Below are 69,817 nucleotides of genomic sequence, written 5' to 3' on the forward strand. Positions count from 1 at the left end.
TCAATTGTTCTCTCAACTTTGCTCAGAAAAATATTGCAAAGGACTGGGGCAACACGAGAACCAATGCAAATGCCTGCTTTCTGTACGTACATTTTCCCTCCCCACGCGACCAGTGTCGACCTGAGATATAGCGCAAGCAACTCTAGGAAACCTTCGACAGAAATCCCACAAGCATTACGGAACCCAACTTCGTCATTATCATTGGTGATGCACTCTTTCACACTTTGTAGCAAAGGTGCATGCGGAATGGAATAATACAGGTCAACAACATCTACGCTGAAGGCATCAGAAACCATCACACCATCGGTTCGCAGGTAATCTACAACATCGGTGGAATTGCGAACCAGAAACGGATCCGACAGGCGAAGCGAATCTAAATGCCTCTGCAGATAACCCGAAACAAGGTGCGGCCATGAACCCTTTTCCGAGACAATTGTGCGGAACGGGTACTCGGGCTTATGGGTTTTTACGGTGAAGAACGCTTCTAGCGTAAGGCCTTTCTCACTTTTAACTGCAGAGGACAACCGGCACAAATTCAAATCGCCAAGTAATTTCACCGCGCGCCGCTTAACGACAGTGGCCTTTTCCTTTACCTCACGAAAATTCTTCTTGATGGCGCTCTTGGCCTTCTCAACAAACATTCCTTCTGGCAAAACAACGAAAAAACCCTCCTTATCGGAAACTGCAACACGAGAGCCACTATTTGCCAGAAACCTTATCAATGGCCCGAAACCACCGCTTAATGTTTGTCTTACATTACGGGAGGCAAACACCTCAACGCATTCCGTAACACACCTTGGTTTTTCTTCCTCCTTCACTTGGCGGGCCACACTCCTGGCGTTGAGGTGTTTGCCTCCCGTAATGTAAGACAAACATTAAGCGGTGGTTTCGGGCCATTGATAAGGTTTCTGGCAAATAGTGGCTCTCGTGTTGCAGTTTCCGATAAGGAGGGTTTTTCGTTGTTTTGCCAGAAGGAATGTTTGTTGAGAAGGCCAAGAGCGCCATCAAGAAGAATTTTCGTGAGGTAAAGGAAAAGGCCACTGTCGTTAAGCGGCGCGCGGTGAAATTACTTGGCGATTTGAATTTGTGCCGGTTGTCCTCTGCAGTTAAAAGTGAGAAAGGCCTTACGCTAGAAGCGTTCTTCACCGTAAAAACCCATAAGCCCGAGTACCCGTTCCGCACAATTGTCTCGGAAAAGGGTTCATGGCCGCACCTTGTTTCGGGTTATCTGCAGAGGCATTTAGATTCGCTTCGCCTGTCGGATCCGTTTCTGGTTCGCAATTCCACCGATGTTGTAGATTACCTGCGAACCGATGGTGTGATGGTTTCTGATGTCTTCAGCGTAGATGTTGTTGACCTGTATTATTCCATTCCGCATGCACCTTTGCTACAAAGTGTGAAAGAGTGCATCACCAATGATAATGACGAAGTTGGGTTCCGTAATGCTTGTGGGATTTCTGTCGAAGGTTTCCTAGAGTTGCTTGCGCTATATCTCAGGTCGACACTGGTCGCGTGGGGAGGGAAAATGTACGTACAGAAAGCAGGCATTTGCATTGGTTCTCGTGTTGCCCCAGTCCTTTGCAATATTTTTCTGAGCAAAGTTGAGAGAACAATTGAAACTGAACTGGAGGGCATGAATCTGAAGTTGTTTAGGTTTGTTGACGATTATCTTGTTTTGGTCAGGAACACCGCGGTTACAAATACGCTCATAGATGTCATGAAGGTTTTCAAGAAAAAAGGGCTTGGCCTTGAGTACACGTTCGAGGTAACAAAGCAACGCGAGCTTCAATTTTTAGACATCTTGATTAGGTTTCTGCCCACCCACACCTGCTGGATGTACCACCCTAGGTCCACCAAAAGTTTGATAAGCTACGAATCGGCCCATTCAAAGCTAGTAAAAAAATGGCGTCGCCATTTCCTGCATCAGATCTGCGTTAACAAAATCCTGCGAACATTTGTTGGAACAAAGTGTCGCCGCTCAGGTAGACCGGTTAAGAGCGGCCGGGTTTCCAGATGAGTGTGTTCTGTTGGCGTGCGAGAGGAATCGCCGAGAGGTTAAAAGGCCAGGGAGCACCGATCAGAGCAGGGCAAAAGAAGCAGATTCCGGCAAAGAGAAGATAGCAGTGATTCCGTACCTTCATGGCACGTCTCATCGCCTAAAGAAGATAGCGTCGAGATATGGGGTGCACGTGGTGTTTTCAGCGAAAAACAAACTGGCGAAAATTTGCCCAGCGGTGCAAAGGGTGGCAGAAAAGAAAGCAACAAGGAAGAAGGGATGTGGTAGGAAACACGGCACGAAGTTTTTAGAGTGCAAAAAAGACGTAGTATACAGCATTCCATTAACGTGTGGAAAGAAATACGTAGGACAGACCGGCCGATGCCTGAACGTACGCCTTCGCGAACATCAGAGCTCGTTAAAAGGGTCACCGTATTCACATTTGGCCGTTCATTGCAAAGACTGCAAATGCCGCCCAAAACTGCGAGATACGTTAATCGTTGATAAACACAAAAAACGACTAACAAGAGAAATAATAGAAGCTTTCCGTATAAAGAAAGAAAGGAATGAATGTGTCAGCCAACCATCGGTCTTGCTGTCTGACACTGAGTATGCCTTTTTAAATCAGGGTTGATAAATTGTGTGGCGCCTTTCTTGTCAGCACACGTGCGGTGTGAATATGTATAAAATGTTTGGTTGTCGGTGCGCCTTGATATTTTCAGATGGTAGATTGTAAAATTTGAAGTGATGACTGTGGCGTTTATTCCTTGTATATATGTAAGTTTTTTTCAGTAATAAAATCTTCAGTTGCTAGTAGCGCTTTGTCCCGTGTACTCACTTGTCCTTGTTACTGTAGCGCTTTTCCCACCATGTACCAAATCCCGTACATCGACTCCAAGCTGTTACATATTTGTGAAGCACGACACAGCCTTACGCGTAAGTGGAAAAGGCAGCGACATAACAGAAAACTCAAGCTGCGTATAGCCCAACTTAACAAGGAAGCGGCGGAAAACGCAAATTCGCTATGCAAAGAAAACTGGTTGACAATGTGTGCTGGTCTTCGGGGAACACTGTTCACCCGGAAGACATGGCGGTGTCTGCGATACCTTATTGACCCGCTGAAAATCAAGGGTGAAGGCACCCGCACCTTGACTAAAACTCTCCATTCTTACCAAAGCACCACGGAAGACCTCATTCTAGATCTTACAACCAAGTAAATCAAGGCCGGGAAAGGATCTCCATCTTTACCATACACTGGGACCCCCAATCGACCGGGACATCCAACAACACGAGGTTCGAGCAGCCATCGCCGAAAGCACGCGAGCCAGCACACCTGGACAAGATAAAATCACATATGAACTCCTGGCAAACGTCGACGACATAGCCATGCAAAGCCTGACAGACCATTTTAACTCCTGTGGACGCTCTGGCAAACTCCCTATCGCCTGGAAAACAGCGGCAGTCTGGATTATCCCTAAACCGGGCAAATCTCCTCACATCGACAACCTGAGGCCGATATCTCTAACTTCGTGTGTGGGCAAAATTGTAGAACGCATCATACTCTTGAGGCTTCAAAAACACTTGGACCACACAGGTCAGATGCCAAACACTATGTACGGATTCCGCAAGCACCTTGGAACACAAGACGTGCTGATCCAGCTTAAGGAAGGCATCCTAGTTCCAGCCTCCCGCCACTCCCCAAGAGCCATCCTTGCCCTGGACCTTAAGGGGGCATTCCATAACGTGGCACATACTGCAGTCCTACAGCGCCTAGCCGGAACTGGATGTGGACAACAAACTTACGACTACATCGCGGACTTCCTCTCGAACCGCGTGGTAGTGCTCAGGGTTGGCCTCAGCCCCTATCCACCTCGGAGACAGGGGGACCCTTCAGGGTTGAGTGTTATCCCCCCTACTTTTCAACCTAGAACTATTCGATCTTCCAAGGCGACTCAGGGAGGTTCCCGGTATAAAACACGCTTTTTACGCAGATGACATAACAATTTGGACTGGCTCTAATTCACTGGGTGGCGTTCAACACAGCCTTAAACAGGCAGCCGACATTGTTAACCAAAATGCCCAGGAATGCGGCCTTTCCTGCGCCCCGCAAAAATCAGAGCTACTACTAGTCAGGAAAAAGGCACCGCCAAGGACTCCAATGACATTTAGATCAAACGGGACGGCCGTGCTATAAACCTCTGCAAACACCTCAAACTTCTTGGGCTAATAATCCAAGCCGATACCAAGAACACTATCCTGGTGATCCACCTTAAGCACTCAGCAGAACAAGTAACGCACATGATTCGCTGAATCTCCAACAGACAGCGCGGCATGAAGGAGTAGGACACAATACGACTCGTGCAAGCATTGTCATCTCCCGGATAACGTACGCAACCCCTTACACAGTCCTATCCAAGGCAGAACTCGAAAAAGTAAACATAGTCATTCGAAAAGCCTACAACCAAGCTTTGGGATTAACCATGAGTACCTCCACGGGCCGCCTGCTCAGTCTCGGCCTTCACAACACGGCCGAAGAACTTATCGAGGCCCACCTCGGAAGCCACAAACTGCCATTAAGCTGGTCCACTGCGGGGCGACTGCTGTTGGCTCGGTATAAATGGCAGGCTCAGGAGAAACAGCAACCGCAGACGATTCCACCAGAAATCAGAAAGAATGTCTACGTCGCCGACCTCCCAAAAAATATGCACCCAGACCATCATGAGGGGAGGAGAAAAGCCAGAGCAGCGGACCTCGACAAGCGGCAATCTACAGACTCCTCAGCAGTGTACACAGATGCCGCCCCATACCAGCGTTACCGAGGAGCAGCGGTTGCAGTGGTCACCTCAAGGGATGAACCACTCACCAGTCTCACAATCAAGACCGGTTTCATCCAGGAAGCGGAAGAAGTGGCGATTGCCTTGGCCATAACAGAAACCACCGCGATTACGGCAATCACCGATTGTCAAGCGGCATGCAGAAGCTACGCGGCTGGAGAAGTTCCTTCAACAGCACTGCGCCTCCTGAGCAAAACTCCTCCCTCTCGCACGGTAACAATCGTCTGGACCCCTGCCCACTCCGATGTCCCGGGCAACGACACAGCCCATGCATTGGCCCGCGCTCTCACCAACCGGGCCCCAGCGGAGGAGCACAGTCCGACGCCCATTGAGACCTTCCAGGAAATAACCCAATATTATAGATTAGATAGAAGGACCTTTCCCCCACCCAACGCAGTCTTTCTAAAATGCAGGAAAACACATTAAGACGAATTCAAACAAACACGTTCCCAAATCCAGTAGGACTAAATCATCTATTCCCCACACAATACTTCCCCGTAGTGTGCTTTTGCGGAAATTCAGGCCCACTCTACCACGTCGTCTGGGAGTGCGACCGAAACCCCGACCTTCCCCCCCTTCCCAACCCTTCCCGTGACCAGTGGGAGAGCATGTTGTCCAGCTCGAGCCTCCACGACCAGAAGATCTTCGTTGACCGAGCGGACAAAGCCAGACCTGCCCATGGACTTCCGGACTACGAAGCCACCCCACAATTTATTTTTGCTCATTAAAGTTTTCTCTCTCTCTCTCCCCCTCTCCCTCTCTCTCTCTCTCTCTCTTTCTCTCTCTCTCCTCGCTCGCATTTCATCTCCGTCTGAGGCGCGTGGCAAAGCTGACGCTGCAGTGGCAGTTCCGCTTATGATGACTGTGGTGCTGATGATGACGATGGCGATGGTGCCGCGACAGGGCTCCCCCTAGCACGCGGCGCGTTAAAATTAGAGATGCAGAACATGTGTTGCGATAAACTAAAACTATGTACAGGTATGTACAGTGCAGCCCATTTACAGCTTTGTACGCATTCGAGTTAAGACAATGAGCAGCCCTGGTGAGTCCAGTGAGAGCGTCCGGGGAGTAGACGGGCCTCGGGGGGCCTTGGCTGGGGCTCGAGCAGGGGACGAGTTTCTGTACGGGTTAGAAGTCCTGAAGGAAAGGAGGCGCGAGCCGCCGCCATGGTATCGAGGAGATGTGTGAGGCGGGAACACTGGCACTTGGACCCCGGTCCGAGCAGGGACAACGCCTTTGACAATGACGTTTTCACCCCTGGTTCGGGTGCTGCCTCGTTGCGCAGGATTGAAGTGAAACTTCGGTACGACGCCTAGGATCACGGGAGCTCCGCCGACATGCTGAAGCCAAAATGTAGATGCTGAAGGCTCAAGCCTGTGAGCGCGAATAGCTAGCACGGACATTATTGTACGTCAAGACACAACCGAAGGCTCGTCGTGTGCGTCGCAGAAATGCCAGCGAGGAAACTCGCTTTCTTGACGTGTGCTTACGACGTTGAGGGCGACGTCGGCGCCGAGTTTCAGAAGCGGGCTCCACTGGCGGCGACATCGCTGAGTTATAATGCTCGATGAGACAAAGCCCGTTTGCCGGGCTTTGTCTCGTCATCCTGCAGGGCATTGGGGTGTCGGGGTGCTCTCGGGGCGTTTTCTGAAGAGTAGACGTCGGGGCGGTGTTGTCGGCGTTTGCTTGTGCGGGGACTTCTAGATTTTGCGCTGGAAGCAGGAGGGACGGGATGTAGTCGTCACGGCTGTCATTTTCACGCCCTCGAGAATACGTGAGCAGTGTTTACTGCAGCCGAACAGGCGGCTTAAGTTCGTCGGGGTTGGCGTTGGGAAGCGCGATGTGCGTCTCGTGCGAGTTATGCTGCGACTGCACTGGGGCAGGGCAGTGTGTCAGCGTCGTGACGAACATGATGCTCGATGGTGGGGTAGCAATCGACCGGGTTGGGCAAGCTGGAACGATCTCGGAGAACTCCCCGCACTCCTTGCATGGGGTCATATAAAGGGAGGAAGAGTGCTGCGGCCGGTTGGCGTCCGTGACGACATCGGCTGTGGATACTGTCTCTGTATCCGCGCTGGCGGTGGAGTCCAGGGGGGAGACTCTCGTGGCAGGAGACGACGCCGATGGTGCGGCAGCGATGTGCGGCAGCGAAGTGTGCGCTGACCGTGCCGGTATCTCCTCGGCTGCAGGTCGAAAGCGATTGTCGTCTTAGCCGCATAGTGCGCGAGTACAAAACTGGTCGTTCCCGGCCGTTCTCATCCTCTTGGCGTAACACAGCTCCCATTCCACGATTGCTCGCTTCGCCCTGAATCACGAAACCCTTTAAAAAGTCAGGCCCCGCTAGAACTGGCTCCTCGCTCAAAGCTCGTATCAGCGTTTGAAACGCGTCCTCCTTCTTTGTGTCCCATTTCATCTTTACTGCCTCCGTCTTTCTAACAGCGTCAGTTTAAGGACAGGCAAGTGTGGAGTAATCTCACACAATGCTGGTAATATCCCGACAGCCCCAAAAAAGCCCTTATCTCTGACTTAGTCGTTGGTCGACGATAGTTCACGACTGCGTGTACTTTGATTTCTGACGGTCTTTGTCGGCCGCGCTACCACCACATGGGCTAGATACGTCACTTCCGCGCAACCTATGTGACACTTCGACGGTTTGACTCTAACGTCTGCTTCTTTGAGCCTGCTCAACATGACTCGTAAGGGCTCTATGTGCTCCTACAATGAGCTAGAAAAGATGGCGGCATCGGCGAGGTAAGGGAGCGCGTACTCAGACAGGCCACGAAACACATGATCCATTAGTTTCCTGAAGCAATACGGTGCGTTTTTGAGACCGAAGTTCAACGCGACGGGACGGACTGTTCCGAACGGGAAAACGAACGCAGCGTTACAACTAGCTCTTCCCGCCAGGCACGTTTCGTGAATTAAACCATCTTCTTTTTCCACGGTTTTATGCAGGCTTCGCAGGGTTGACGCCCGTAATCTCGTGTGGAGCTGACTTCAAAGTGAACATAGCGGCAGGCACGCATGCCTCCCAATCGCGTTTTTCCGAACGCAGAGGACTCGACCTTCGCTTCGGCACTGAGTGCCTTCGCTCCACTCACTTGGTTGGAATGCAGGTTAAAATTAGAGCTTGAACTACATTGATAGCATGCCACCTGTCGAGGACTGGGGGCATAGTCGACTTCGCCTCGCGCGGCGCGGACAGCTGGGTTTCCCCGGCGATGAAGATGACGTACCCCACTTCCGCCGCTCGGTATTCGTTGCTCGCTCGTCTTTCGCGTCCCGCTCGCAGGCTTTGCCACCACATCGCCCGAGTTAAAGCTCGCACCCGAAGGAACACCTTCTGTTTCCTGGAGCTCGTGCGGCTTCGTCTGGCTAGCCTCTCTGTTCACATTCTCCCGCGAAACCTCGTTATCTCGCGCACCGTGCGCGCTCTGGTTGGAAGCAGTCTCCGAGGCCTCCCGTTGTTTTGTGCATTCAGCCGAGATCGCTGAAACCGAGGCCGACACATGATAACATGATCGCGATTAGTGCACTCCTACGGCCCTTTTTCGGACGTCTCAGCTAGCACGATATCTCGTTTCCTAATTATCATCATCACCACCAACCTATCTACGCTCACTGCAGGGCAAAGGCCTCTACCATTACTCTCCAATTACCCCGGTCCTGTGCTAACTGCGACCAATTTATTCCCGCAAACTTCCTGATTTCATGTGCCCATCTAACATTCTGCCGCCCTCTGCCACGCTTGCCTTGTCGAGGGACCCACTGTGTTACCCTTAATGACCAACGGTTATCTTGCCTTCGCATTACATGCCCTGCCCACGTCCATTTCTTCTTCTTAATTTCTACTCATATGTCCTTAACACGCGCTTGTTCCCTGATCCACTCCACTCTCTTCTTGCCCCTTATTGTTACACCTATCATCTTCCGTTCCATTGCTAGCTGAGTCGTCTTCAATTTCAGTTGAACCCTCTTAGTGAGCCTCCAAGTTGCTGCCCCGTAGGTGAGTACCGGTAAGATGCAGCTGTCATACACTTCCATGTTCAGGGACAATGGTAGGCTGTCTATCATTATCTGAGAATGCCTACCGAATGCACTCCACCCCATTCTTATCATTCTTATTATATCTGCCTCATGGGTGGGATCCCGGGTCACAACTTGGCCTAAGTAGGTATATTAGCTTACCATTTCTACTGCCTTAGCACCTATCTCAAATCGCTGTGCTGTCCCGAGGTTATTGATCAGTACTTTGGTTTTCTGCATATTAATTTTCAGGCCCACGGTTCTACTCAGTTTGACCAGTGCAAAAAGCAGACTTTGCAATTCGCCTCCCGCGTTTCTTAGCAAGGCAGCGTCATCAGCAAATCTGAGGTTACTGAGGTATTCTCCATTAACCCTTACTCCCACCTGTTCCCACTCTAGTGTTCTGAATACTTCTTGTAGTTATATGTGAATAACATTGGATGGATTGCGTGTCCTTGTCTGACGTCCTTCCTTATAGGTATTTTACTGCTCTCCTTATGGAGGATGATGGTAGCTGTGGACCCATTGTAGATATCCTCTAGTATTCTTACATAATGCTCATCTACCCCCTGGTTCCGCAATGCCTGAATGACTGCTGAGGCTTTGACCGAGTCAAATGCTTTCTCATAATCTATGGAGGCTATATATAGGGGTTCAGTATACTCAGCGCACTTCTCCATCACCTGATTGATCGTGTGAATATGGTTCATTGTTGAATAGCCTTTATGAAACCCTGCTTGTTCTTTAGGTTAACTGAAATCTAAGGTGGCAGAAATTCTGTTAGCGATTGCCTTGGTAAGTACCTTGTAGACGACTGACAGTAAGCTGATCGCCCTGTAATTTTTCAAGTCCTTCATGTCACCTTTCTTTTGGGTTAGGATGATGTTCATGTTCTTCCAAGATTCTGGAACACTCGCGGTCACTAGGCATTGCGTGCACACGTTTGCCACTTTTACTAGTACAATTTGCACGCCATCCTTCAAGAGCTCTGCTGTTATCTGATCTTCAGCTGGTGGTTTTCCCCCTTTTATTTCTTTCAAAGCCTTCCTTACTTCTTCTGTCGTTACTGGTAGGATGTCTACCTCCTCTGAACTACTTTCTCGTTCGGCATTATCCTGGATGTCCTGGCTACTGTAGAGATCCCTATAGAACCCCTCGGCTACTGTGACTATTTTATCCCTATTACTGATGACATTGCCTTGCTTTTCTTTAAGTGCATACATCTGATTTCTCCCCACGTTTAAACGCCTCTTCGCTACTTTCAGGCTGCTTCCGTTCTTTACAGAATATTCGATCCTCTCCATATTATATTTCCGTATATGTCAGCTGTCTTAAGCTTATTGATTAACTTCAAAAGCTCCGCTAGTTCTATTCTGCCAGCTGCGATTGAGATGGCCATGCTTTGGCGTTTCGTAATTAGATTTTTCGTCTCCTGGGAACGTTTACCAGTATCCTCTCTGTAGCCATCGTGCCCCCGACTTCTACTGCACACTCCGTGATAATGGGTGTAAGATTGTAACTGGCTTCCCGTGTCGTAAACTCTTCTTCCTCAGTAAGAGCTGAGTATTGGTTCTGCAGTGGAACCTTGAATTCTTCAACTTTCCGTCTTAATGTTAGCTCATTGGTATGCTTCTTTAGTACTAACTTGTTACGGTCCCTCCTAATATCTAGCCTAATTCGAGATCTTACCATAAAGTGGTCACTACACGTTACCCTTCCGAGCACTTCCACATCCTTCCCGACGCCAGGGTTATCTCATAACATGAAGTCTATTTCATTTTTATGCTCCCCATTCGGGCTCCTCTAAGTCCATTTCCGGCTCTACCGTTTGCAGAAAAAGGTATTCAAGATGTGTAGAATATTCCGTTCTGCGAACTCGGCTAGTAGATCTTCCCTTCTATTTCTACAGCCCAGACTATAGTTACCAACTGCTCTGTCTCCAGCCTGATTCTTACCTACTTATCATTGAAGTCTCCCATAACTACGGTATAATGTGTTTTACTTATCTGTTCCGGATTTCACATCCTCATAGAAATGTTCAACTAGCTAGTCGTCGTGGATGGATGTAGGTGCGTAGTCGTGTACAACCTTGAGTTTTTACCTCTTAATAAACCTAAATACAAGACCGGCTACCCTTTCGTTAATGCTATAGTATTCGTCTATATTGCCCGCTATACTTTTATTAACTAAAAATTCCCCTCCCAGTTCTCTTCTGTCCGCTAGACCACGGTAACATAGGACGTGTCCATTTTTCAGCACCGTAAGGGCTTCATCCATCCTCCTAACCTCACTAAGCCCTATTACATCCCCATTTAATGCCCTCTAATTCATCGAACACCTCTGGACTTGCCTCGCGCGATAAAGTTCTCCTGTTAAACGTTGCCACGTTCAGGTCCGGCTCCAGTGATTCTTAGCACCCTCTGCTGCGTCACAGGTCTGTCCGCCACCGTGTTCAGTTACTTCGCAGCCACTGGAGACTCAGGGACGTGGGTAAAATGGCGTATTCATGGGAGGTCGTGGCCATTACTACACCAGGTTATTAATATCTCGTTTAGGTACCCCTTTGTTCTCCGATATGCCGGTACTCTCCCTGATAGCGTCGTTTGCGACGAGCTCAGTGGATTTCCTTCTCGGCAGCGCTTCGAAAGCGAACCTGCTGTTTTCGCGCAGCAGCTGATCGGAGGCTCGGGACGACGTACAGTTCGTTGCCCCGTGGTCTCGCCCGGCTGTGTCGGCCTGATTTCTCCACCGAAGGGTTTGATGCAACCCTCTTCAGCCATTGGCGACGCAATTAGGCTACCACGAGAGTTTTCCGTCGATCTCGTAGTTCGGGCTACGCGGCTCGGCGTCCTACCGCATCTCGCTCGCTGGGGAATAGTCAAGTTTCTGCGAGAGGTTCTCCGCTAGCGATCCCGTGAATGCCAATGCTCTCGCCACAACTCGGGCACTGTTGGTGCGTTTTGAAACCTTTCTTTGGGCGCGGCCCATTTGTTATGCGCCCTTCTCGTTTTTCTGGCTCGTTTCACTGTCTAAGAATACGATCGCGTTGACTTCGCGTTTGTCCTGGGACGCTCCGTCTTCCGGCCCTGACCTCTCAACAACGAACGGCGGCAGTTGGTCCTAATTCTCGAACCGTTTGTCTGAACCGTTGGAAAGGTCAACCTGGACGCCGCAGAGCACCACCGGAGCCTCAATTCTAGCCTCATCGATTCGAGCCGTTCTTGCCTTTCGGCTTGCTCTCTCCGTTCCTGCCTTTCGGCTTCCTGTCTACGCTTCAGCCTTTCCGCCTTTAGTGGTTACGGAGTTCTCTTTCCTCGGCCTCCTCGCGCTCACGGCGCTCTTTAGCCTCATCGCGCTCACGGCGCTCTTTTGCCTCTTCGCGCTCAACGCGTTATTTTCATTTCAGCTCTCGCCTCATTGACCTCCTCAGCTGTTACGTTCTCCTTCCGAGTGATCTCAAGAATGGCATGCTTCCGTTTCGCATGACCTATGTCAAGGCCTAACTGCTCGCAAATTTCGACGAGTTCCTTCATTCTAACGTCCTCCATCGTTTGCACTAGCCGCTTGCTGCTTGGCCATGTTAGAATTTCCTTGCCATTACTATACTATCGAGCTACTAGCAAGGTACACTCAAGTAATTCCCTACGCTGCTTTATTTACTCACTCGGCACTAGCTCTGGTTTCAAAACACTTTTTCTAAAGGCTTGAAACAATAAAAGCTACACATAAAGCTTCACACAGCCCTTCTCTAAACTACGAAAACCTGTGCTAGAGAAGTCTAGTGGAGTGATAGCGAACATTGAGGACTTTCCACACTAGGCAGTAACCGTTGCCAGCCGATTCTGCAGCGTCCATCCACTGTTGGGACTGGGCCATCTCAGCACTGCCACGATTGTTGCGACTGGCCATCCGAGCACAGTCACCCGAGATGGGACGTTGCCTTGCTCTGTCCGCTATCGACGCGGCGCAGAGCAGAGCGATGAAGTTCCCGAGACGACGAAGAGTTGCAGCAATATTTATATACAGTATGTACAAGGGTAACAACAGCGTAACATGGCTCGCACAAACGCGACAGCACGTCACAACTCTGCGCTTCCGAAAAGTGCCGTCCTCGCTGATGCTCCCGGGCTGTTTTATACCCAGGGGTCCGTTGCAGCCGCGAGAAGTTTGAATCGCTCCAATCAGGCCTCTCACTGGCCGAAGTTTGAATCCGACAAATGGAGTTTGAATCCGACAAATTCTTTATCTGTTACTATGACCTACCGCAACCTCCCCTTTGCTTTCCGAGGTTTTCTTGATTGCCAACCCTTATTTCTGTGTTATTTCTTCGAGCCCCTCATTTCCTATTCTGATTCGCTATATATATATATATATCTATATATATATATATATATATATATATATATATATATATATATATATATATATATATATATATATATATATATATATATATATATATACAGAAACATAGGTCGGCAGTCTACAACGCCAAAGGAGGCATAGGGGTGTGGTTAGGCTCTATTTGTTACTATGGTTAATGAAGTTAAGATTGTTTTTTAATATAAGGAAGAAAGAAAGAAAGAAAAACACGCGCCCAGAGTGGGGACCGAACCCACGCCTTTCGATTAGATCTCGAATGCCTTACCAATTCGGCTATCTGGGCGACTGTGTTCTCCTTCACTTTCTGGGCTATTTATATTTACTAGAAGTGTATCTGACGCTTGAGGGTGGTAGCCAGCGCCGCCCTGACTACACGGGGAGAAGGGTACCTTCTTTTTAACCCCCGGGGCGTGACACAAACGTCTACAGCCTGTCATGAGCAGGTAACTGGCGGGAAGCCCTCTTATGCTACCTAGGCATCAAGGCTGCCAGAACCGAGACCCTCGCTAGGCTTTCGCAGATTAATATAGCAAGTAAATGAGGGGCTCGTTGAGGAAATACAGAAACATAGGTCGGCAGTCTACAACGCCAAAGGAGGCATAGGGGTGTGGTTAGGCTCTATTTTTTACTATGCTTAATGAAGTTAAGATTGTTTTTTAATATGAGGAAGAAAGAAAGAAAGAAAAACACGCGCCTAGAGTGGGGACCGAACCCACGCCTTTCGATTAAATCTCGAATGCCTTACCAATTCGGCTATCTGGGCGACTGTGTTCTCCTTCACTTTCTGGGCTATTTATATTTACTAGAAGTGTATCTGACGCTTGAGGGTGGTAGCCAGCGCCGCCCTGACTACACGGGGAGAAGGGGACCTTCTTTTTAACCCCCGGGGCGTGACACAAACGTCTACAGCCTGTCATGAGCGGGTAACTGGCGGGAAGCCCTCTTATGCTACCTAGGCATCAAGGCTGCCAGAACCGAGACCCTCGCTAGGCTTTCGCAGATTAATATAGTAAGTAAATGAGGGGCTCGTTGAGGAAATACAGAAACATAGGTCGGCAGTCTACAACGCCAAAGGAGGCATAGGGATGTGGTTAGGCTCTATTTTTTACTATGGTAATGAAGTTAAGATTGTTTTTTAATATAAGGAAGAAAGAAAGAAAAACACGCGCCCAGAGTAGGGACCGAACCCACGCCTTTCGATTAGATCTCGAATGCCTTACCAATTCGGCTATCTGGGTGACTGTGTTCTCCTTCACTTTCTGGGCTATTTATATTTACTAGAAGTGTATCTGACGCTTGAGGGTGGTAGCCAGCGCCGCCCTGACTACACGGGGAGAAGGGGACCTTCTTTTTAACCCCCGGGGCATGACACAAACGTCTAAGCCTGTCATGAGCGGGGAACTGGCGGGAAGCCCTCTTATGCTACCTAGGCATCAAGGCTGCCAGAACCGAGACCCTCGCTAGGCTTTCGCAGATTAATATAGTAAGTAAATGAGGGGCTCGTTGAGGAAATACAGAAACATAGGTCGGCAGTCTACAACGCCAAAGGAGGCATAGGGGTGTGGTTAGGCTCTATTTTTTACTATGGTTAATGAAGTGAAGATTGTTTTTTAATATAAGGAAGAAAGAAAGAAAGAAAGAAAAACACGCGCCCAGAGTGGGGACCGAACCCACGCCTTTCGATTAAATCTCGAATGCCTTACCAATTCGGCTATCTGGGCGACTGTGTTCTCCTTCACTTTCTGGGCTATTTATATTTACTAGAAGTGTATCTGACGCTTGAGGGTGGTAGCCAGCGCCGCCCTGACTACACGGGGAGAAGGGGACCTTCTTTTTAACCCCCGGGGCGTGACACAAACGTCTACAGCCTGTCATGAGCGGGTAACTGGCGGGAAGCCCTCTTATGCTACCTAGGCATCAAGGCTGCCAGAACCGAGACCCTCGCTAGGCTTTCGCAGATTAATATAGTAAGTAAATGACTGGCTCGTTGAGGAAATACAGAAACATAGGTCGGCAGTCTACAACGCCAAAGGAGGCATAGGGGTGTGGTTAGGCTCTATTTTTTACTATGGTTAATGAAGTTAAGATTGTTTTTTAATATAAGGAAGAAAGAAAGAAAGAAAAACACGCGCCCAGAGTAGGGACCGAACCCACGCCTTTCGATTAGATCTCGAATGCCTTACCAATTCGGCTATCTGGGCGACTGTGTTCTCCTTCACTTTCTGGGCTATTTATATTTACTAGAAGTGTATCTGACGCTTGAGGGTGGTAGCCAGCGCCGCCCTGACTACACGGGGAGAAGGGGACCTTCTTTTTAACCCCCGGGGCATGACACAAACGTCTACAGCCTGTCATGAGCGGGTAACTGGCGGGAAGCCCTCTTATGCTACCTAGGCATCAAGGCTGCCAGAACCGAGACCCTCGCTAGGCTTTCGCAGATTAATATAGTAAGTAAATGAGGGGCTCGTTGAGGAAATACAGAAACATAGGTCGGCAGTCTACAACGCCAAAGGAGGCATAGGGGTGTGGTTAGGCTCTATTTTTTACTATGGTTAATGAAGTTAAGATTGTTTTTTAATATAAGGAAGAAAGAAAGAAAGAAAAACACGCGCCCAGAGTGGGGACCGAACCCACGCCTTTCGATTAGATCTCGAATGCCTTACCAATTCGGCTATCTGGGCGACTGTGTTCTCCTTCACTTTCTGGGCTATTTATATTTACTAGAAGTGTATCTGACGCTTGAGGGTGGTAGCCAGCGCCGCCCTGACTACACGGGGAGAAGGGGACCTTCTTTTTAACCCCCGGGGCGTGACACAAACGTCTACAGCCTGTCATGAGCGGGTAACTGGCGGGAAGCCCTCGTATGCTACCTAGGCATCAAGGCTGCCAGAACCGAGACCCTCGCTAGGCTTTCGCAGATTATTATAGTAAGTAAATGAGGGGCTCGTTGAGGAAATACAGAAACATAGGTCGGCAGTCTACAACGCCAAAGGAGGCATAGGGGTGTGGTTAGGCTCTATTTTTTACTATGGTTAATGAAGTGAAGATTGTTTTTTAATATAAGGAAGAAAGAAAGAAAGAAAAACACGCGCCCAGAGTAGGGACCGAACCCACGCCTTTCGATTAGATCTCGAATGCCTTACCAATTCGGCTATCTGAGCGACTGTGTTCTCCTTCACTTTCTGGGCTATTTATATTTACTAGAAGTGTATCTGACGCTTGAGGGTGGTAGCCAGCGCCGCCCTGACTACACGGGGAGAAGGGGACCTTCTTTTTAACCCCCGGGGCGTGACACAAACGTCTACAGCCTGTCATGAGCGGGTAACTGGCGGGAAGCCCTCTTATGCTACCTAGGCATCAAGGCTGCCAGAACCGAGACCCTCGCTAGGCTTTCGCAGATTATTATAGTAAGTAAATGAGGGGCTCGTTGAGGAAATACAGAAACATAGGTCGGCAGTCTACAACGCCAAAGGAGGCATAGGGGTGTGGTTAGGCTCTATTTTTTACTATGGTTAATGAAGTGAAGATTGTTTTTTAATATAAGGAAGAAAGAAAGAAAGAAAAACACGCGCCCAGAGTGGGGACCGAACCCACGCCTTTCGATTAGATCTCGAATGCCTTACCAATTCGGCTATCTGGGCGACTGTGTTCTCCTTCACTTTCTGGGCTATTTATATTTACTAGAAGTGTATCTGACGCTTGAGGGTGGTAGCCAGCGCCGCCCTGACTACACGGGGAGAAGGGGACCTTCTTTTTAACCCCCGGGGCGTGACACAAACGTCTACAGCCTGTCATGAGCGGGTAACTGGCGGGAAGCCCTCTTATGCTACCTAGGCATCAAGGCTGCCAGAACCGAGACCCTCGCTAGGCTTTCGCAGATTATTATAGTAAGTAAATGAGGGGCTCGTTGAGGAAATACAGAAACATAGGTCGGCAGTCTACAACGCCAAAGGAGGCATAGGGGTGTGGTTAGGCTCTATTTTTTACTATGGTCAATGAAGTGAAGATTGTTTTTTAATATAAGGAAGAAAGAAAGAAAGAAAAACACGCGCCCAGAGTGGGGACCGAACCCACGCCTTTCGATTAGATCTCGAATGCCTTACCAATTCGGCTATCTGGGCGACTGTGTTCTCCTTCACTTTCTGGGCTATTTATATTTACTAGAAGTGTATCTGACGCTTGAGGGTGGTAGCCAGCGCCGCCCTGACTACACGGGGAGAAGGGGACCTTCTTTTTAACCCCCGGGGCGTGACACAAACGTCTACAGCCTGTCATGAGCGGGTAACTGGCGGGAAGCCCTCTTATGCTACCTAGGCATCAAGGCTGCCAGAACCGAGACCCTCGCTAGGCTTTCGCAGATTAATATAGTAAGTAAATGAGGGGCTCGTTGAGGAAATACAGAAACATAGGTCGGCAGTCTACAACGCCAAAGGAGGCATAGGGATGTGGTTAGGCTCTATTTTTTACTATGGTAATGAAGTTAAGATTGTTTTTTAATATAAGGAAGAAAGAAAGAAAGAAAAACACGCGCCCAGAGTAGGGACCGAACCCACGCCTTTCGATTAGATCTCGAATGCCTTACCAATTCGGCTATCTGGGTGACTGTGTTCTCCTTCACTTTCTGGGCTATTTATATTTACTAGAAGTGTATCTGACGCTTGAGGGTGGTAGCCAGCGCCGCCCTGACTACACGGGGAGAAGGGGACCTTCTTTTTAACCCCCGGGGCATGACACAAACGTCTAAGCCTGTCATGAGCGGGGAACTGGCGGGAAGCCCTCTTATGCTACCTAGGCATCAAGGCTGCCAGAACCGAGACCCTCGCTAGGCTTTCGCAGATTAATATAGTAAGTAAATGAGGGGCTCGTTGAGGAAATACAGAAACATAGGTCGGCAGTCTACAACGCCAAAGGAGGCATAGGGGTGTGGTTAGGCTCTATTTTTTACTATGGTTAATGAAGTGAAGATTGTTTTTTAATATAAGGAAGAAAGAAAGAAAGAAAGAAAAACACGCGCCCAGAGTGGGGACCGAACCCACGCCTTTCGATTAAATCTCGAATGCCTTACCAATTCGGCTATCTGGGCGACTGTGTTCTCCTTCACTTTCTGGGCTATTTATATTTACTAGAAGTGTATCTGACGCTTGAGGGTGGTAGCCAGCGCCGCCCTGACTACACGGGGAGAAGGGGACCTTCTTTATAACCCCCGGGGCGTGACACAAACGTCTACAGCCTGTCATGAGCGGGTAACTGGCGGGAAGCCCTCTTATGCTACCTAGGCATCAAGGCTGCCAGAACCGAGACCCTCGCTAGGCTTTCGCAGATTAATATAGTAAGTAAATGACTGGCTCGTTGAGGAAATACAGAAACATAGGTCGGCAGTCTACAACGCCAAAGGAGGCATAGGGGTGTGGTTAGGCTCTATTTTTTACTATGGTTAATGAAGTTAAGATTGTTTTTTAATATAAGGAAGAAAGAAAGAAAGAAAAACACGCGCCCAGAGTAGGGACCGAACCCACGCCTTTCGATTAGATCTCGAATGCCTTACCAATTCGGCTATCTGGGCGACTGTGTTCTCCTTCACTTTCTGGGCTATTTATATTTACTAGAAGTGTATCTGACGCTTGAGGGTGGTAGCCAGCGCCGCCCTGACTACACGGGGAGAAGGGGACCTTCTTTTTAACCCCCGGGGCATGACACAAACGTCTACAGCCTGTCATGAGCGGGTAACTGGCGGGAAGCCCTCTTATGCTACCTAGGCATCAAGGCTGCCAGAACCGAGACCCTCGCTAGGCTTTCGCAGATTAATATAGTAAGTAAATGAGGGGCTCGTTGAGGAAATACAGAAACATAGGTCGGCAGTCTACAACGCCAAAGGAGGCATAGGGGTGTGGTTAGGCTCTATTTTTTACTATGGTTAATGAAGTTAAGATTGTTTTTTAATATAAGGAAGAAAGAAAGAAAGAAAAACACGCGCCCAGAGTGGGGACCGAACCCACGCCTTTCGATTAAATCTCGAATGCCTTACCAATTCGGCTATCTGGGCGACTGTGTTCTCCTTCACTTTCTGGGCTATTTATATTTACTAGAAGTGTATCTGACGCTTGAGGGTGGTAGCCAGCGCCGCCCTGACTACACGGGGAGAAGGGGACCTTCTTTTTAACCCCCGGGGCGTGACACAAACGTCTACAGCCTGTCATGAGCGGGTAACTGGCGGGAAGCCCTCGTATGCTACCTAGGCATCAAGGCTGCCAGAACCGAGACCCTCGCTAGGCTTTCGCAGATTATTATAGTAAGTAAATGAGGGGCTCGTTGAGGAAATACAGAAACATAGGTCGGCAGTCTACAACGCCAAAGGAGGCATAGGGGTGTGGTTAGGCTCTATTTTTTACTATGGTTAATGAAGTGAAGATTGTTTTTTAATATAAGGAAGAAAGAAAGAAAGAAAAACACGCGCCCAGAGTAGGGACCGAACCCACGCCTTTCGATTAGATCTCGAATGCCTTACCAATTCGGCTATCTGAGCGACTGTGTTCTCCTTCACTTTCTGGGCTATTTATATTTACTAGAAGTGTATCTGACGCTTGAGGGTGGTAGCCAGCGCCGCCCTGACTACACGGGGAGAAGGGGACCTTCTTTTTAACCCCCGGGGCGTGACACAAACTTCTACAGCCTGTCATGAGCGGGTAACTGGCGGGAAGCCCTCTTATGCTACCTAGGCATCAAGGCTGCCAGAACCGAGACCCTCGCTAGGCTTTCGCAGATTATTATAGTAAGTAAATGAGGGGCTCGTTGAGGAAATACAGAAACATAGGTCGGCAGTCTACAACGCCAAAGGAGGCATAGGGGTGTGGTTAGGCTCTATTTTTTACTATGGTTAATGAAGTGAAGATTGTTTTTTAATATAAGGAAGAAAGAAAGAAAGAAAAACACGCGCCCAGAGTGGGGACCGAACCCACGCCTTTCGATTAGATCTCGAATGCCTTACCAATTCGGCTATCTGGGCGACTGTGTTCTCCTTCACTTTCTGGGCTATTTATATTTACTAGAAGTGTATCTGACGCTTGAGGGTGGTAGCCAGCGCCGCCCTGACTACACGGGGAGAAGGGGACCTTCTTTTTAACCCCCGGGGCGTGACACAAACGTCTACAGCCTGTCATGAGCGGGTAACTGGCGGGAAGCCCTCTTATGCTACCTAGGCATCAAGGCTGCCAGAACCGAGACCCTCACTAGGCTTTTGCAGATTAATATAGCAAGTAAATGAGGGGCTCGTTGATGAAATACAGAAACATAGGTCGGCAGTCTACAACGCCAAAGGAGGCATAGGGGTGTGGTTAGGCTCTATTTTTTACTATGCTTAATGAAGTTAAGATTGTTTTTTAATATGAGGAAGAAAGAAAGAAAGAAAAACACGCGCCTGGAGTGGGGACCGAACCCACGCCTTTCGATTAAATCTCGAATGCCTTACCAATTCGGCTATCTGGGCGACTGTGTTCTCCTTCACTTTCTGGGCTATTTATATTTACTAGAAGTGTATCTGACGCTTGAGGGTGGTAGCCAGCGCCGCCCTGACTACACGGGGAGAAGGGGACCTTCTTTTTAACCCCCGGGGCGTGACACAAACGTCTACAGCCTGTCATGAGCGGGTAACTGGCGGGAAGCCCTCTTATGCTACCTAGGCATCAAGGCTGCCAGAACCGAGACCCTCGCTAGGCTTTCGCAGATTAATATAGTAAGTAAATGAGGGGCTCGTTGAGGAAATACAGAAACATAGGTCGGCAGTCTACAACGCCAAAGGAGGCATAGGGGTGTGGTTAGGCTCTATTTTTTACTATGGTTAATGAAGTGAAGATTGTTTTTTAATATAAGGAAGAAAGAAAGAAAGAAAAACACTCGCCCAGAGTGGGGACCGAACCCACGCCTTTCGATTAGATCTCGAATGCCTTACCAATTCGGCTATCTGGGCGACTGTGTTCTCCTTCACTTTCTGGGCTATTTATATTTACTAGAAGTGTATCTGACGCTTGAGGGTGGTAGCCAGCGCCGCCCTGACTACACGGGGAGAAGGGGACCTTCTTTTTAACCCCCGGGGCGTGACACAAAAGTCTACAGCCTGTCATGAGCGGGTAACTGGCGGGAAGCCCTCTTATGCTACCTAGGCATCAAGGCTGCCAGAACCGAGACCCTCGCTAAGCTTTTGCAGATTAATATAGCAAGTAAATGAGGGGCTCGTTGAGGAAATACAGAAACATAGGTCGGCAGTCAACAACGCCAAAGGAGGCATAGGGGTGTGGTTAGGCTCTATTTTTTACTATGCTTATTGAAGTTAAGATTGTTTTTTAATATGAGGAAGAAAGAAAGAAAGAAAAACACGCGCCTAGAGTGGGGACCGAACCCACGCCTTTCGATTAAATCTCGAATGCCTTACCAATTCGGCTATCTGGGTGACTGTGTTCTCCTTCACTTTCTGGGCTATTTATATTTACTAGAAGTGTATCTGACGCTTGAGGGTGGTAGCCAGCGCCGCCCTGACTACACGGGGAGAAGGGCACCTTCTTTTTAACCCCCGGGGCGTGACACAAACGTCTACAGCCTGTCATGAGTGGGTAACTGGCGGGAAGCCCTCTTATGCTACCTAGGCATCAAGGCTGCCAGAACCGAGACCCTCGCTAGGCTTTCGCAGATTAATATAGTAAGTAAATGAGGGGCTCGTTGAGGAAATACAGAAACATAGGTCGGCAGTCTACAACGCCAAAGGAGGCATAGGGGTGTGGTTAGGCTCTATTTTTTACTATGGTTAATGAAGTGAAGATTGTTTTTTAATATGAGGAAGAAAGAAAGAAAGAAAAACACGCGCCCAGAGTGGGGACCGAACCCACGCCTTTCGATTAGATCTCGAATGCCTTACCAATTCGGCTATCTGGGCGACTGTGTTCTCCTTCACTTTCTGGGCTATTTATATTTACTAGAAGTGTATCTGACGCTTGAGGGTGGTAGCCAGCGCCGCCCTGACTACACGGGGAGAAGGGGAACTTCTTTTTAACCCCCGGGGCGTGACACAAACGTCTACAGCCTGTCATGAGCGGGTAACTGGCGGGAAGCCCTCTTATGCTACCTAGGCATCAAGGCTGCCAGAACCGAGACCCTCGCTAGGCTTTCGCAGATTAATATAGTAAGTAAATGAGGGGCTCGTTGAGGAAATACAGAAACATAGGTCGGCAGTCTACAACGCCAAAGGAGGCATAGGGGTGTGGTTAGGCTCTATTTTTTACTATGGTTAATGAAGTTAAGATTGTTTTTAATATAAGGAAGAAAGAAAGAAAGAAAAACACGCGCCCAGAGTGGGGACCGAACCCACGCCTTTCGATTAGATCTCGAATGCCTTACCAATTCGGCTATCTGGGCGACTGTGTTCTCCTTCACTTTCTGGGCTATTTATATTTACTAGAAGTGTATCTGACGCTTGAGGGTGGTAGCCAGCGCCGCCCTGACTACACGGGGAGAAGGGGACCTTCTTTTTAACCCCCGGGGCGTGACACAAACGTCTACAGCCTGTCATGAGCGGGTAACTGGCGGGAAGCCCTCTTATGCTACCTAGGCATCAAGGCTGCCAGAACCGAGACCCTCGCTAGGCTTTCGCAGATTAATATAGTATGTAAATGAGGGGCTCGTTGAGGAAATACAGAAACATAGGTTGGCAGTCTACAACGCCAAAGGAGGCATAGGGGTGTGGTTAGGCTCTATTTTTTACTATGGTTAATGAAGTGAAGATTGTTTTTTAATATAAGGAAGAAAGAAAGAAAGAAAAACACGCGCCCAGAGTGGGGACCGAACCCACGCCTTTCGATTAGATCTCGAATGCCTTACCAATTCGGCTATCTGGGCGACTGTGTTCTCCTTCACTTTCTGGGCTATTTATATTTACTAGAAGTGTATCTGACGCTTGAGGGTGGTAGCCAGCGCCGCCCTGACTACACGGGGAGAAGGGGACTTTCTTTTTAACCCCCGGGGCGTGACACAAACGTCTACAGCCTGTCATGAGCGGGTAACTGGCGGGAAGCCCTCTTATGCTACCTAGGCATCAAGGCTGCCAGAACCGAGACCCTCGCTAGGCTTTCGCAGATTAATATAGTAAGTAAATGAGGGGCTCGTTGAGGAAATACAGAAACATAGGTCGGCAGTCTACAACGCCAAAGGAGGCATAGGGGTGTGGTTAGGCTCTATTTTTTACTATGGTTAATGAAGTTAAGATTGTTTTTTAATATAAGGAAGAAAGAAAGAAAGAAAAACACGCGCCCAGAGTAGGGACCGAACCCACGCCTTTCGATTAGATCTCGAATGCCTTACCAATTCGGCTATCTGGGTGACTGTGTTCTCCTTCACTTTCTGGGCTATTTATATTTACTAGAAGTGTATCTGACGCTTGAGGGTGGTAGCCAGCGCCGCCCTGACTACACGGGGAGAAGGGCACCTTCTTTTTAACCCCCGGGGCGTGACACAAACGTCTACAGCCTGTCATGAGCGGGTAACTGGCGGGAAGCCCTCTTATGCTACCTAGGCATCAAGGCTGCCAGAACCGAGACCCTCGCTAGGCTTTCGCAGATTAATATAGTAACTAAATGAGGGGCTCGTTGAGGAAATACAGAAACATAGGTCGGCAGTCTACAACGCCAAAGGAGGCATAGGGGTGTGGTTAGGCTCTATTTTTTACTATGGTTAATGAAGTGAAGATTGTTTTAATATAAGGAAGAAAGAAAGAAAGAAAAACACGCGCCCAGAGTGGGGACCGAACCCACGCCTTTCGATTAGATCTCGAATGCCTTACCAATTCGGCTATCTGGGTGACTGTGTTCTCCTTCACTTTCTGGGCTATTTATATTTACTAGAAGTGTATCTGACGCTTGAGGGTGGTAGCCAGCGCCGCCCTGACTACACGGGGAGAAGGGCACCTTCTTTTTAACCCCCGGGGCGTGACACAAACGTCTACAGCCTGTCATGAGCGGGTAACTGGCGGGAAGCCCTCTTATGCTACCTAGGCATCAAGGCTGCCAGAACCGAGACCCTCGCTAGGCTTTCGCAGATTAATATAGTAAGAAAATGAGGGGCTCGTTGAGGAAATACAGAAACATAGGTCGGCAGTCTACAACGCCAAAGGAGGCATAGGGGTGTGGTTAGGCTCTATTTTTTACTATGGTTAATGAAGTGAAGATTGTTTTTTAATATGAGGAAGAAAGAAAGAAAGAAAAACACGCGCCCAGAGTGGGGACCGAACCCACGCCTTTCGATTAGATCTCGAATGCCTTACCAATTCGGCTATCTGGGCGACTGTGTTCTCCTTCACTTTCTGGGCTATTTATATTTACTAGAAGTGTATCTGACGCTTGAGGGTGGTAGCCAGCGCCGCCCTGACTACACGGGGAGAAGGGGACCTTCTTTTTAACCCCCGGGGCGTGACACAAACGTCTACAGCCTGTCATGAGCGGGTAACTGGCGGGAAGCCCTCTTATGCTACCTAGGCATCAAGGCTGCCAGAACCGAGACCCTCGCTAGGCTTTTGCAGATTAATATAGCAAGTAAATGAGGGGATCGTTGAGGAAATACAGAAACATAGGTCGGCAGTCTACAACGCCAAAGGAGGCATAGGGGTGTGGTTAGGCTCTATTTTTTACTATGCTTAATGAAGTTAAGATTGTTTTTTAATATGAGGAAGAAAGAAAGAAAGAAAAACACGCGCCTAGAGTGGGGACCGAACCCACGCCTTTCGATTAAATCTCGAATGCCTTACCAATTCGGCTATCTGGGCGCTGTGTTCTCCTTCACTTTCTGGGCTATTTATATTTACTAGAAGTGTATCTGACGCTTGAGGGTGGTAGCCAGCGCCGCCCTGACTACACGGGGAGAAGGGGAACTTCTTTTTAACCCCCGGGGCGTGACACAAACGTCTACAGCCTGTCATGAGCGGGTAACTGGCGGGAAGCCCTCTTATGCTACCTAGGCATCAAGGCTGCCAGAACCGAGACCCTCGCTAGGCTTTCGCAGATTAATATAGTAAGTAAATGAGGGGCTCGTTGAGGAAATACAGAAACATAGGTCGGCAGTCTACAACGCCAAAGGAGGCATAGGGGTGTGGTTAGGCTCTATTTTTTACTATGGTTAATGAAGTGAAGATTGTTTTTTAATATAAGGAAGAAAGAAAGAAAGAAAGAAAAACACGCGCCCAGAGTGGGGACCGAACCCACGCCTTTCGATTAAATCTCGAATGCCTTACCAATTCGGCTATCTGGGCGACTGTGTTCTCCTTCACTTTCTGGGCTATTTATATTTACTAGAAGTGTATCTGACGCTTGAGGGTGGTAGCCAGCGCCGCCCTGACTACACGGGGAGAAGGGGACCTTCTTTTTAACCCCCGGGGCGTGACACAAACGTCTACAGCCTGTCATGAGCGGGTAACTGGCGGGAAGCCCTCTTATGCTACCTAGGCATCAAGGCTGCCAGAACCGAGACCCTCGCTAGGCTTTCGCAGATTAATATAGTAAGTAAATGACTGGCTCGTTGAGGAAATACAGAAACATAGGTCGGCAGTCTACAACGCCAAAGGAGGCATAGGGGTGTGGTTAGGCTCTATTTTTTACTATGGTTAATGAAGTTAAGATTGTTTTTTAATATAAGGAAGAAAGAAAGAAAGAAAAACACGCGCCCAGAGTGGGGACCGAACCCACGCCTTTCGATTAGATCTCGAATGCCTTACCAATTCGGCTATCTGGGCGACTGTGTTCTCCTTCACTTTCTGGGCTATTTATATTTACTAGAAGTGTATCTGACGCTTGAGGGTGGTAGCCAGCGCCGCCCTGACTACACGGGGAGAAGGGGACCTTCTTTTTAACTCCCGGGGCATGACACAAACGTCTACAGCCTGTCATGAGCGGGTAACTGGCGGGAAGCCCTCTTATGCTACCTAGGCATCAAGGCTGCCAGAACCGAGACCCTCGCAAGGCTTTCGCAGATTAATATAGTAACTAAATGAGGGGCTCGTTGAGGAAATACAGAAACATAGGTCGGCAGTCTACAACGCCAAAGGAGGCATAGGGGTGTGGTTAGGCTCTATTTTTTACTATGGTTAATGAAGTGAAGATTGTTTTTTAATATAAGGAAGAAAGAAAGAAAGAAAAACACGCGCCCCGAGTAGGGACCGAACCCACGCCTTTCGATTAGATCTCGAATGCCTTACCAATTCGGCTATCTGGGCGACTGTGTTCTCCTTCACTTTCTGGGCTATTTATATTTTCTAGAAGTGTATCTGACGCTTGAGGGTGGTAGCCAGCGCCGCCCTGACTACACGGGGAGAAGGGGACCTTCTTTTTAACCCCTCGGGGCGTGTCACAAACGTCTACAGCCTGTCAATGAGCGGGTAACTGGCGGGAAGCCCTCTTATGCTACCTAGGCATCAAGGCTGCCAGAACCGAGACCCTCGCTAGGCTTTCGCAGATTAATATAGTAAGTAAATGAGGGGCTCGTTGAGGAAATACAGAAACATAGGTCGGCAGTCTACAACGCCAAAGGAGGCATAGGGGTGTGGTTAGGCTCTATTTTTTACTATGGTTAATGAAGTGAAGATTGTTTTTTAATATGAGGAAGAAAGAAAGAAAGAAAAACACGCGCCCAGAGTGGGGACCGAACCCACGACTTTCGATTAGATCTCGAATGCCTTACCAATTCGGCTATCTGGGCGACTGTGTTCTCCTTCACTTTCTGGGCTATTTATATTTACTAGAAGTGTATCTGACGCTTGAGGGTGGTAGCCAGCGCCGCCCTGACTACACGGGGAGAAGGGGACCTTCTTTTTAACCCCCGGGGCGTGACACAAACGTCTACAGCCTGTCATGAGCGGGTAACTGGCGGGAAGCCCTCTTATGCTACCTAGGCATCAAGGCTGCCAGAACCGAGACCCTCGCTAGGCTTTTGCAGATTAATATAGCAAGTAAATGAGGGGCTCGTTGAGGAAATACAGAAACATAGGTCGGCAGTCTACAACGCCAAAGGAGGCATAGGGGTGTGGTTAGGCTCTATTTTTTACTATGCTTAATGAAGTTAAGATTGTTTTTTAATATCAGGAAGAAAGAAAGAAAGAAAAACACGCGCCTAGAGTGGGGACCGAACCCACGCCTTTCGATTAAATCTCGAATGCCTTACCAATTCGGCTATCTGGGCGACTGTGTTCTCCTTCACTTTCTGGGCTATTTATATTTACTAGAGTGTATCTGACGCTTGAGGGTGGTAGCCAGCGCCGCCCTGACTACACGGGGAGAAGGGGAACTTCTTTTTAACCCCCGGGGCGTGACACAAACGTCTACAGCCTGTCATGAGCGGGTAACTGGCGGGAAGCCCTCTTATGCTACCTAGGCATCAAGGCTGCCAGAACCGAGACCCTCGCTAGGCTTTCGCAGATTAATATAGTAAGTAAATGAGGGGCTCGTTGAGGAAATACAGAAACATAGGTCGGCAGTCTACAACGCCAAAGGAGGCATAGGGGTGTGGTTAGGCTCTATTTTTTACTATGGTTAATAAAGTGAAGATTGTTTTTTAATTTAAGGAAGAAAGAAAGAAAGAAAGAAAAACACGCGCCCAGAGTGGGGACCGAACCCACGCCTTTCGATTAAATCTCGAATGCCTTAACAATTCGGCTATCTGGGCGACTGTGTTCTCCTTCACTTTCTGGGCTATTTATATTTACTAGAAGTGTATCTGACGCTTGAGGGTGGTAGCCAGCGCCGCCCTGACTACACGGGGAGAAGGGGACCTTCTTTTTAACCCCCGGGGCGTGACACAAACGTCTACAGCCTGTCATGAGCGGGTAACTGGCGGGAAGCCCTCTTATGCTACCTAGGCATCAAGGCTGCCAGAACCGAGACCCTCGCTAGGCTTTCGCAGATTACTATAGTAAGTAAATGACTGGCTCGTTGAGGAAATACAGAAACATAGGTCGGCAGTCTACAACGCCAAAGGAGGCATAGGCGTGTGGTTAGGCTCTATTTTTTACTATGGTTAATGAAGTTAAGATTGTTTTTTAATATAAGGAAGAAAGAAAGAAAGAAAAACACGCGCCCAGAGTGGGGACCGAACCCACGCCTTTCGATTAGATCTCGAATGCCTTACCAATTCGGCTATCTGGGCGACTGTGTTCTCCTTCACTTTCTGGGCTATTTATATTTACTAGAAGTGTATCTGACGCTTGAGGGTGGTAGCCAGCGCCGCCCTGACTACACGGGGAGAAGGGGACCTTCTTTTTAACCCCCGGGGCATGACACAAACGTCTACAGCCTGTCATGAGCGGGTAACTGGCGGGAAGCCCTCTTATGCTACCTAGGCATCAAGGCTGCCAGAACCGAGACCCTCGCTAGGCTTTCGCAGATTAATATAGTATGTAAATGAGGGGCTCGTTGAGGAAATACAGAAACATAGGTTGGCAGTCTACAACGCCAAAGGAGGCATAGGGGTGTGGTTAGGCTCTATTTTTTACTATGGTTAATGAAGTGAAGATTGTTTTAATATAAGGAAGAAAGAAAGAAAGAAAAACACGCGCCCAGAGTGGGGACCGAACCCACGCCTTTCGATTAGATCTCGAATGCCTTACCAATTCGGCTATCTGGGTGACTGTGTTCTCCTTCACTTTCTGGGCTATTTATATTTACTAGAAGTGTATCTGACGCTTGAGGGTGGTAGCCAGCGCCGCCCTGACTACACGGGGAGAAGGGCACCTTCTTTTTAACCCCCGGGGCGTGACACAAACGTCTACAGCCTGTCATGAGCGGGTAACTGGCGGGAAGCCCTCTTATGCTACCTAGGCATCAAGGCTGCCAGAACCGAGACCCTCGCTAGGCTTTCGCAGATTAATATAGTAAGTAAATGAGGGGCTCGTTGAGGAAATACAGAAACATAGGTCGGCAGTCTACAACGCCAAAGGAGGCATAGGGGTGTGGTTAGGCTCTATTTTTTACTATGGTTAATGAAGTGAAGATTGTTTTAATATAAGGAAGAAAGAAAGAAAGAAAAACACGCGCCCAGAGTGGGGACCGAACCCACGCCTTTCGATTAGATCTCGAATGCCTTACCAATTCGGCTATCTGGGTGACTGTGTTCTCCTTCACTTTCTGGGCTATTTATATTTACTAGAAGTGTATCTGACGCTTGAGGGTGGTAGCCAGCGCCGCCCTGACTACACGGGGAGAAGGGCACCTTCTTTTTAACCCCCGGGGCGTGACACAAACGTCTACAGCCTGTCATGAGCGGGTAACTGGCGGGAAGCCCTCTTATGCTACCTAGGCATCAAGGCTGCCAGAACCGAGACCCTCGCTAGGCTTTCGCAGATTAATATAGTAAGTAAATGAGGGGCTCGTTGAGGAAATACAGAAACATAGGTCGGCAGTCTACAACGCCAAAGGAGGCATAGGGGTGTGGTTAGGCTCTATTTTTTACTATGGTTAATGAAGTGAAGATTGTTTTTTAATATGAGGAAGAAAGAAAGAAAGAAAAACACGCGCCCAGAGTGGGGACCGAACCCACGCCTTTCGATTAGATCTCGAATGCCTTACCAATTCGGCTATCTGGGCGACTGTGTTCTCCTTCACTTTCTGGGCTATTTATATTTACTAGAAGTGTATCTGACGCTTGAGGGTGGTAGCCAGCGCCGCCCTGACTACACGGGGAGAAGGGGACCTTCTTTTTAACCCCCGGGGCGTGACACAAACGTCTACAGCCTGTCATGAGCGGGTAACTGGCGGGAAGCCCTCTTATGCTACCTAGGCATCAAGGCTGCCAGAACCGAGACCCTCGCTAGGCTTTTGCAGATTAATATAGCAAGTAAATGAGGGGCTCGTTGAGGAAATACAGAAACATAGGTCGGCAGTCTACAACGCCAAAGGAGGCATAGGGGTGTGGTTAGGCTCTATTTTTTACTATGCTTAATGAAGTTAAGATTGTTTTTTAATATGAGGAAGAAAGAAAGAAAGAAAAACACGCGCCTAGAGTGGGGACCGAACCCACGCCTTTCGATTAAATCTCGAATGCCTTACCAATTCGGCTATCTGGGCGCTGTGTTCTCCTTCACTTTCTGGGCTATTTATATTTACTAGAAGTGTATCTGACGCTTGAGGGTGGTAGCCAGCGCCGCCCTGACTACACGGGGAGAAGGGGAACTTCTTTTTAACCCCCGGGGCGTGACACAAACGTCTACAGCCTGTCATGAGCGGGTAACTGGCGGGAAGCCCTCTTATGCTACCTAGGCATCAAGGCTGCCAGAACCGAGACCCTCGCTAGGCTTTCGCAGATTAATATAGTAAGTAAATGAGGGGCTCGTTGAGGAAATACAGAAACATAGGTCGGCAGTCTACAACGCCAAAGGAGGCATAGGGGTGTGGTTAGGCTCTATTTTTTACTATGGTTAATGAAGTGAAGATTGTTTTTTAATATAAGGAAGAAAGAAAGAAAGAAAGAAAAACACGCGCCCAGAGTGGGGACCGAACCCACGCCTTTCGAATAAATCTCGAATGCTTTACCAATTCGGCTATCTGGGCGACTGTGTTCTCCTTCACTTTCTGGGCTATTTATATTTACTAGAAGTGTATCTGACGCTTGAGGGTGGTAGCCAGCGCCGCCCTGACTACACGGGGAGAAGGGGACCTTCTTTTTAACCCCCGGGGCGTGACACAAACGTCTACAGCCTGTCATGAGCGGGTAACTGGCGGGAAGCCCTCTTATGCTACCTAGGCATCAAGGCTGCCAGAACCGAGACCCTCGCTAGGCTTTCGCAGATTAATATAGTAAGTAAATGACTGGCTCGTTGAGGAAATACAGAAACATAGGTCGGCAGTCTACAACGCCAAAGGAGGCATAGGGGTGTGGTTAGGCTCTATTTTTTACTATGGTTAATGAAGTTAAGATTGTTTTTTAATATAAGGAAGAAAGAAAGAAAGAAAAACACGCGCCCAGAGTGGGGACCGAACCCACGCCTTTCGATTAGATCTCGAATGCCTTACCAATTCGGCTATCTGGGCGACTGTGTTCTCCTTCACTTTCTGGGCTATTTATATTTACTAGAAGTGTATCTGACGCTTGAGGGTGGTAGCCAGCGCCGCCCTGACTACACGGGGAGAAGGGGACCTTCTTTTTAACTCCCGGGGCATGACACAAACGTCTACAGCCTGTCATGAGCGGGTAACTGGCGGGAAGCCCTCTTATGCTACCTAGGCATCAAGGCTGCCAGAACCGAGACCCTCGCTAGGCTTTCGCAGATTAATATAGTAACTAAATGAGGGGCTCGTTGAGGAAATACAGAAACATAGGTCGGCAGTCTACAACGCCAAAGGAGGCATAGGGGTGTGGTTAGGCTCTATTTTTTACTATGGTTAATGAAGTGAAGATTGTTTTTTAATATAAGGAAGAAAGAAAGAAAGAAAAACACGCGCCCCGAGTAGGGACCGAACCCACGCCTTTCGATTAGATCTCGAATGCCTTACCAATTCGGCTATCTGGGCGACTGTGTTCTCCTTCACTTTCTGGGCTATTTATATTTTCTAGAAGTGTATCTGACGCTTGAGGGTGGTAGCCAGCGCCGCCCTGACTACACGGGGAGAAGGGGACCTTCTTTTTAACCCCTCGGGGCGTGTCACAAACGTCTACAGCCTGTCAATGAGCGGGTAACTGGCGGGAAGCCCTCTTATGCTACCTAGGCATCAAGGCTGCCAGAACCGAGACCCTCGCTAGGCTTTCGCAGATTAATATAGTAAGTAAATGAGGGGCTCGTTGAGGAAATACAGAAACATAGGTCGGCAGTCTACAACGCCAAAGGAGGCATAGGGGTGTGGTTAGGCTCTATTTTTTACTATGCTTAATGAAGTTAAGATTGTTTTTTAATATCAGGAAGAAAGAAAGAAAGAAAAACACGCGCCTAGAGTGGGGACCGAACCCACGCCTTTCGATTAAATCTCGAATGCCTTACCAATTCGGCTATCTGGGCGACTGTGTTCTCCTTCACTTTCTGGGCTATTTATATTTACTAGAAGTGTATCTGACGCTTGAGGGTGGTAGCCAGCGCCGCCCTGACTACACGGGGAGAAGGGGACCTTCTTTTTAACCCCCGGGGCGTGACACAAACGTCTACAGCCTGTCATGAGCGGGTAACTGGCGGGAAGCCCTCTTATGCTACCTAGGCATCAAGGCTGCCAGAACCGAGACCCTCGCTAGGCTTTCGCAGATTACTATAGTAAGTAAATGACTGGCTCGTTGAGGAAATACAGAAACATAGGTCGGCAGTCTACAACGCCAAAGGAGGCATAGGCGTGTGGTTAGGCTCTATTTTTTACTATGGTTAATGAAGTTAAGATTGTTTTTTAATATAAGGAAGAAAGAAAGAAAGAAAAACACGCGCCCAGAGTGGGGACCGAACCCACGCCTTTCGATTAGATCTCGAATGCCTTACCAATTCGGCTATCTGGGCGACTGTGTTCTCCTTCACTTTCTGGGCTATTTATATTTACTAGAAGTGTATCTGACGCTTGAGGGTGGTAGCCAGCGCCGCCCTGACTACACGGGGAGAAGGGGACCTTCTTTTTAACCCCCGGGGCATGACACAAACGTCTACAGCCTGTCATGAGCGGGTAACTGGCGGGAAGCCCTCTTATGCTACCTAGGCATCAAGGCTGCCAGAACCGAGACCCTCGCTAGGCTTTCGCAGATTAATATAGTATGTAAATGAGGGGCTCGTTGAGGAAATACAGAAACATAGGTTGGCAGTCTACAACGCCAAAGGAGGCATAGGGGTGTGGTTAGGCTCTATTTTTTACTATGGTTAATGAAGTGAAGATTGTTTTAATATAAGGAAGAAAGAAAGAAAGAAAAACACGCGCCCAGAGTGGGGACCGAACCCACGCCTTTCGATTAGATCTCGAATGCCTTACCAATTCGGCTATCTGGGTGACTGTGTTCTCCTTCACTTTCTGGGCTATTTATATTTACTAGAAGTGTATCTGACGCTTGAGGGTGGTAGCCAGCGCCGCCCTGACTACACGGGGAGAAGGGCACCTTCTTTTTAACCCCCGGGGCGTGACACAAACGTCTACAGCCTGTCATGAGCGGGTAACTGGCGGGAAGCCCTCTTATGCTACCTAGGCATCAAGGCTGCCAGAACCGAGACCCTCGCTAGGCTTTCGCAGATTAATATAGTAAGTAAATGAGGGGCTCGTTGAGGAAATACAGAAACATAGGTCGGCAGTCTACAACGCCAAAGGAGGCATAGGGGTGTGGTTAGGCTCTATTTTTTACTATGGTTAATGAAGTGAAGATTGTTTTAATATAAGGAAGAAAGAAAGAAAGAAAAACACGCGCCCAGAGTGGGGACCGAACCCACGCCTTTCGATTAGATCTCGAATGCCTTACCAATTCGGCTATCTGGGTGACTGTGTTCTCCTTCACTTTCTGGGCTATTTATATTTACTAGAAGTGTATCTGACGCTTGAGGGTGGTAGCCAGCGCCGCCCTGACTACACGGGGAGAAGGGCACCTTCTTTTTAACCCCCGGGGCGTGACACAAACGTCTACAGCCTGTCATGAGCGGGTAACTGGCGGGAAGCCCTCTTATGCTACCTAGGCATCAAGGCTGCCAGAACCGAGACCCTCGCTAGGCTTTCGCAGATTAATATAGTAAGTAAATGAGGGGCTCGTTGAGGAAATACAGAAACATAGGTCGGCAGTCTACAACGCCAAAGGAGGCATAGGGGTGTGGTTAGGCTCTATTTTTTACTATGGTTAATGAAGTGAAGATTGTTTTTTAATATGAGGAAGAAAGAAAGAAAGAAAAACACGCGCCCAGAGTGGGGACCGAACCCACGCCTTTCGATTAGATCTCGAATGCCTTACCAATTCGGCTATCTGGGCGACTGTGTTCTCCTTCACTTTCTGGGCTATTTATATTTACTAGAAGTGTATCTGACGCTTGAGGGTGGTAGCCAGCGCCGCCCTGACTACACGGGGAGAAGGGGACCTTCTTTTTAACCCCCGGGGCGTGACACAAACGTCTACAGCCTGTCATGAGCGGGTAACTGGCGGGAAGCCCTCTTATGCTACCTAGGCATCAAGGCTGCCAGAACCGAGACCCTCGCTAGGCTTTTGCAGATTAATATAGCAAGTAAATGAGGGGCTCGTTGAGGAAATACAGAAACATAGGTCGGCAGTCTACAACGCCAAAGGAGGCATAGGGGTGTGGTTAGGCTCTATTTTTTACTATGCTTAATGAAGTTAAGATTGTTTTTTAATATGAGGAAGAAAGAAAGAAAGAAAAACACGCGCCTAGAGTGGGGACCGAACCCACGCCTTTCGATTAAATCTCGAATGCCTTACCAATTCGGCTATCTGGGCGCTGTGTTCTCCTTCACTTTCTGGGCTATTTATATTTACTAGAAGTGTATCTGACGCTTGAGGGTGGTAGCCAGCGCCGCCCTGACTACACGGGGAGAAGGGGACCTTCTTTTTAACCCCCGGGGCGTGACACAAACGTCTACAGCCTGTCATGAGCGGGTAACTGGCGGGAAGCCCTCTTATGCTACCTAGGCATCAAGGCTGCCAGAACCGAGACCCTCGCTAGGCTTTCGCAGATTAATATAGTAAGTAAATGACTGGCTCGTTGAGGAAATACAGAAACATAGGTCGGCAGTCTACAACGCCAAAGGAGGCATAGGGGTGTGGTTAGGCTCTATTTTTTACTATGGTTAATGAAGTTAAGATTGTTTTTTAATATAAGGAAGAAAGAAAGAAAGAAAAACACGCGCCCAGAGTGGGGACCGAACCCACGCCTTTCGATTAGATCTCGAATGCCTTACCAATTCGGCTATCTGGGCGACTGTGTTCTCCTTCACTTTCTGGGCTATTTATATTTACTAGAAGTGTATCTGACGCTTGAGGGTGGTAGCCAGCGCCGCCCTGACTACACGGGGAGAAGGGGACCTTCTTTTTAACTCCCGGGGCATGACACAAACGTCTACAGCCTGTCATGAGCGGGTAACTGGCGGGAAGCCCTCTTATGCTACCTAGGCATCAAGGCTGCCAGAACCGAGACCCTCGCTAGGCTTTCGCAGATTAATATAGTAACTAAATGAGGGGCTCGTTGAGGAAATACAGAAACATAGGTCGGCAGTCTACAACGCCAAAGGAGGCATAGGGGTGTGGTTAGGCTCTATTTTTTACTATGGTTAATGAAGTGAAGATTGTTTTTTAATATAAGGAAGAAAGAAAGAAAGAAAAACACGCGCCCCGAGTAGGGACCGAACCCACGCCTTTCGATTAGATCTCGAATGCCTTACCAATTCGGCTATCTGGGCGACTGTGTTCTCCTTCACTTTCTGGGCTATTTATATTTTCTAGAAGTGTATCTGACGCTTGAGGGTGGTAGCCAGCGCCGCCCTGACTACACGGGGAGAAGGGGACCTTCTTTTTAACCCCTCGGGGCGTGTCACAAACGTCTACAGCCTGTCAATGAGCGGGTAACTGGCGGGAAGCCCTCTTATGCTACCTAGGCATCAAGGCTGCCAGAACCGAGACCCTCGCTAGGCTTTCGCAGATTAATATAGTAAGTAAATGAGGGGCTCGTTGAGGAAATACAGAAACATAGGTCGGCAGTCTACAACGCCAAAGGAGGCATAGGGGTGTGGTTAGGCTCTATTTTTTACTATGCTTAATGAAGTTAAGATTGTTTTTTAATATCAGGAAGAAAGAAAGAAAGAAAAACACGCGCCTAGAGTGGGGACCGAACCCACGCCTTTCGATTAAATCTCGAATGCCTTACCAATTCGGCTATCTGGGCGACTGTGTTCTCCTTCACTTTCTGGGCTATTTATATTTACTAGAAGTGTATCTGACGCTTGAGGGTGGTAGCCAGCGCCGCCCTGACTACACGGGGAGAAGGGGAACTTCTTTTTAACCCCCGGGGCGTGACACAAACGTCTACAGCCTGTCATGAGCGGGTAACTGGCGGGAAGCCCTCTTATGCTACCTAGGCATCAAGGCTGCCAGAACCGAGACCCTCGCTAGGCTTTCGCAGATTAATATAGTAAGTAAATGAGGGGCTCGTTGAGGAAATACAGAAACATAGGTCGGCAGTCTACAACGCCAAAGGAGGCATAGGGGTGTGGTTAGGCTCTATTTTTTACTATGGTTAATAAAGTGAAGATTGTTTTTTAATATAAGGAAGAAAGAAAGAAAGAAAGAAAAACACGCGCCCAGAGTGGGGACCGAACCCACGCCTTTCGATTAAATCTCGAATGCCTTACCAATTCGGCTATCTGGGCGACTGTGTTCTCCTTCACTTTCTGGGCTATTTATATTTACTAGAAGTGTATCTGACGCTTGAGGGTGGTAGCCAGCGCCGCCCTGACTACACGGGGAGAAGGGGACCTTCTTTTTAACCCCCGGGGCGTGACACAAACGTCTACAGCCTGTCATGAGCGGGTAACTGGCGGGAAGCCCTCTTATGCTACCTAGGCATCAAGGCTGCCAGAACCGAGACCCTCGCTAGGCTTTCGCAGATTAATATAGTAAGTAAATGACTGGCTCGTTGAGGAAATACAGAAACATAGGTCGGCAGTCTACAACGCCAAAGGAGGCATAGGGGTGTGGTTAGGCTCTATTTTTTACTATGGTTAATGAAGTTAAGATTGTTTTTTAATATAAGGAAGAAAGAAAGAAAGAAAAACACGCGCCCAGAGTGGGGACCGAACCCACGCCTTTCGATTAGATCTCGAATGCCTTACCAATTCGGCTATCTGGGCGACTGTGTTCTCCTTCACTTTCTGGGCTATTTATATTTACTAGAAGTGTATCTGACGCTTGAGGGTGGTAGCCAGCGCCGCCCTGACTACAAGGGGAGAAGGGGACCTTCTTTTTAACTCCCGGGGCATGACACAAACGTCTACAGCCTGTCATGAGCGGGTAACTGGCGGGAAGCCCTCTTATGCTACCTAGGCATCAAGGCTGCCAGAACCGAGACCCTCGCTAGGCTTTCGCAGATTAATATAGTAACTAAATGAGGGGCTCGTTGAGGAAATACAGAAACATAGGTCGGCAGTCTACAACGCCAAAGGAGGCATAGGGGTGTGGTTAGGCTCTATTTTTTACTATGGTTAATGAAGTGAAGATTGTTTTTTAATATAAGGAAGAAAGAAAGAAAGAAAAACACGCGCCCCGAGTAGGGACCGAACCCACGCCTTTCGATTAGATCTCGAATGCCTTACCAATTCGGCTATCTGGGCGACTGTGTTCTCCTTCACTTTCTGGGCTATTTATATTTTCTAGAAGTGTATCTGACGCTTGAGGGTGGTAGCCAGCGCCGCCCTGACTACACGGGGAGAAGGGGACCTTCTTTTTAACCCCTCGGGGCGTGTCACAAACGTCTACAGCCTGTCAATGAGCGGGTAACTGGCGGGAAGCCCTCTTATGCTACCTAGGCATCAAGGCTGCCAGAACCGAGACCCTCGCTAGGCTTTCGCAGATTAATATAGTAAGTAAATGAGGGGCTCGTTGAGGAAATACAGAAACATAGGTCGGCAGTCTACAACGCCAAAGGAGGCATAGGGGTGTGGTTAGGCTCTATTTTTTACTATGGTTAATGAAGTGAAGATTGTTTTTTAATATGAGGAAGAAAGAAAGAAAGAAAAACACGCGCCCAGAGTGGGGACCGAACCCACGACTTTCGATTAGATCTCGAATGCCTTACCAATTCGGCTATCTGGGCGACTGTGTTCTCCTTCACTTTCTGGGCTATTTATATTTACTAGAAGTGTATCTGACGCTTGAGGGTGGTAGCCAGCGCCGCCCTGACTACACGGGGAGAAGGGGACCTTCTTTTTAACCCCCGGGGCGTGACACAAACGTCTACAGCCTGTCATGAGCGGGTAACTGGCGGGAAGCCCTCTTATGCTACCTAGGCATCAAGGCTGCCAGAACCGAGACCCTCGCTAGGCTTTTGCAGATTAATATAGCAAGTAAATGAGGGGCTCGTTGAGGAAATACAGAAACATAGGTCGGCAGTCTACAACGCCAAAGGAGGCATAGGGGTGTGGTTAGGCTCTATTTTTTACTATGCTTAATGAAGTTAAGATTGTTTTTTAATATCAGGAAGAAAGAAAGAAAGAAAAACACGCGCCTAGAGTGGGGACCGAACCCACGCCTTTCGATTAAATCTCGAATGCCTTACCAATTCGGCTATCTGGGCGACTGTGTTCTCCTTCACTTTCTGGGCTATTTATATTTACTAGAAGTGTATCTGACGCTTGAGGGTGGTAGCCAGCGCCGCCCTGACTACACGGGGAGAAGGGGAACTTCTTTTTAACCCCCGGGGCGTGACACAAACGTCTACAGCCTGTCATGAGCGGGTAACTGGCGGGAAGCCCTCTTATGCTACCTAGGCATCAAGGCTGCCAGAACCGAGACCCTCGCTAGGCTTTCGCAGATTAATATAGTAAGTAAATGAGGGGCTCGTTGAGGAAATACAGAAACATAGGTCGGCAGTCTACAACGCCAAAGGAGGCATAGGGGTGTGGTTAGGCTCTATTTTTTACTATGGTTAATAAAGTGAAGATTGTTTTTTAATTTAAGGAAGAAAGAAAGAAAGAAAGAAAAACACGCGCCCAGAGTGGGGACCGAACCCACGCCTTTCGATTAAATCTCGAATGCCTTAACAATTCGGCTATCTGGGCGACTGTGTTCTCCTTCACTTTCTGGGCTATTTATATTTACTAGAAGTGTATCTGACGCTTGAGGGTGGTAGCCAGCGCCGCCCTGACTACACGGGGAGAAGGGGACCTTCTTTTTAACCCCCGGGGCGTGACACAAACGTCTACAGCCTGTCATGAGCGGGTAACTGGCGGGAAGCCCTCTTATGCTACCTAGGCATCAAGGCTGCCAGAACCGAGACCCTCGCTAGGCTTTCGCAGATTACTATAGTAAGTAAATGACTGGCTCGTTGAGGAAATACAGAAACATAGGTCGGCAGTCTACAACGCCAAAGGAGGCATAGGCGTGTGGTTAGGCTCTATTTTTTACTATGGTTAATGAAGTTAAGATTGTTTTTTAATATAAGGAAGAAAGAAAGAAAGAAAAACACGCGCCCAGAGTGGGGACCGAACCCACGCCTTTCGATTAGATCTCGAATGCCTTACCAATTCGGCTATCTGGGCGACTGTGTTCTCCTTCACTTTCTGGGCTATTTATATTTACTAGAAGTGTATCTGACGCTTGAGGGTGGTAGCCAGCGCCGCCCTGACTACACGGGGAGAAGGGGACCTTCTTTTTAACCCCCGGGGCATGACACAAACGTCTACAGCCTGTCATGAGCGGGTAACTGGCGGGAAGCCCTCTTATGCTACCTAGGCATCAAGGCTGCCAGAACCGAGACCCTCGCTAGGCTTTCGCAGATTAATATAGTATGTAAATGAGGGGCTCGTTGAGGAAATACAGAAACATAGGTTGGCAGTCTACAACGCCAAAGGAGGCATAGGGGTGTGGTTAGGCTCTATTTTTTACTATGGTTAATGAAGTGAAGATTGTTTTAATATAAGGAAGAAAGAAAGAAAGAAAAACACGCGCCCAGAGTGGGGACCGAACCCACGCCTTTCGATTAGATCTCGAATGCCTTACCAATTCGGCTATCTGGGTGACTGTGTTCTCCTTCACTTTCTGGGCTATTTATATTTACTAGAAGTGTATCTGACGCTTGAGGGTGGTAGCCAGCGCCGCCCTGACTACACGGGGAGAAGGGCACCTTCTTTTTAACCCCCGGGGCGTGACACAAACGTCTACAGCCTGTCATGAGCGGGTAACTGGCGGGAAGCCCTCTTATGCTACCTAGGCATCAAGGCTGCCAGAACCGAGACCCTCGCTAGGCTTTCGCAGATTAATATAGTAAGTAAATGAGGGGCTCGTTGAGGAAATACAGAAACATAGGTCGGCAGTCTACAACGCCAAAGGAGGCATAGGGGTGTGGTTAGGCTCTATTTTTTACTATGGTTAATGAAGTGAAGATTGTTTTAATATAAGGAAGAAAGAAAGAAAGAAAAACACGCGCCCAGAGTGGGGACCGAACCCACGCCTTTCGATTAGATCTCGAATGCCTTACCAATTCGGCTATCTGGGTGACTGTGTTCTCCTTCACTTTCTGGGCTATTTATATTTACTAGAAGTGTATCTGACGCTTGAGGGTGGTAGCCAGCGCCGCCCTGACTACACGGGGAGAAGGGCACCTTCTTTTTAACCCCCGGGGCGTGACACAAACGTCTACAGCCTGTCATGAGCGGGTAACTGGCGGGAAGCCCTCTTATGCTACCTAGGCATCAAGGCTGCCAGAACCGAGACCCTCGCTAGGCTTTCGCAGATTAATATAGTAAGTAAATGAGGGGCTCGTTGAGGAAATACAGAAACATAGGTCGGCAGTCTACAACGCCAAAGGAGGCATAGGGGTGTGGTTAGGCTCTATTTTTTACTATGGTTAATGAAGTGAAGATTGTTTTTTAATATGAGGAAGAAAGAAAGAAAGAAAAACACGCGCCCAGAGTGGGGACCGAACCCACGCCTTTCGATTAGATCTCGAATGCCTTACCAATTCGGCTATCTGGGCGACTGTGTTCTCCTTCACTTTCTGGGCTATTTATATTTACTAGAAGTGTATCTGACGCTTGAGGGTGGTAGCCAGCGCCGCCCTGACTACACGGGGAGAAGGGGACCTTCTTTTTAACCCCCGGGGCGTGACACAAACGTCTACAGCCTGTCATGAGCGGGTAACTGGCGGGAAGCCCTCTTATGCTACCTAGGCATCAAGGCTGCCAGAACCGAGACCCTCGCTAGGCTTTTGCAGATTAATATAGCAAGTAAATGAGGGGCTCGTTGAGGAAATACAGAAACATAGGTCGGCAGTCTACAACGCCAAAGGAGGCATAGGGGTGTGGTTAGGCTCTATTTTTTACTATGCTTAATGAAGTTAAGATTGTTTTTTAATATGAGGAAGAAAGAAAGAAAGAAAAACACGCGCCTAGAGTGGGGACCGAACCCACGCCTTTCGATTAAATCTCGAATGCCTTACCAATTCGGCTATCTGGGCGCTGTGTTCTCCTTCACTTTCTGGGCTATTTATATTTACTAGAAGTGTATCTGACGCTTGAGGGTGGTAGCCAGCGCCGCCCTGACTACACGGGGAGAAGGGGAACTTCTTTTTAACCCCCGGGGCGTGACACAAACGTCTACAGCCTGTCATGAGCGGGTAACTGGCGGGAAGCCCTCTTATGCTACCTAGGCATCAAGGCTGCCAGAACCGAGACCCTCGCTAGGCTTTCGCAGATTAATATAGTAAGTAAATGAGGGGCTCGTTGAGGAAATACAGAAACATAGGTCGGCAGTCTACAACGCCAAAGGAGGCATAGGGGTGTGGTTAGGCTCTATTTTTTACTATGGTTAATGAAGTGAAGATTGTTTTTTAATATAAGGAAGAAAGAAAGAAAGAAAGAAAAACACGCGCCCAGAGTGGGGACCGAACCCACGCCTTTCGAATAAATCTCGAATGCCTTACCAATTCGGCTATCTGGGCGACTGTGTTCTCCTTCACTTTCTGGGCTATTTATATTTACTAGAAGTGTATCTGACGCTTGAGGGTGGTAGCCAGCGCCGCCCTGACTACACGGGGAGAAGGGGACCTTCTTTTTAACCCCCGGGGCGTGACACAAACGTCTACAGCCTGTCATGAGCGGGTAACTGGCGGGAAGCCCTCTTATGCTACCTAGGCATCAAGGCTGCCAGAACCGAGACCCTCGCTAGGCTTTCGCAGATTAATATAGTAAGTAAATGACTGGCTCGTTGAGGAAATACAGAAACATAGGTCGGCAGTCTACAACGCCAAAGGAGGCATAGGGGTGTGGTTAGGCTCTATTTTTTACTATGGTTAATGAAGTTAAGATTGTTTTTTAATATAAGGAAGAAAGAAAGAAAGAAAAACACGCGCCCAGAGTGGGGACCGAACCCACGCCTTTCGATTAGATCTCGAATGCCTTACCAATTCGGCTATCTGGGCGACTGTGTTCTCCTTCACTTTCTGGGCTATTTATATTTACTAGAAGTGTATCTGACGCTTGAGGGTGGTAGCCAGCGCCGCCCTGACTACACGGGGAGAAGGGGACCTTCTTTTTAACTCCCGGGGCATGACACAAACGTCTACAGCCTGTCATGAGCGGGTAACTGGCGGGAAGCCCTCTTATGCTACCTAGGCATCAAGGCTGCCAGAACCGAGACCCTCGCTAGGCTTTCGCAGATTAATATAGTAACTAAATGAGGGGCTCGTTGAGGAAATACAGAAACATAGGTCGGCAGTCTACAACGCCAAAGGAGGCATAGGGGTGTGGTTAGGCTCTATTTTTTACTATGGTTAATGAAGTGAAGATTGTTTTTTAATATAAGGAAGAAAGAAAGAAAGAAAAACACGCGCCCCGAGTAGGGACCGAACCCACGCCTTTCGATTAGATCTCGAATGCCTTACCAATTCGGCTATCTGGGCGACTGTGTTCTCCTTCACTTTCTGGGCTATTTATATTTTCTAGAAGTGTATCTGACGCTTGAGGGTGGTAGCCAGCGCCGCCCTGACTACACGGGGAGAAGGGGACCTTCTTTTTAACCCCTCGGGGCGTGTCACAAACGTCTACAGCCTGTCAATGAGCGGGTAACTGGCGGGAAGCCCTCTTATGCTACCTAGGCATCAAGGCTGCCAGAACCGAGACCCTCGCTAGGCTTTCGCAGATTAATATAGTAAGTAAATGAGGGGCTCGTTGAGGAAATACAGAAACATAGGTCGGCAGTCTACAACGCCAAAGGAGGCATAGGGGTGTGGTTAGGCTCTATTTTTTACTATGCTTAATGAAGTTAAGATTGTTTTTTAATATCAGGAAGAAAGAAAGAAAGAAAAACACGCGCCTAGAGTGGGGACCGAACCCACGCCTTTCGATTAAATCTCGAATGCCTTACCAATTCGGCTATCTGGGCGACTGTGTTCTCCTTCACTTTCTGGGCTATTTATATTTACTAGAAGTGTATCTGACGCTTGAGGGTGGTAGCCAGCGCCGCCCTGACTACACGGGGAGAAGGGGAACTTCTTTTTAACCCCCGGGGCGTGACACAAACGTCTACAGCCTGTCATGAGCGGGTAACTGGCGGGAAGCCCTCTTATGCTACCTAGGCATCAAGGCTGCCAGAACCGAGACCCTCGCTAGGCTTTCGCAGATTAATATAGTAAGTAAATGAGGGGCTCGTTGAGGAAATACAGAAACATAGGTCGGCAGTCTACAACGCCAAAGGAGGCATAGGGGTGTGGTTAGGCTCTATTTTTTACTATGGTTAATAAAGTGAAGATTGTTTTTTAATATAAGGAAGAAAGAAAGAAAGAAAGAAAAACACGCGCCCAGAGTGGGGACCGAACCCACGCCTTTCGATTAAATCTCGAATGCCTTACCAATTCGGCTATCTGGGCGACTGTGTTCTCCTTCACTTTCTGGGCTATTTATATTTACTAGAAGTGTATCTGACGCTTGAGGGTGGTAGCCAGCGCCGCCCTGACTACACGGGGAGAAGGGGACCTTCTTTTTAACCCCCGGGGCGTGACACAAACGTCTACAGCCTGTCATGAGCGGGTAACTGGCGGGAAGCCCTCTTATGCTACCTAGGCATCAAGGCTGCCAGAACCGAGACCCTCGCTAGGCTTTCGCAGATTACTATAGTAAGTAAATGACTGGCTCGTTGAGGAAATACAGAAACATAGGTCGGCAGTCTACAACGCCAAAGGAGGCATAGGGGTGTGGTTAGGCTCTATTTTTTACTATGGTTAATGAAGTTAAGATTGTTTTTTAATATAAGGAAGAAAGAAAGAAAGAAAAACACGCGCCCAGAGTGGGGACCGAACCCACGCCTTTCGATTAGATCTCGAATGCCTTACCAATTCGGCTATCTGGGTGACTGTGTTCTCCTTCACTTTCTGGGCTATTTATATTTACTAGAAGTGTATCTGACGCTTGAGGGTGGTAGCCATCGCCGCCCTGACTACACGGGGAGAAGGGGACCTTCTTTTTAACCCCCGGGGCATGACACAAACGTCTACAGCCTGTCATGAGCGGGTAACTGGCGGGAAGCCCTCTTATGCTACCTAGGCATCAAGGCTGCCAGAACCGAGACCCTCGCTAGGCTTTCGCAGATTAATATAGTATGTAAATGAGGGGCTCGTTGAGGAAATACAGAAACATAGGTTGGCAGTCTACAACGCCAAAGGAGGCATAGGGGTGTGGTTAGGCTCTATTTTTTACTATGGTTAATGAAGTGAAGATTGTTTTTAATATAAGGAAGAAAGAAAGAAAGAAAAACACGCGCCCAGAGTGGGGACCGAACCCACGCCTTTCGATTAGATCTCGAATGCCTTACCAATTCGGCTATCTGGGCGACTGTGTTCTCCTTCACTTTCTGGGCTATTTATATTTACTAGAAGTGTATCTGACGCTTGAGGGTGGTAGCCAGCGCCGCCCTGACTACACGGGGAGAAGGGGACTTTCTTTTTAACCCCCGGGGCGTGACACAAACGTCTACAGCCTGTCATGAGCGGGTAACTGGCGGGAAGCACTCTTATGCTACCTAGGCATCAAGGCTGCCAGAACCGAGACCCTCGCTAGGCTTTCGCAGATTAATATAGTAAGTAAATGAGGGGCTCGTTGAGGAAATACAGAAACATAGGTCGGCAGTCTACAACGCCAAAGGAGGCATAGGGGTGTGGTTAGGCTCTATTTTTTACTATGGTTAATGAAGTTAAGATTGTTTTTTAATATAAGGAAGAAAGAAAGAAAGAAAAACACGCGCCCAGAGTAGGGACGAAACCCACGCCTTTCGATCAGATCTCGAATGCCTTACCAATTCGGCTATCTGGGTGACTGTGTTCTCCTTCACTTTCTGGGCTATTTATATTTACTAGAAGTGTATCTGACGCTTGAGGGTGGTAGCCAGCGCCGCCCTGACTACACGGGGAGAAGGGCACCTTCTTTTTAACCCCCGGGGCGTGACACAAACGTCTACAGCCTGTCATGAGCGGGTAACTGGCGGGAAGCCCTCTTATGCTACCTAGGCATCAAGGCTGCCAGAACCGAGACCCTCGCTAGGCTTTCGCAGATTAATATAGTAACTAAATGAGGGGCTCGTTGAGGAAATACAGAAACATAGGTCGGCAGTCTACAACGCCAAAGGAGGCATAGGGGTGTGGTTAGGCTCTATTTTTTACTATGGTTAATGAAGTGAAGATTGTTTTTTAATATAAGGAAGAAAGAAAGAAAGAAAAACACGCGCCCAGAGTGGGGACCGAACCCACGCCTTTCGATTAGATCTCGAATGCCTTACCAATTCGGCTATCTGGGCGACTGTGTTCTCCTTCACTTTCTGGGCTATTTATATTTACTAGAAGTGTATCTGACGCTTGAGGGTGGTAGCCAGCGCCGCCCTGACTACACGGGGAGAAGGGGACCTTCTTTTTAACCCCCGGGGCGTGACACAAACGTCTACAGCCTGTCATGAGCGGGTAACTGGCGGGAAGCCCTCTTATGCTACCTAGGCATCAAGGCTGCCAGAACCGAGACCCTCGCTAGGCTTTTGCAGATTAATATAGTAAGTAAATGAGGGGCTCGTTGAGGAAATACAGAAACATAGGTCGGCAGTCTACAACGCCAAAGGAGGCATAGGGGTGTGGTTAGGCTCTATTTTTTACTATGGTTAATGAAGTTAAGATTGTTTTTTAATATAAGGAAGAAAGAAAGAAAAACACGCGCCCCGAGTAGGGACCGAACCCACGCCTTTCGATTAGATCTCGAATGCCTTACCAATTCGGCTATCTGGGCGACTGTGTTCTCCTTCACTTTCTGGGCTATTTATATTTTCAAGAAGTGTATCTGACGCTTGAGGGTGGTAGCCAGCGCCGCCCTGACTACACGGGGAGAAGGGGACCTTCTTTTTAACCCCCGGGGCGTGTCACAAACGTCTACAGCCTGTCATGAGCGGGTAACTGGCGGGAAGCCCTCTTATGCTACCTAGGCATCAAGGCTGCCAGAACCGAGACCCTCGCTAGGCTTTCGCAGATTAATATAGTATGTAAATGAGGGGCTCGTTGAGGAAATACAGAAACATAGGTTGGCAGTCTACAACGCCAAAGGAGGCATAGGGGTGTGGTTAGGCTCTATTTTTTACTATGGTTAATGAAGTGAAGATTGTTTTTAATATAAGGAAGAAAGAAAGAAAGAAAAACACGCGCCCAGAGTGGGGACCGAACCCACGCCTTTCGATTAGATCTCGAATGCCTTACCAATTCGGCTATCTGGGCGACTGTGTTCTCCTTCACTTTCTGGGCTATTTATATTTACTAGAAGTGTATCTGACGCTTGAGGGTGGTAGCCAGCGCCGCCCTGACTACACGGGGAGAAGGGGACTTTCTTTTTAACCCCCGGGGCGTGACACAAACGTCTACAGCCTGTCATGAGCGGGTAACTGGCGGGAAGCACTCTTATGCTACCTAGGCATCAAGGCTGCCAGAACCGAGACCCTCGCTAGGCTTTCGCAGATTAATATAGTAAGTAAATGAGGGGCTCGTTGAGGAAATACAGAAACATAGGTCGGCAGTCTACAACGCCAAAGGAGGCATAGGGGTGTGGTTAGGCTCTATTTTTTACTATGGTTAATGAAGTTAAGATTGTTTTTTAATATAAGGAAGAAAGAAAGAAAGAAAAACACGCGCCCAGAGTAGGGACCGAACCCACGCCTTTCGATCAGATCTCGAATGCCTTACCAATTCGGCTATCTGGGTGACTGTGTTCTCCTTCACTTTCTGGGCTATTTATATTTACTAGAAGTGTATCTGACGCTTGAGGGTGGTAGCCAGCGCCGCCCTGACTACACGGGGAGAAGGGCACCTTCTTTTTAACCCCCGGGGCGTGACACAAACGTCTACAGCCTGTCATGAGCGGGTAACTGGCGGGAAGCCCTCTTATGCTACCTAGGCATCAAGGCTGCCAGAACCGAGACCCTCGCTAGGCTTTCGCAGATTAATATAGTAACTAAATGAGGGGCTCGTTGAGGAAATACAGAAACATAGGTCGGCAGTCTACAACGCCAAAGGAGGCATAGGGGTGTGGTTAGGCTCTATTTTTTACTATGGTTAATGAAGTGAAGATTGTTTTTTAATATAAGGAAGAAAGAAAGAAAGAAAAACACGCGCCCAGAGTGGGGACCGAACCCACGCCTTTCGATTAGATCTCGAATGCCTTACCAATTCGGCTATCTGGGCGACTGTGTTCTCCTTCACTTTCTGGGCTATTTATATTTACTAGAAGTGTATCTGACGCTTGAGGGTGGTAGCCAGCGCCGCCCTGACTACACGGGGAGAAGGGGACCTTCTTTTTAACCCCCGGGGCGTGACACAAACGTCTACAGCCTGTCATGAGCGGGTAACTGGCGGGAAGCCCTCTTATGCTACCTAGGCATCAAGGCTGCCAGAACCGAGACCCTCGCTAGGCTTTTGCAGATTAATATAGTAAGTAAATGAGGGGCTCGTTGAGGAAATACAGAAACATAGGTCGGCAGTCTACAACGCCAAAGGAGGCATAGGGGTGTGGTTAGGCTCTATTTTTTACTATGGTTAATGAAGTTAAGATTGTTTTTTAATATAAGGAAGAAAGAAAGAAAGAAAAACACGCGCCCCGAGTAGGGACCGAACCCACGCCTTTCGATTAGATCTCGAATGCCTTACCAATTCGGCTATCTGGGCGACTGTGTTCTCCTTCACTTTCTGGGCTATTTATATTTTCTAGAAGTGTATCTGACGCTTGAGGGTGGTAGCCAGCGCCGCCCTGACTACACGGGGAGAAGGGGACCTTCTTTTTAACCCCCGGGGCGTGTCACAAACGTCTACAGCCTGTCATGAGCGGGTAACTGGCGGGAAGCCCTCTTATGCTACCTAGGCATCAAGGCTGCCAGAACCGAGACCCTCGCTAGGCTTTCGCAGATTAATATAGTAAGTAAATGAGGGGCTCGTTGAGGAAATACAGAAACATAGGTCGGCAGTCTACAACGCCAAAGGAGGCATAGGGGTGTGGTTAGGCTCTATTTTTTACTATGGTTAATGAAGTTAAGATTGTTTTTTAATATAAGGAAGAAAGAAAGAAAGAAAAACACGCGCCCAGAGTGGGGACCGAACCCACGCCTTTCGATTAGATCTCGAATGCCTTACCAATTCGGCTATCTGGGCGACTGTGTTCTCCTTCACTTTCTGGGCTATTTATATTTACTAGAAGTGTATCTAACGCTTGAGGGTGGTAGCCAGCGCCGCCCTGACTACACGGGGAGAAGGGGACCTTCTTTTTAACCCCCGGGGCGTGACACAAACGTCTACAGCCTGTCATGAGCGCGTAACTGGCGGGAAGCCCTCTTATGCTACCTAGGCCTTACTATATATATATATATATATATATATATATATATATATATAGTAAGGAAATGAGGGGCTCGTTGAGGAAATACGACCTATGTTTCTGTATATATATATATATTAATATATATATATATATATATATATATATATATATATATATATATATATATATATATATATTATTTTTATTTTTTTATTTATGCTGGGCATAAATAACGATGTGTGATCAGACGAGGATGATAAAAAGTTATCACATCAATATCGAACGGTTGTCTTCACAGTTGAAGTCCAGAAAAGAACCAGAAACCCCCTTCTCACTGCATGAGCTGAAGATCGGACTTAGTACTTGTAAACCTTCAGCTCCAGGCGCAGACAACATTGCATACACTATGATTCAACACTTGCACACAGACACACTTGAAACCCTCCTTCACCTATAGCACAAAACATTTCTTTCGGGGCGCCCCTCAGGGTCATGGAGGGAGGCCATCGTAGTGGCCTTTCTGAAAGAGGGGAACGACCCTTCCTCTCCCGCAAGTTATCGTCCCATCGCCCTAACAAGCTGCCTGTGTAAGCTGTTCGAGAAGATGATCAATAGGAGACTCATGTACTTCTTAGAGTACAATGGTCTTCTCGACAGCTTCTAGGCTGGCTTCAGGGCCGGGAGATCCACCAACGATCGTTGCGTTGGAATCGTATGTAAAAGATGCCTTTATCCATAATCAGTTTTGCATAACAGTCTTCTTTGATATGGAAAAGGCCTAGGACACTGCCTGGCGGTATGGCATCTTCAGTGACCTCAAGTAGTTTGGTGTCTCCGGCAACATGCTGAACACCCTCGCTAGCTACATGTCGGATAGGAAGGGACCTTTCGAGTGAGGGTGTGCAGTGCTCTTTCCAATGTATATGTGCAGGAAAATGGTGTTCCTCAAGGCGGTGTCCTGAGCTGCACACTATTCATTGTTAAGATGAACTCGCTCCGGAAGGCATTGCCACCAACCATTTCCTGTTCTGTATGTGTAGATGACGTCCAAATATCTTTTAAGTCGTGTAACTTCTCAATTTGTGAACGCCAAGTCCAGCTTGGGGTGAACAAACTTGCTGGCTGGGCGGACACAAACGGTTTTAAACTGAACCCTGTAAAAAGTACTTGTGTTGTGTTCTCCCGGAAGCGCGGAATTCATGCGGACCCTGATATCTCTATTAATGGTGTAGTAATCCCCGTCAGAGGGGAAAAAAAGTTTTTGGGATTAATATTCGACAGTAAACTCACATTATCCCTCACTTGAAACACCTCAAACACAAATCCCTCAAAACAATGAACATTCTTAAAGTCCTGTAACACCAATCTTAAGGTGCTGACAAGCAGCTCCTCCTGCGTCTTTATACTGCAGTGGTAGGATCTCGCTTGGATTATGGCAGTGTTATTTATGGGTCCGCGACGAAGACGGCGCTAAAAATGGTTGACCCGGTGCTTCATTTGGGGCTTCGTGTTGCCTGTGGCGCCTTTCGCACTAGCCCCGTTGAAAGCCTCTATGCAGAGTGTCACAAATGGTCCCTGTATTACCAGAGGACATACACTAACTTGTTGCATGCCTCTAAAATCATGTCTATGACAAATCATCTTTTTAATTCAACCATTCATGATGCATCATCAGAGCAGCTCTTTGCAAATCGTCCATCTATTTCCATGCCGTTCCCCCTCGGAGTGAGAGCAGAAGCTTCTGAGCTGGCTGTGTCATTTTCACACATCCACAACACACCCATTACGGATTTTATTGCGCCGTGGCAACTCCGGGCAGTTTGTTGTGACTTGTCCTTTCTGCAATTTGACAAAAACAGGGCACCAAGGGTAGCCATTATTCAGCATTTCCTCTTCCTGAAGGAGAAGTATCAATGCGCAGAGTATTACTGCGCCACATCAAATACAGCTACGGCTGTGTCTTGTGCTGCACATGGGCCGAACCTCAACGTGTGTAAAAGAATGAACTCCCACAACAGCATTTTTACGGCTGAAGAACACGGCATTTTACTTGTTTTACATCACATCGTTCAACATCAAATTTCAAAGTCCATAGTGTTTACAGATTCTCTTAGTGTTGTAAGTGCACTTTTGTCAAGAAAACGCTTAAAAAATTACGTAATCAATCTTGTTTACAAGGCCCTTATGTCGGCATACGCCTCAAGTCTTGGAATAACAATATGTTGGGTTCCTGGCCACTGTGGAATAGCCGGGAATGAAACCGCAGATCAAACGGCCAGTGTTGGTACACTCTTGAATACAGTGGACATAGCAACAGTGCCGTACACAGACATGAAGCCACACATTAGACACCAACTTCGCAATGCATGGCGAACACACTGGAGTGAACAGACGGATAACAAGTTACATGTAATAAAACCACACTATGGAGCATACACTACTTACTCACACAACAGACACATTGAAGTTACCTTAGCTAGGTTGCGGATAGGCCATACATATGTAACACACTCACACCTGCTCACTGGCTCTCCAAGACTCATGTGTAGCAGGTGTTGGGAGGGCCTATCCGTAGTCCACATCTTAATTACATGCAAGGCACTCGACACAACAAGACACAGACACTTTAAGGAACTATAAAGACAACACATTCCGCTACACCCTTTCTTGTTTTTGGGTGACAATGCCATCGTCTCTGTGGAACGCGTTTTTAAATATTTGCCTGATGTTAACTTTTTAAACCTCATATCCTATCATGCGTAATCAACACTGGCCCTATACACCAGCCATTTCCATTGGTTTAATTTGATTTTACGGTTATTCTGGCCTACACATTTTAATAGCCACTGTTTTCTGTTGTATAATTTTGTTTGGCGCTCTTTGCCCCAGCTGGCCTTGCGCCAAAAAAACCCAACCATCATCATCATCGTCGTCGGGAGCAGCGTGCGTCGGGGAGTCTCGGCTGGCCGTGATTACAAGCAGCCCACAACCATATCGGGGAACGTGCATCGACCTTATCTTCAGCAACTTTAGGGTTCATCCACTACAACAGCCCTTGACTTTACATTTCACAAGCCCCATTTACATTGACCCGACGAGGGCGCGTTGAGTTGAAATAAACAGGTTTTTTGGATGAAAAGCCATCGTGGCGAGTCCGTTCGACTCGCAGGCAGGGGGTGGGTTGACGCGCACGTCGGGCTGAGGCGGCGGGCCGTGGGGAGCTGAATACCGTATTTGCACGATTATAACGCCTCGCCGATTGTACCGCGCGCGTAGGTTCGCGCAGGAAAATCCGAAAAAATAATTGGACGTTGGCTTTACCGCACAGATGTAAAATACATGACACTACTTACCTAGAAGAAGGAGGTTTTATTTTGCGCGTGCAACTGTGGCAGCCAAAAATAAATTGTGCTCCGTAAACTTGCTTATCCAGCTCCTGTGGGGAATAAAACTATAGTGGGAAACATTGAAGCTGTTTGCGATTTCAAATATCTTGACCTTTATAATTGTACGTGTGACGGGCTAATTGCAATAGAAGAAAGATGTGTAACAGCTGACCAAGGTATGTCATTCAGGAATGAGTGCGCCGAAATTCACTCACGTGGTGTTGACGGATTTTTTTATTGGATTGAGTTGGAGTTTAGGAGGACGTCGGGCTGGCCGATTTAAAACCTGTTTCGGTTTTGAGCCCGATTGTAACGCGCACACAAACTTTACGGCCAGCTTTTAGCAAAAGAAGGTGCGCGCTAGAATCGTAAAAATACGGTAGCTCCTTCTCCGGCAATCCCCCGGCCCCCTCGCCTCGACTCTTTGAATGGGGCTCATATACACGCGTGAGGGGTCGAGGTAGCTGAACCCGCCAGTCGACTCGACCCTCCCTCGTCGGGTCCATGTATCCGGGGCTACACACCATAAGGCGGTCATAAATTAATCAAAGCGGAACGCCAAACACAGCTCGACGTCACCTACCGTCCATGACCTGCGTTGAACATGATTATGATAATGCTTAAATAAAGACAAACTCATACCACGTACCAATGTTTATAGATTGTTGTTATTGTTGTTTGTTCGTTTATTTAATAGCCTCAAGGCTTAGTAGACACCAAGCGGGTCCGATCTATATCCAGGAATCTAGGTTGGCCTCCCGGATATAGTCCAGTAGGGAACGGCAGGCAGGACCATGGAGCCACCGATGGTTTTTCAGTTCTGCATCTCCCCGCCAATTTGCGGACAATTTGCAGACGCTGCCTCGGTTTTTTTTTTCGAGTGCTGCCGTTATAAAGTTGGCTGGGAGGCATATTACCGCACTATTCTCGACTAGCAAAATCGGTGCATTTCGGGGGAACAGGCACCTCATGGTTGGACAACTCCTCTTGTTGCTCCATGGGCAAGTGCTCTCCTTTTGTAATCACCTAGTTTGTACGCAGACGCTGCCTTTCTCTTTTTCGGAGATCGCCGCCGAGTCTGCTTCCGCAACAAATTAAGTTGCTGGGAAAGTTGGGAAAGTTAACTGAAACTGCACCTTCCTCAGTGTAAGCCCGGTCGATCTCGGCGACTTTACGTTAATGATACCTATACTTCTTCGCAACGTCCTTTTCGAGAAAATGAAGCCCACATACCTTGCACGTTTTCCTTAGCTCTTTGACCGCGCGGGGAAATATGGATCCGATGGCGGCACTAAAAAGTGACGCTTCTGAGTGTTGCTTCTGTGTCTGCTCGCACAGACAGGTGCGGAGCACGTTGGCATTTCGGTAAGCCATCAAAGAAAACACAGCGTATTGATGTAGTCAATGAAAGCCTCGATGAAATCGGTACTGTTCAATAGCGTCACAAACTGAACGCACTGTAAGGGTAAGGTTCGCGCACAGGGGTAAAAAACAAACGCAAATGAAAGGAAGAAACTTGTAGAGACACGCAATTACAATTAAGAGACACGCGCAGAAGAACCACTACAAGGGGCAAAAAAACATTGTATTGCCTTCTGTTTATTGTAGCAGTTTGCTTCCAAGAATGTACACAATCACCAGATGTGTGCGTCCACCCACGCTCGGAAAGAAAGCACAACTGAAACCGCATGTCAGTGCCGGGATGTCAGCGCGCAAGAAAAGCTCGGAGCGCTTGAACCTAGGGCAGGCACGGAGAAGAATACTCAGCACCACATCAGAATGTCGACTTGCCGGAGTGCGCGTGCAACGCCGGGAAAACGCAACGCGCGCGCGCGCGAGAGAGAGAAAAGAACGGCAGAGAAATACGACAATCCTCAGGTAAAAAGCAAAAACAAAAAAAGAAACTACGTGGCGTAACACGTTACGTAGGGTTGGTGGTCAGGTGATTTTTTTCGCTGTTGGACTCAAAAACCGGCCCTCCCGGCCGTAGCGTACGTTCCGCCCTGGCATCTCGGGTTGTGACCAGCTAGCTCTGGCTGCGTACTGGAAAAGAAATAACTGTTCTCGGAAGTTGCTCAACGTTGTTGCCGCGCTATTCCAGCTCGTGATTTTTTAAGTGCGAATGCACTTTATAAGCGACCCCGAACCTTCCGCCGTCCGCATAGCAACAGCTGCGGGTGCGCGCGCTTTTCGTCTTCCTTAGCAACGGGGGGAGATGGGCGCGCGCTGCCTGGCCGCTGACATGGCACATACCCACGTGGGAGATTGGCCAGGAATAAGCGCGCTGCCTGGCCGCTGACATGGCACATACCCACGTGGGAGATTGGCCAGGAATACGTGCGAATGCACTTCTTAAGCGAGCCTGAATCGTCCGCCGGGGAGGTGGGGGCAAGTGCGAATGCACTTTATAAGCGACCCCGAACCTTCCGCCGTCCGCATTGCTCCTCCTCCTCTCCCCTAGCAACGGCGCGAGGAGCGGAGAGGAGCGTGAGGTTTGCCCCCACCTCCCCCCCCTACGATTCGGTGCACGTTCCCCCCAGAGGTTTGCACCAGTGGAGTGAGGTTTGCACCTTTGAGTGAGGTTTGCACTTTGGAGTGAGGTTTGCCCCCACCTCCCCCCCCCACGATTCGGTGCACGTTCCCCCCAGAGGTTTGCACCAGTGCAGTGAGGTTTGCACTCACCCTGGGCGCGCGCCTCTCCCCTCGCCTGACAGCTCCCCCTCGCCGGTACTGCGCCTCTCAAGGCGATGGCACAATTACTACGCCGTGTACTCTCGGCGCAAGAAATGCATTCGCACTTCCTCACGATTCCCTTCGGGGAGGTGGGGGCAATTTTTTTTGAAATGGGCTTATTATGCAAGGAGGTGTGCGTACGCCCAGTGGTTTTTAGAGGGGGATAAAATACCAATACGAACGACAGCATTTTAAATGAATTTTCACGTACACACGATTTCGCTTGCCATGCCAATCGCGCAAATTCGTTGCAGCACGAATGATATTTTCTGATAGCCATGCGCAGCAACTGCATGCTTTCTTTATGAAAGACATCCGCGTATGCTTTGTTGTTCCGAAGAAATCAGATTGTTTCGCCGGTTAAAGCTTACCCAAAATCCTGGATAAATTAGGAAGTTTTGTATTGAGATTTGAATTGCATGTTTTCCGGTTATATTGTTAATTAGCATTATTTTTTTTGTTTTTGTTCACTAGTCTGTTTTGTTTTAATAAGAGTTCTTTAGCATGAGGAGCTATATACATTCCGTCCTCCTCCTCACAGTTGTACATTTTGTAAAGGGCACGTGCCCCATGCACGATGCATGTGCCCAGCTTCCTCACAAGCATCACTGCTAAAGTGGGCTGTAAAATCTAGTACAGCCGACTGGACTGGGAATCAAGCAAGCCAGCATTGCACCAAGCCCAGCACATGAAAGAAATTTCTCCCGCAAGGGTGAAGACAAACGCAAGCGAAAAGAAGAAACTCGTAGAGCAGACACGCAACTACACCGCTGCCGCAACTTTGGGCCCAGCAGACCGGCCGCGCACGCTGTCAACGCTGCCGCCGGAGCCGCCGCCGCAGCCGCCGACACAGCGCAACTCGCGACCGGAGCGCCCTCTCAGCGCCTAGGGTAAAGTCGCGCCCGCTTTGGAAGGCGCTGTTCCGAAACTGAAAAAAAAATTCCCGCGCCTTCCCGCGAGGGGAACACGAGTAAATGCAGAGCATTGGGGGTCGTTAACGCCGCGTAAAGTCGCGTTAGGGTGGGTAGTTTGGTCGTAGTTGCGTTGGCATTGGTTTTGGGTAGAGAGAGGAGAGTAAAGTCGCGTTAGGGTGGAGCGAGCGTCAACCAAGGAAGGAAGGAGCAACGCAGTGACTGAAGCACGAGCGACCGCTAGCCGCTTTATATTTGCAGCGCACTCAGTAGAGGGAGCGCAGTACAGGGGGAGAACGCGCATGCGCAAGCAGCGCCCGCCCTTCCACGCCCCATCGTGCTGCTATCACGCACCTGTTACGCCGAGACTGCGACGGAGAGAACGGGCTGACTACGATGCATGCGCGTGCCAGCTGCTGTTTAGAGAAAGGAGGGAAGGAGGAGAGGCGCACCTGCTGCGGACGCGGAGCTGTGGACGCCGTCCAACGCAGGAAGAGGCGACGCTAAGAAATGCTCTGCATTTAAAAGTATCTATAGACCATTCCAACGAGGGCGCCGCCATCTTGCGTGCGCAGCACACTCCCGTAGCTGGCCGGTTTGCTGGCTTGGGCGTTTGCTCCGCGGCGCATAGTCGCCTACGGCGGCTCGGTGAATTTTTCGTTGTAGCGCGTTGTACGTTCTTTTCCGTAATATACTTTAAATGGGAAAGTTGTTGCATAGGGCCAGTTTATGCCATCTGGCTTAAATTGGGGCTTTTAAGGTCGCGGTGGAGCTGAAATTCGCTTCGAGGTAGTGTGGTCCACGATAGGTAAACGATGCTGTGTCGAACACGTTTGCAGTACTTCATCCCAATTTTTTTGGTTTGCGTGTGTGTGCCCGGGATCACGTAAAGCGGGTATTTTGATCGCTTTACTGCAAAGAATGATGTTTATTAAAACGATCTGACCGTGATACGCTAGGCACCCATGGGCAACAAACAGAAGCGCGTGTCGACGTCAGTGTAACAGACTTCTGGTTTCACATCCCTTCAGGATTTAATACAGGTAGTTTTGGGTGAACTTAGTAAATATTTGGTATATTACATATTTTGTATTAAATATTATTGATATATCAACACTGCCACCAACTATAAACAAAACTTCCTCTCTTTAGAATTTCAAGGTGCTGTGCAGCACAATTTAGCCGTGCAACTAATGAACAACATAAATAAAATGAACAGCAAAGCTCCTGGAGAGCCTCCGCCGTTGGCCAACTTATTATTAGGCGTCTGCCGTCGGCCAACCAGACAAGCGTGCGCTTTTGCGTTGGTTTTATCTAGGTTTGTTGTTGTCCACAACGAGACATCCCATTTGGGTAATACACTGAACGCTTGGCTGGAGTGAGTGAGTGAACAATTTATTTTGCCCGAGTCGGGGATGGGGGAAAAAGGGAGGTGGAATCCCCTTCACTAGCCCCCTCCCCCCTTCCGCTCAGATTGTCAGGGGAAGGGGACAACCTAGGGAGGTAGTAGTCACTGTGAAAATCGCCAACTCCAGCCCACGTAATACTTATAGCCGGGTATGCCGCAATGTGACCGGAGCAACGTTGGATGGAACTAATACCATCTGCGGCACAGGCAAGTTTCAGTGACCCATTTTAGTTTAGAAAGAAGGTAGAAGAATTTTGTGCCACTGCTCTAAGGTAGGACAGTAAGAGCTCAGAAGAACAAAATTGCAAAACCTTTGTGTGCTTTAAAGTGTGCAACTCACAGGCTGCTAGTCTGGCTCATTTATTAGCAACATGTAATTAAAAGAATGCGTAAATTATTTGTAAACCCACACGCGCGATGCCTACGAAGCGTAGTCAGTCGTAGGAGCAGTCGCGGCGGGCCCGCCGTGATCGCGCGCCCACTCCAGAGAGGAGGAAACGCGGCCGCGCGCCGCAACCGCTGAGTACGAGAGTACGTTTCCCCCTCGCCCGATGGAACGGTCTATAAACGTTGCGCACAGCGCGCTTGCGCCACGCGCAGCGCCGCCCGCCGGCGGAGTGAGAGAGCACGCCGCACTGCGCGCGCCACAGATGTTGGGAAAGAGGGCGCGCTATCACGGCGAGAGCAAGAGGGGCGCAGCGGTGCGGACAACAACGACGGACGCACGCAGAAAGGACAGGGCCGCCGACAAGGGATGCTCTCAGCGTCGCATCTAAAAGCAGTCTGGAATTGAAGACACAATCAAAGCCGCGCTTCAAATTGCTGGCGCTTCCCCGTCCTCATACTAGGAGACTTTAACGCTGCTCATCAGCTGTGGGATTGTTGTTACAGCAATAAAAGAGGTTTTGAGCTTTTAAAAATATAGAAGATAAAGACCTTACAATTATCAACGACCTCAATACTCCCACAAGGACTGGGAACACTATGACAAGTGACACATGCCCTCACCTGTCAATCACTCACAACGTCCAGGAAGCCACTTCGATCAACACAACTGAATATTTAGGGTCGAATCATGACATTATCAAAATACAGGTTAAGGGTACAATGTCCGTATTGGTTCGGCGCATATCACTGATTGGGACAGTCTCCGCAAAATCCGGACGGAGCGCGAGATTCCAACGCCGGACCTCTCTTATTACCAGTGGGCCTATGAACTCATTCAAGACATGAAGACCTCCACATAGACTATAACCACCTCTTACCAAATTCCGTACATCGACTCCAAGCTGTTACATATTTGGGAAGCACGACACAGCCTTACGCGTAGGTGGAAAAGGCAGCGACATAACAGAAAACTCAAGCTGCGTATAGCACAACTTAACAAGGAAGCGGCGGAATACGCAAATTCGCTATGCAAAGAAAACTAGTTGACAATGTGTGCCGGTCTTCGGGGAACACTGTCCACCCAGAAGACATGGCGGTTGCTTCGATACCTTATTGACCCGCTGAAAAGCAAGGGTGAAAGCACCCGCACCTTGACTAAAACTCTCCATTCTTACCAAAGCACGACGGAAGACCTCATTTGAGATCTTACAACCAAGTACCTCAAGGCCGGAAAACGATCTCCATCTTTACCATACACTGGGACCCCCAATCCCTTGCTCGACCGGGACATCAAACAACACGAGGTTCGAGCAGCCATCGCCGAAAGCACGCGAGCCAGCACACCTGGACAAGATAAAATCACATATGAACCACCGGCAAACCTCGACGACATAGCCGTGCAAAGCCTCACAGACCATTTTAACTCCTGTTGACGCTCTGGCAAACTCCCTATCGCCTGGAAAACAGCGGCAGTAAGGATGATCCCTAAACGGGGCAAATCTCCTCACATCGACAACCTCAGGCCGATATCTCTAACTTCCTGTGTGGCCAAAATTGTAGAACGCATCATACTCTTGAGGCTTCAAAAACACTTGGACCACACAGGTCAGATGCCATACACTATGTACGGATTCCGCAAGCACCTTGGAACACAAGACGTGCTGATCCAGCTTAAGGAAGGCATCCTAGTTCCAGCCTCCCGCCACTCCCAAAGAGCCATCCTCGCCCTGGACCTCAAGGGGGCATTCGATAACGTGGCACATACTGCAGTCCTACAGCGCCTAGCTGGAACTTGATGTGGACAACAAGCTTACGACTACATCGCGGACTTCCTCTCGAACCGCGTAGTAGTGCTCAGAGTTGGCCTCAGCCCCTATCCACCTCGGAGACAGGGGGACCCCTCAGGGTTCAGTGTTATCCCCCCTACTTTTCAACCTAGAACTACTCGATCTTCCAAGGCGACTCAACGAGGTTTCCGGTATAAAACACGCTTTTTACGCAGATGACATAACAATTTGGACTGGCTCTAATTCACTGGGTGGCGTTCAACACAGCCTTAAACAGGCAGCCGACATTGTTAACCAATATGCCCAGGAATGCGGCCTTTCCTGCGCCCCGCAAAAATCAGAGCTACTACTAGTCAGGAAAAAGGCACCGCCAAGGACTCCAATGACATTTAGATCAAACGGGACGGCCATGCTATAAACCTCTGCAAACACCTCAAACTTCTTGGGCTAATAATCCAAGCGGATACCAAGAACACTATCCTGGTGAATCACCTTAAGCACTCAGCAGAACAAGTAACGCACATGATTCGCTGAATCTACAACAGACAGCGCGGCATGAAGGAGCAGGACACAATACGACTCGTGCAAGCATTTGTCATCTCCCGGATAACGTACGCAACCCCTTACACAGTCCTATCCAAGGCAGAACTCGAAAAAGTAAACATAGTCATCCGAAAAGCCTACAACCAAGCTTTGGGATTAACCATGAGTACCTCCACGGGCCGCCTGCTCAGTCTCGGCCTTCACAACACGGCCGAAGAACTTATCGAGGCCCACCTCGTAAGCCGCAAACTGCCATTAGGCTTGTCCTCTGTGGGGCGACTGCTGTTGGCTCGGTATAAATGGCAGGCTCAGGAGAAACAGCTACCGCAGACGCTTCCACCATAAATCAGAAAGAATGTCTACGTCGCCGACCTCCCAAAAAATATGCACCCAGACCATCATGAGGGGAGGAGAAAAGCCAGAGCAGCGGCCCTCGACGAGCGGCATTCTAAAGAATCCACAGCAATGTACACTGATGTCGCCCCATACCAGCGTTACCGAGGAGCAGCGGTTGCAGTGGTCACCTCAAGGGATGAACCACTCACCAGTCTCACAATCAAGACCGGTTTCATCCAGGAAGCGGAAGAAATGGCGATTGCCTTAGCCATAACAGAAACCACCGCGATTACGATAATCACCGATTGTCAAGCGGCGTGCAGAAGCTACGCGGCTGGAATAGTTTCTTCAATAGCACTGCGCCTCCTGAGCAAAACCTCTCCCTCTCGCACCGTCAGAATTGTCTGCACTCCTGCCCACTCCAATCTCCCGGGACACGACACAGCCCATGCATTGGCCCGCGCTCTCACCAACCGGGCCCCAGCTGAGGAGCACAGTCCGACGCCGATTGAGACCTTCCAGGAAATAACCCAATATTATAGATTAGGTAGAAGGACCTTTCCCCCACCCAACACAGTGTTTCTAAAATGCAGGAAAACACATTAAGACGAATTTAAACAAACACGTTCCCAAATCCAGTAGGACTAAATCATCTATTCCCCACACAACACTTCCCCGTAGTGTGCTTTTGCGGAAATTCAGGCCCACTCTACCACGTCGTCTGGGAGTGCGACCGAAACCCCGACCTTCCCCCCCTTCCCAACCCTTCCCGTGACCAGTGGGAGAGCATGTTGTCCAGCTCGAGCCTCGACGACCAGAAGATCTTCGTTGACCGAGCGGACAAAGCCAGACCTGCCCATGGACTTCTGGACTAGGAAGCCACCCCACAATTTATTTTTGCTCATTAAAGTTTTCTCTCTCTCTCCCTCTCTCTCTCTCTCTCTCTCCCTCTCTCCTCGCTCGCATTTCATCTCCCTCTGAGGCGCGTGGCAAAGCTGACGCTGCAGTGGCAGTTCCGCTTATGATGACTGTGGTGCTGATGATGACGATGGCGATGGTGCCGGGGCAGGGCTCCCCCTAGCACGTGGCGCGTTAAAATCAGAGATGCAGAACATGTGTTTCGATAAACTAAAACTATGTACAGGTATGTACAGTGCAGCCGATTTACAGATTTGTCCGCATTCGAGTTAAGACAGTGAGCAGCCCTGGTGAGTCCAGTGAGAGCGTTCGGGGAGTAGACGGGCTTCGGGACGAGTTTCTGTACGAGCAGGGGACGAGTTTCTGTACGGGTTAGAAGTCCTGAAGGAAAGGAGGCGCGAGCTTCCGCCATGGTATCGATGAGATGTGTGAGGCGGGAACACTGGCACTTGGACCCCGGTCCGAGCAGGGACAACACCTTTGACGATGACGTTTTCACCACTGGTTCGGGTGCTGCCTCGTTGCGCAGGATTGAAGTGAAACTTCGGTACGACGCCTAGGTTCACGGGAGCTCCGCCGACATGCTGAAGCCAAAATGTAGATGCTGAAGGCTCAAGCCTGTGAGCGCGAATAGCTAGCACGGACATTATTGTACGTCAAGACACAACCGAAGGCTCGTCGTGTGCGTCGCAGAAATGCCAGCGAGGAAACTCGCTTTCTTGACGTGTGCTTACGACGTTGAGGGCGACGTCGGCGCCGAGTTTCAGAAGCGGGCTCCACTGGCGGCGACATCGCTGAGTTATAATTCTCGATGAGACAAAGCCCGTTTGCCGGGCTTTGTCTCGTCATCCTGCAGGGCATTGGGGTGACGGGGTGCTCTCGGGGCGTTTTCTGAAGATCAGACGTCGGGGCGGTGTTGCCGGCGTTTGATTGTGCGGGGACTTCTAGATTTTGCGCTAGATAGAGGAGGGGCGGGATGTAGTTGTCACGGCTGTCATTTTCACGCCCTCGAGAATACGTGTGCAGTGTTTACTGCAGCTGAACAGGCGGCTTGAGTTCGTCGGGGTTGGCGTTGGGAAGCGCGACGTGCGTCTCGTGCGAGTTATGCTGCGACTGCACTGGGGTAGGGCAGTGTGTCAGCGTCATGACGAACATGATGCTCGATGGTGGGGTAGCAATCGACCGGGTTGGGCAAGATGGAATGGTCACGGAGAACTCCCCGCACTCCTTGCATGGGGTCACATAAACGGAGGAGGAGTGCTGTGGCCGGTTGGAGTCCATGACAACGTCGGCTGTGGATACTGTCTCTGTATCCGCGCTGGCGGTGGAGTCCAGGGGGACGACTTTCGTGGCAGGAGACGATGCCGATGGTGCGGCAGCGATGTGCGGCAGCGAAGTGTGCGCTGACTGTACCGGTATCTCCTCGGCTGCAGGTCGAAAGCGATTGTCGTCGAAGCCGCATAGTGCGCGAGTACAAAACTGGTCGTTCCCGGCCGTTCTCATCCTCTTGGCGTAACACAGCTCCCATGCCACGATCGCTCGCTTCGCCCTGAATCACGAAACCCTTTAAAAAGTCAGGCACCGCTAGAACTGGCTCCTCGCTCAAAGCTCGTATCAGCGTTTGAAACGCGTCCTCCTTCTTTGTGTCCCATTTCATCTTTACTGCCTCCGTCTTTCTAACAGCGTCAGTTAAAGGACAGGCAAGTGAGGAGTAATCTCACACAATGCTGGTAATATCCCCCCCAAAAAGTCCTTATCTCTGACTTAGTCGTTGGTCGACGATAGTTCACGACTGCGTCTACTTTGATTTCTGACGGTCTTCGTCGGCCGCGCTACCACCACATGCACTAGATACGTCACTTCGACGCATCCTATGTGACACTTCGACGGTTTGACTCGAACGTCTGCTTCTTTGAGCCTGCTCAACATGACTCGTAAGGGCTCTATGTGCTCCTACAATGAGCTAGAAAAGATGGCGGCATCGGCGAGGTAAGGGGGCGCGTACTCAGACAGGCCACGAAACACTATATCTCTACTACTATATCCTTAACACGCGATTGTTCCCTGACCAACTCCGCTCTCTTCTTATCCCTTAATGTTACACCTATCATCTTCCGTTCCATTGCTAGCTGAGTCGTCTTCAATTTAAGTTGAACCCTCTTAGTGAGCCTCCAAGTTGCTGCCCCGTAGGTGAGTACCGGCAAGATGCAGCTGCCATACACTTCCTTGTTCAGGGACAATGGTAGGCTGTCTATCATTATCTGAGAATGCCTACCGAATGCACTCCACCCCATTCTTATCATTCTTATTATCTCTGCCTCATGGGTGGGATCCAGGGTCACGACTTGGCCTAAGTAGATATATTACCTTACCATTTCTACTGCCTCACCACCTATCACAAATCGCTGTGCTGTGCCGAGATTTTTGATCAGTACTTTGGTTTTCTGCATATTAATTTTCAGGCCCACGGTTCTACTCTGTTCGCCCAGTGCGGAAAGCATGCTTTGCAATTCGTCCCCCGAGTTACTTAGCAAGGCAACGTCATCAGCAAATCTGAGGTTACTGAGGTATTCTCTATTAACCCTTACTCCCACCTGTTCCCCCTCTAATGTTCTGAATACTTCTTGTAGACATCTGTGAATAACATATTGGATGGATTGTGTATCCTTGTCTGACGTCCTTCCTTATAGGTATTTTTCTGCTCTCCTTATGGAGGATGATGGTAGCTGGGAGCCTATTGTAAACATCATCTAGTATTTTTACGTAATGCTCGTCTACACCCTGGTTCCGTAATGCTTGAAGGATTGCTGAGATTTTGACCGAGTCAAATGCTTCCTCATAATATCTAAAGGCTATATATAAGGGTTCAGAACACTCAGCGCACTTCTCTATCACCTGATTGATCGTGTGAATATGGTCCATTGTTGAATAGCCTTTACGAAACCCTGCTTGTTTTTTAGGTTAACTGAAATCTAAGGTGGCAGAAATTTCGTTAGCGATTGCCTTGGTAAGTACCTCGTAGACGACTGACAGTAAGCTGATCGCCCTGCAATTTTTCAAGTCCTTCATGTCACTTTTCTTTTGGGTTAGGATGATGTTCATGTTCTTCCAAGATTCTGGAACATTCGCGGTCATTAGGCATTGCGTGTACAGGTTTGTCAGTTTTACTAGTACAATTTGCACGCCATCCTTCAAGAGCTCTGCTGTTATCTGATCTTCAGCGGGTCGTTTGCCCCTTTTCATTTCTTTCAAAGCCTTCCTTACTTCTTCTGACGTTACTGGTGGGATGACTATCTCATCTGAACTACTTTCTCGTTCGGCATTATCCTGGATGTCCTGGCTACTGTAGAGATAGATCCCTATACAACCCCTCGGCTACTATAACTATTTTATCCCTATTACTGATTACATTGCCTTGCTTGTCTTTAAGTGCATACATCGGATTTCTCCCCACGTTTAAAGGCCTCTTCACTGCTTTCAGGCAGCCTCCGTTCTTTACAGCATATTCGATCCTCTCCATATTATACTTCCGTATATGTCAGCTGTCTTAAGCCTATTGATTAACTTCAAAAGCTCCGCTAGTTCTATTCTGCCAGCTGCGATTGAGATGGCCATGCTTTGGCGTTTCCTAATTAGATTTTTCGTCTCCTGGGAATGTTTAACAGTATCCTCTGTAGCCATCGTGCCCCCGACTTCTACTGCACAGTCCGTGATAATGCGTGTAAGATTGTCACTGGCTTCCTGTGTCGTAAACTCTTCTTCCTCAGTAAGAGCTGAATATCGGTTCTGCAGCGGAACCTTGAATTCTTCAACTTTCCTCCTTAATGTTGGCTCATTGGTATGACTGTTTAGTACTAACTTGTTACGGTCCCTCCTCAAATTTAGCCTAATTCGAGATCTTACCATACAGTGGCCACTATACGTTACCCTTCCGAGCAATTCCACATCCTTCACGACGCCAGGGTTGTCTCAAAACATGAAGTCTATTTCATTTTATGCTCCCCATTCGGGCTCCTCTACGTCCAGTTCCGGCTCTACCGTTTGCAGAAAAAGGTATTCAAGATGCGTAGATTATTCCGTTCTGCGAACTCGGCTAGTAGATCTCCCCTGGTATTTCTACAGCCCAGACTATAGTTACCAACTGCCCTGTCTCCAGCCTGATTCTTACCTACTTTAGCATTGAAGTCTCCCATAACTAAGGTATAATGTGTTTTACTTATCTATTCCCGATTTCACATCCTCATAGAAATGTTCAACTAGCTAGTCGTCGTGGATGGATGTAGGCGCGTAGCCCTGTACAACTTGAGTTTTTACCTCTTAATAAACCTAAATACAAGACCAGCTACCCTTTCGTTAATGCTATAGTATTCGTCTATACTGCCCGCTGTGCTTTTATTAACTAAAAATTCGCCTCCCAGTTCTCTTCTGTCCGCTAGACCACGGTAACATACAACGTGTCCATTTTTCAGCACCGTAAGGGCTTCATCCGTCCTACTAACCTCACTAAGCCCTATTACATCCCATTTAATGCCCTCCAATTCTTCGAACACCTCTGGACTCGCCTCGCTCGATAAAGTTCTCCTGTTAAACGTATCCACGTTCAGATTCCAATCGCGGCCTGTCCGGCTCCAGGGATTTTCAGCACCCTCTGCTGCGTCACAGGTCTGTCCGCCACCGTGTTCAGTTGCTTCGCAGCCACTGGAGACTGAGCGCCGTGGGTAAATTGGCGTATTCATGGGAGGTTGTGGCAAATACTACACCAGGTTATTACTATCTCGCTTAAGTACCCCTTTGTTCTCCGATTTGCCGGTACTCTCCCTGATAGCGTCCTTTGCGACGAGCTCACTGTATTTCCTTCTCGGCAGCGCTTCGAAAGCGAACCTGCTGTTTTCGCGCAACAGCTGATCGGAGGCTCGGGACGACGTACAGTTCGTTGCTCCGTGGTCTCGCCCGGCTGGGTCGGCTTGGTTTCTCCACCGAAGGGTTTGATGCAACCCCCTTCAGCCATTGGCGACGCGACTAGGCTACCACGAGAGTTTTCCGTCGATCTCGTAGTTCGGGCTACGCTGCTCGGCGTCCTTCCGCATCTCGCTCGCTGGGGAATTGTCAAGTTTCAGCGAGAGGTTCCCCGCTAGCGATCCCGTGAATGCCAATTCTCTCGCCACAACTCGCGCACTGTTGGTGCGTTTTGAAACCTTTCTTTCGGCGCGGCCCATTTCTTATGCGCCCTTCTCGTTTTTCTGGCTCGTTTCACTGTCTAAGAATACAATCGCGTTGACTTCGCGTTTGTCCTGGGACGCTCCGTCTTCCGGCCCTGACCTCTCAACAACGAACGGCGGCAGTTGGTCCTAATTCTCGGACCGGTTGCCTGAACCGTTGGAAAGGTCACCCTGGACGCCGCAGAGCACCACCGGAGCCTCAATTCTAGCCTCATCGATTCGAGCCGTTCTTGCCTTTCGGCTTGCTCTCTCCGTTCCTGCCTTTCGGCTTCCTGTCTACGCTTCAGCCTTTCCGCCTTTAGTGGTTACGGAGTTCTCTTTCCTCGGCCTCCTCGCGCTCACGGCGCTCTTTAGCCTCATCGCGCTCACGGAGCTCTTTTGCCTCTTCGCGCTCACAGCGTTCTTTTCATTTCAGCTCTCGCCTCATTGACCTCCTCAGCTGTTACGTTCTCCCTCCGAGTGATCTCAAGAATGGCATGCTTCCGTTTCGCATGACCTATGTCAAGGCCTAACTGCTCGCAAATTTCGACGAGTTCCTTCATTCTAACGTCCTCCATCGTTTGCACTAGCCGCTTGCTGCTTGGCCATGTTAGAATTTCCTTGCCATTACTATACTATCGAGCTACTAGCAAGGTACGCTGAAGTAATTCCCTACGCTGCTTTATTTACTCCCTCGGCACTAGCTCTGGTTCCAAAACACTTTTTCTATAGGCTTGAAACAATCAAAGCTACACATAAAGCTTCAAAACAGCCCTTCCCTAAACTACAAAAACCTGTGCTAGAGAAGAATGGTGGACCGAGAGCGAACATTGAGCACTTTCCACACTAGGCAGTAGCCGTTGCCGGTCGATCCCGCAGCTGCCATCCACTGTTGGGACTGGACCATCTCAGCACTGCTACCACTGTTGCGACAGGCCATTCGAGCGCAGTCACCCGGGATGCGACGTTGCCTTGCTTTGTCCGCTATCGACGCGGCGCAGAGCAGAGCGATGAAGTTCCCGAGACGCGAAGAGTTGCAGCACCATTTATATACAACATGTACAAGGGTAACAACAGCGTTACATGGCTCGCACAAATGTGACAGCACGTCACAACTCGGCGCCTCCGAAAAGTGCCGTCCTCGCTGATCCTTCTGGGCTCTTTTATACCCAGGGGTCCGTCGCAGCCGCGAGAAGTTTGAATCGATCCAATCAAGGCTCTCACTGGCCGAAGTTTGGATCCGACAAATGGGGGCGAACTGGTTGCGTCATTCAAAGCCGCTACGACGGGAAAGGGAAGGCGACTCAGCGGCGCCGTTTCCAGGCGTGGTGCAGCGTATCTGCCGCGGGCATGGAGGAAGAAAAATGTTAGGAGGGAGCATGACGTCAGGCGGCACAGCTTTGGCAAGCCAACCTCCTCTGACGCCGCATTCTCCTCTCCTCGGGCTCCTCCCGCGCAATGAATTATGGAAAATCCACCACGCTCAGGCCCGCGGTAGCATTTAGTGGGTCCGGCTGGCTGCCGGTGGAGGTGGAGGCGAGCGCCGTCGCCGAAGGCGGCGTACAAGATTGTTCGCCAGCGTTGCGCTCCAAGCTTCGTATCGGGGAAGTACTACCGCTGTCGCTGTTCAAAGCAAGGCGAGACTTCGATCGCATTCTTACGAAGCACCCTCACGGGCTGCGAGCCGAATTTGACGCTTACCGCTGGAACCACGGCCGGCTTTGGTCGAACGCGCCGCTTTAAATATTCACAAGCACGGAGCGGCCTACGGGTGCATGGTGTTTGCCAGGTGTACTTTGACGATTGCGTTTCGAATTTTGCTGGGAGTTATCGCGCCACCTTCCCTTTACATCATAGCGCTGTAACGAGTGTCCAATCAGCTGAAAGGTGGTGCGAAAAGCTTTGGTTTTGCTCGCGTGCGCATTTGCATACATTCGCCTAATCGGCGCTCCGGCATGGTGGCACCTTGTACGGGCCACAATTGTCGTGACGACGTCTGTTTTGCGTTGCTGTCTCCTTCAGTGCATTGGAAAACAAAAGGTGCAGAACCAGTGATGTTGGGTGCGGGCGCGGGAGAACAATCATTTTCCGCCTCGCGTCGCAGGCAGAACGCGGGCTCGTTGTCCGATTACTGCTCAATCTGTGCGATAGGTATATGGGTAACGAACGCTAAATTACGCCTGGGAGGTGAAAAGATAAAATGACCAGAACCAAGAAAGTGAGGTGTGTTGTGTGAAATAAAATGTAAGGCACGGATGTCGTACTCTGACATCTCCATTTTTGCACGGCGGCGGAACACGACACTTCGACTGCGGCGCGAACTTCGACGGATCCCAGAGGTCAATAAATTAAGATGTTTTCTCTCTCCCGTCCGAACCCTTTGCCTGCACGATCAGCCCGCTGCGCGTATAGGGTTTCAGGCAGCGCTGCGCGCAACGCCCGGACGGTGACTCGTTGCCGAAACCCGAATACCCAGACGGCCCGGCAACCGAACGGAACGACGCACCATAGCGCGTGCAGGCGGGCGGCCGCATGAGGCGCAAAGAACTACCGCTTGCCTGTCACGTGAGGTGGGGCGTCTCCCATCAGTTTTTCCTTTTTATTTTTTATGACTAGGCTTCACGATAGTCACGTGACGCTCCTTCCTAAACTTTTCTTTCCTCCATGGCCGCGGGCCGTTCGTCCGAGGCATGATTCGGCACAGCCGTTGCGAAGGGGAAAGGAGAGGCGACTCTGCGGCGACTTCAAGTTGGGGCACGTCTGCCGCGGGCGCTTTGGGCTGGGCGCAGGGGCACAACACCGGTCAGCTTCCTCGCCTATCCTAGTTTCCGTGTGCGTGTGGCTGTCTCGCACGCAGTGAAAGAACTAAGACTTGGTTCTTGTTTTGTAGAACTATGCTACATTACAGCTCGAATTCACTTGAACAATAGTAAATGATACTAGTAATCATCGCATCTTCGACTGGACAACGCTCAGAAGCGATTATCCTGCGTATTTTTTTTTTCAACGCCACAGGGTAAACGACCCGTACGCCTACAGTGACACTCCCGACGATTCCCTTCAATTGAGCTGTCCGCTATCAAAGGTGCAACTTGCTTGCACCGGACACAACTTGCTCCTTTCTGTTCAAACTCATACATTCAAATTAGGTTGCCCGGATGTGGTGACATGTGTCTGTCTCCAAGTGACATGTGCGCCTATTTATCTTCTCTTTTTCTTTATCTCCTTTACACTTTGCCTTATCTTTTCATTCAGCCTCTACTGCCCCTCCCCCGCACTGGGCTGTATGTGAGCTCCCTGCGGAGCTCAGTAATATCCCTGGTGCAAATTTCCTTTCCCAGAACCACATCCAAGAGCTATTCGTCCTCAAATTTGTTTTATGGGGAAGCTGTTCATACAATGTATGTTATGCAACACGTCGCACATGCTGTTTCAAGACATTTTCTTCTATATGTTTTCAGTATTTAGGC

At 49.0% G+C, this 69,817-nt stretch overlaps 21 non-coding genes across 21 annotated transcripts; all 21 read right to left on the minus strand.

Annotated features, from left to right (window-relative positions):
• Positions 1-13,930: 13,930 nt before the first annotated feature.
• On the minus strand, positions 13,931-14,002 carry Trnak-uuu (transfer RNA lysine (anticodon UUU)). Its single transcript has one exon. It is a non-coding gene; the product is annotated as a tRNA-Lys (tRNA).
• An 886-nt stretch (positions 14,003-14,888) lies between these two features.
• Positions 14,889-14,960, minus strand: Trnak-uuu (transfer RNA lysine (anticodon UUU)). The gene has a single exon. It is a non-coding gene; the product is annotated as a tRNA-Lys (tRNA).
• A 3,290-nt stretch (positions 14,961-18,250) lies between these two features.
• On the minus strand, positions 18,251-18,322 carry Trnak-uuu (transfer RNA lysine (anticodon UUU)). The gene has a single exon. It is a non-coding gene; the product is annotated as a tRNA-Lys (tRNA).
• Positions 18,323-19,210: 888 nt separating this feature from the next.
• Trnak-uuu (transfer RNA lysine (anticodon UUU)) lies at positions 19,211-19,282 on the minus strand. Its single transcript has one exon. It is a non-coding gene; the product is annotated as a tRNA-Lys (tRNA).
• Positions 19,283-20,650: 1,368 nt separating this feature from the next.
• Trnak-uuu (transfer RNA lysine (anticodon UUU)) lies at positions 20,651-20,722 on the minus strand. The gene has a single exon. It is a non-coding gene; the product is annotated as a tRNA-Lys (tRNA).
• A 4,245-nt stretch (positions 20,723-24,967) lies between these two features.
• Trnak-uuu (transfer RNA lysine (anticodon UUU)) lies at positions 24,968-25,039 on the minus strand. Its single transcript has one exon. It is a non-coding gene; the product is annotated as a tRNA-Lys (tRNA).
• A 411-nt stretch (positions 25,040-25,450) lies between these two features.
• On the minus strand, positions 25,451-25,522 carry Trnak-uuu (transfer RNA lysine (anticodon UUU)). The gene has a single exon. It is a non-coding gene; the product is annotated as a tRNA-Lys (tRNA).
• A 1,850-nt stretch (positions 25,523-27,372) lies between these two features.
• On the minus strand, positions 27,373-27,444 carry Trnak-uuu (transfer RNA lysine (anticodon UUU)). The gene has a single exon. It is a non-coding gene; the product is annotated as a tRNA-Lys (tRNA).
• Positions 27,445-27,855: 411 nt separating this feature from the next.
• On the minus strand, positions 27,856-27,927 carry Trnak-uuu (transfer RNA lysine (anticodon UUU)). The gene has a single exon. It is a non-coding gene; the product is annotated as a tRNA-Lys (tRNA).
• Positions 27,928-30,251: 2,324 nt separating this feature from the next.
• Positions 30,252-30,323, minus strand: Trnak-uuu (transfer RNA lysine (anticodon UUU)). The gene has a single exon. It is a non-coding gene; the product is annotated as a tRNA-Lys (tRNA).
• Positions 30,324-30,734: 411 nt separating this feature from the next.
• On the minus strand, positions 30,735-30,806 carry Trnak-uuu (transfer RNA lysine (anticodon UUU)). Its single transcript has one exon. It is a non-coding gene; the product is annotated as a tRNA-Lys (tRNA).
• A 1,370-nt stretch (positions 30,807-32,176) lies between these two features.
• Positions 32,177-32,248, minus strand: Trnak-uuu (transfer RNA lysine (anticodon UUU)). The gene has a single exon. It is a non-coding gene; the product is annotated as a tRNA-Lys (tRNA).
• Positions 32,249-34,572: 2,324 nt separating this feature from the next.
• Trnak-uuu (transfer RNA lysine (anticodon UUU)) lies at positions 34,573-34,644 on the minus strand. Its single transcript has one exon. It is a non-coding gene; the product is annotated as a tRNA-Lys (tRNA).
• A 1,369-nt stretch (positions 34,645-36,013) lies between these two features.
• Positions 36,014-36,085, minus strand: Trnak-uuu (transfer RNA lysine (anticodon UUU)). Its single transcript has one exon. It is a non-coding gene; the product is annotated as a tRNA-Lys (tRNA).
• Positions 36,086-36,497: 412 nt separating this feature from the next.
• Positions 36,498-36,569, minus strand: Trnak-uuu (transfer RNA lysine (anticodon UUU)). The gene has a single exon. It is a non-coding gene; the product is annotated as a tRNA-Lys (tRNA).
• Positions 36,570-38,419: 1,850 nt separating this feature from the next.
• Trnak-uuu (transfer RNA lysine (anticodon UUU)) lies at positions 38,420-38,491 on the minus strand. The gene has a single exon. It is a non-coding gene; the product is annotated as a tRNA-Lys (tRNA).
• A 412-nt stretch (positions 38,492-38,903) lies between these two features.
• Positions 38,904-38,975, minus strand: Trnak-uuu (transfer RNA lysine (anticodon UUU)). Its single transcript has one exon. It is a non-coding gene; the product is annotated as a tRNA-Lys (tRNA).
• A 2,324-nt stretch (positions 38,976-41,299) lies between these two features.
• Positions 41,300-41,371, minus strand: Trnak-uuu (transfer RNA lysine (anticodon UUU)). Its single transcript has one exon. It is a non-coding gene; the product is annotated as a tRNA-Lys (tRNA).
• A 411-nt stretch (positions 41,372-41,782) lies between these two features.
• Trnak-uuu (transfer RNA lysine (anticodon UUU)) lies at positions 41,783-41,854 on the minus strand. Its single transcript has one exon. It is a non-coding gene; the product is annotated as a tRNA-Lys (tRNA).
• A 1,370-nt stretch (positions 41,855-43,224) lies between these two features.
• On the minus strand, positions 43,225-43,296 carry Trnak-uuu (transfer RNA lysine (anticodon UUU)). The gene has a single exon. It is a non-coding gene; the product is annotated as a tRNA-Lys (tRNA).
• A 412-nt stretch (positions 43,297-43,708) lies between these two features.
• Positions 43,709-43,780, minus strand: Trnak-uuu (transfer RNA lysine (anticodon UUU)). The gene has a single exon. It is a non-coding gene; the product is annotated as a tRNA-Lys (tRNA).
• Between the last annotated feature and the right edge of the window lie 26,037 nt (positions 43,781-69,817).

Source organism: Haemaphysalis longicornis, unplaced genomic scaffold (assembly GCF_048455015.1).
Source record: "Haemaphysalis longicornis isolate Haplotype H1 unplaced genomic scaffold, Haemaphysalis longicornis Haplotype H1 scaffold_5, whole genome shotgun sequence".
NCBI lineage: Eukaryota > Metazoa > Arthropoda > Arachnida > Ixodida > Ixodidae > Haemaphysalis > Haemaphysalis longicornis.